Source organism: Pollicipes pollicipes, unplaced genomic scaffold (genome assembly GCF_011947565.3).
Source record: "Pollicipes pollicipes isolate AB1234 unplaced genomic scaffold, Ppol_2.1 Scaffold_4002;HRSCAF=4701_pilon_pilon_pilon, whole genome shotgun sequence".
Classification (NCBI taxonomy): domain Eukaryota; kingdom Metazoa; phylum Arthropoda; class Thecostraca; order Pollicipedomorpha; family Pollicipedidae; genus Pollicipes; species Pollicipes pollicipes.
This window is the reverse complement of record NW_023596420.1, coordinates 2,893,108-2,965,196: the sequence shown is the minus strand read 5'-3', so window position 1 is coordinate 2,965,196 and position 72,089 is coordinate 2,893,108. Positions and strand designations below refer to the sequence as shown.

The 72,089-nt window shown below is 52.6% G+C and overlaps 1 protein-coding gene across 1 annotated transcript; it reads right to left on the bottom strand.

Moving 5' to 3' along the window:
• Window positions 1-25,693: 25,693 nt before the first annotated feature.
• LOC119093390 (nephrin) lies at window positions 25,694-60,208 on the bottom strand. The gene is made up of 16 exons (XM_037216346.1): window positions 60,196-60,208; window positions 59,784-59,915; window positions 59,002-59,082; window positions 58,047-58,154; window positions 54,680-54,883; window positions 51,497-51,648; window positions 50,160-50,304; window positions 46,819-46,949; window positions 43,706-43,877; window positions 34,048-34,205; window positions 32,920-33,055; window positions 31,529-31,837; window positions 30,559-30,676; window positions 30,035-30,201; window positions 28,858-28,982; window positions 25,694-26,968 (listed from the first exon to the last, which is right to left on the bottom strand). Exons 1-16 carry the CDS (start codon window positions 60,206-60,208, stop codon window positions 26,780-26,782), a joined length of 2,340 nt encoding a protein of 779 aa, XP_037072241.1. The 3' UTR covers window positions 25,694-26,779.
• Between the last annotated feature and the right edge of the window lie 11,881 nt (window positions 60,209-72,089).

The window sequence follows — 72,089 nt, the reverse complement described above, 5'->3', positions numbered from 1 at the left end:
AACACTCGTGGTCTTTTCACATGGGCACACAATTTTACCCATGTTGTACATACATACATGCCCCGGGCTATGAGCTGCGTGCCGGCCTACGGTTTTTTTGTTTGTTTGCTGAATGCGTCATACGCTTTGACAGTTATCGCGTCTGCACACATGATATGTGTTCTCCTCTGTTTGCAAACGATAGTACATGAGGTAATATCAAGCCCAACATTACCCCACAAACGTGTACTTATGCCAAGCCGAACATTACCAAACAAGCGTGTGGTGATGTTACACCCAAACTGGCCAGCCTGGACATTATCTTTTGAGAAGAGAAACCAAGCAATTTTGATTGCATGTTTCAATGCCTAGCGGCCAGCACGCAACTTGTACTAGTGTCTATTCTCTTCATTTTTTGTCTACGAGTAATAAGGCTATTACCATTATCTTATCTATGTGCATAATGCTCCTCGCAAATGGACTTAACTTACATTGTCATGCTTCATTCATAATTCAACCTAACGCTATACGAGACAAGTGAACTCGATGCAAACCTGATGTCAACGCCGATGTACACAGAACGTGTAAAACATACCCACAGGGAGCTCGGGCTGTTCCAATATGCTCCTCACCGCCAGTCAAACGTGAATAGCACTGGCACTGAGAGCCGGCCCAAGTACATCGCTCGTAAGCATCACAGCTCCCGTGTGGATACTAGCCCCGTGCTGACGACCCCATCACGCCACAGCCAGCACACTCTGACCAACCCCATCCCGACACGAACGGCACACTCTGACCAACCCCATCCCGACACGACCGGCACACTGACCAACCCCATCCCGACACGACCGGCACACTCTGACCAACCCCATCCCGACCCAACCAGCACACTGACCAACCTCATCCTGACACGACCGGCACACTGGCCGACCCCGTCCCGATACGACCGGTACACTGACCAACCCCATCCCGACCCGACCGGCACGCGCTGACCAGCCCCACCCCGCCACAACCGGCACACTCTGATCAACCCCATCCCGACACGAACAGCACACCCTGACCAACCCCATCCCGACACGAGCAGCACCCTTTGACCAGCACACGCTCCTGACGGCCGGAAGCGACCATCGCCCGCGTCACAATGCCGGCCCTCCAGCTGCCGACCTCAGGCGGCACGCCATGCCGCCTACACCGCCGGAAGTGGCCGCTCGTCGGCTTCGACGAACCGCCAACGGCGTCCCAGGCGGCGGCGGAGCGTCGCCGACGGGGCTCGGCGGCGTCCGTCGGGCGTGGCGACGGGTCTGGGCGGCAGCTGTCAGCGGCGCCGCATGTCGTCAGGCCAGTCTGAGGCTCGCTCAGCCCGAAATGCTCGCCGTCCGCGTCCCAGTGAAGGTGTCCGGATGCCAGTTCAACGCTTGGTCACACATTCTGTGTGAAAAAAGGTATGAAGCATGCAAGATCCAGATAAGCAAATTCAAATGTATACCATTGGACATATCCTCCCAGCGGCGTGTCTTTGTCCAACGGCTTCTTATTCCACGAGAAGTTGACAAGCGTGCTTTCTTTATCAAATACCTGACCGATGGTCAAATACTCACAAGTAATCTGATGATGCTTGTCATGACGGCTCCTTCAACTACGCCTTCCTCGACCCCAGACTGACTGCGCGCCGCTCCGCCGGGCGGCTGCCAGGGGCAGGGCAGCTCATGCACCCCGCGGCGTCGGTCATGTCACCCCGGCCTCCACCTCTCCACCGACCGGCTGCCCGGGCGGGGCGGCGCGTGCACCCGCGGCGTCGCTCGGGTCACCCCGGCGTCCACCTCTCCACCGTCCGTCTGCCTGGGCAGGGCGGCGCGTGCACCCCGCGGCGTCGGTCAGGTCACCCCAGCCTCCACCGCTCCGTCGGCCGGGTGTCCGGGGCAGGGCAGCCCTTGCACCCCGCGGCGTCGCTCAGTTCACCCCAGCCTCCGTCTCTCCGCCGGCCGGCTGCCCGGGCAGGGCGGGCTGTGCACCCGCGGCGTCGCTCAGGTCACCCCGGCCTCTGCCTCCCCTCCGGCCGGCTGCCCGGGTAGGGCGGCCCGTGCACCCGCAGCGTCGCTCAGGTCACCCCGGCCTCCGTCTCTCCGCCAGCCGGCTGTCCGGGTAGGGCGCCCCGTCCACCCGCGGCGTCGCTCAGGTCGTTCCAGCCTCCACCACTCCGTCGGCCGGCTGCCCGAGCAGGGCGCCCCGTGCACCCCACGGCGTCGCTCAGATCACCCCGGCCTCCGCCTCTCCTCCGGCCGTCTGCCCGGGTAGGGCGCCCCGTGCACCCCACGGCGTCGCTCAGGTCACCCCGGCCTCCGCCTCTCCTCCGGCCGGCTGCCCGGGTAGGGCGTCCCGTGCACCCCACGGCGTCGCTCAGGTCACCCCGGCCTCCGCCTCTCCTCCGGCCGGCTGCCCGAGCAGGGCGCCCCGTGCACCCCACGGCGTCGCTCAGGTCACCCCGGCCTCCGCCGCGACCAACAATCGGACCACGATGAGCGATCGCTCCGCGCCAAATGAAGGGGACGACACGCGCTGGCCTCCCCCACGCCTGATGGAGGACAAGTCACCCGCGGCGCGCCGTCGGGGGCCGGTGGTGCGTGATGCCACGGATAGCCGGCCGCGTCACCGGCTGGGAGGGGGTCTGTAAGCTGATCAGCCGCTGATCGAGCGGCGGTCGCGTGCCGCGTGCGGCAGCCTCCATGTCGGCCAGTACACGAGGCTGGTTCGTGTATTGATTTGTTTACAGAGTGCTACGTTGCATTAAGATGCGTTTTGCAGAATGCGAATGGGTGGGGCAGGGCAACTGCATACAGAGAACAATGCTTGAGGCGTGTTTGATCAAAAGCGGAAACCTCTAGCGCAAACCCTTGAAAACATCGAAAACAATATTCACCACATAATTCGCTACCATACCACCCTCACACTCCTATGGCGTAATAGTTTCAAGGGAGATAATCCGGTCTGGCTACTAGTTTTCATATTTTGGACGCGAAATAAGTGCAGATTTTACACTTATTCAGGACATTAGTCAGGAAAAGTCTGTGTGTGTGTGTGTGTGTGTGTGTGTGTGTGTGTGTGTGTGTGTGTGTGTGGAAGGGGGAGGCATTGAGCCATGTTCTCCCTAACACTAAGGGCGTCCATTTGCGAAGTGGGTTACTCAACAGTGTGTGTTGCAGATCGTCTGCAAGTTGACATGTAATTCTGTCACTACCCCAGCCACCAGTGCAGTCTCGCCTCAGCCGTTAAATTGTGTCTAAGGATGTCAGTCACTTGAGAATTTGCCACAAGCGATCGTAGATAAGGCGAAGCGGGGCTGTTCGGCAAACTACACAATTGCGGGCATCTCGTATGCGACTTCCCAGGATATGTCGATGGTGTCCCACGTGCATGTACTTCGCATAACAGAAAATAAATACCCATAGGCGTACCCAGGAAATCAGTTTAGGGTTGATATGCTTCTATCATCAACGTTTCCGCTCATCCGCTCCAGCGATCGCCTGCCGAGAGACCACGCCGGCACGCCTCCCGTTTGTTAGTACCCCCGCTACAACACCGCAGCAGGGAACAGCACGGTGGGATCCAGTTTACACCGGAGGAAGCTTGTCCCCTGGTATAGGTGAAGTCAGTTATCCTGGATCCCCCCTCTGGCCAACGTCAGACAAGTTTGCCGAAACGTATGCATCAAATCAGTATGCAAACGTGAACGGGCAGGTGTTTCCATCCGTGGCCCCCTCCCCCTGCCACTATCGTCGCCACCCGAGACCAACCCGGTCATGAGCAGCAGCATCATCTCATCGCTTCTTATGCAGTCGGCGAAAAAGCCTTGGCGGTTATTGCGACCAAAAGGCCAGAGTTGTGCACATTTGCTCAGAATTTGCCTTTTACCGACTGCTTCAAACCGATCCAAAGTGCTGCCAAAATCCTGTCGCGCATGCGCCTCTGTTCCAAAAACGACTTCAGCTTGCTCTGAAAAGATGCCCCAGTAATCGATACGTTCACGAAATGGGCAATTCGATTAAAAATTATTAAATGTCTTACCACGTAAGGTCACAACATGCCCCCTCCTCCCCATCCCGGAGCTGTTTCTGTAATTCAAAACATTTATTACATCATGTAAAGAAACCATGAACATTTTATGAACCATTGCGCTACAAGCCACCTCGCAGAAGGCGCTCTTTTCATTAACGTCATATTAGCTATGTGTGTACTTGTACGTGGAAACTGTAACTCACAAAGACCTGTCCTAGACCCACCTCTGGTCTAGATAAAATGCCTATGGTGGCACACACGGTGCAGAAGTGAAAACTAAGAAAGTCGCTAATTTTAATGTGATTCTTCTCAAACTGTCGGTACAATCGACAACAAAGTTGAAAGTGCATTACGCAGTTCCGCCGCCACCATACAGCAAGAACGTTGTCACTGGGCTTTAAAGCCAGTCGCTTTTGGTGAGCTGTCACTGGAGGCTTGTAAACACTTCTGTATACACTCTGCCTCGTGATTCTGATCACGATGCCGTTTTGGGCCCGAGGGAGACAACGCTTTAGTCGACTCTGAAAGGGCTTTTATTTCTCATGCATTGTGCTGCCGCTGATTTAACAAAATTTATCCGATTTCGCAGTGCCGGTAAGCTGTGAGCATACCTGCCTGCCTCCCTCATTACTAATTTATTTTTCAGGCCAAATTGGCGGTACTGTGCCAAGGTTACCAATTAACTGAGTTTAACACCGCGAAATGAGAGCTGCCAGAACTCTAACGAAATTATGGATCCAATTAGCCCTGTGGACGCGCAAAATGAGCGAAGCAGCACCAAAAAAGGTGACGAACTAACGATGACGAGCGTCTTGGAAATGCGAGCCATTCCCTGGCCAGCGGAAAGCGATTGATCACGATTAAGACGAGCGAAAAGCCAGCATTTCGGAGCTTCCGCTACAGCTTATATAGGCAAACATGGCGATACAAATATTCTCTCGGGAGAAGGCAGGCGCGAAGACGTCTCCAGCGACGTCGAGAGTGCGCCCTGGCAAAAGGCGTGGCGGTAGCTGACGTGGCAGACCAACGACGAGAGCCGGCCAGCCGAAAACGGCCCCACACCCAAGTATAGAGCTGGCGCCCGAACGGGGTAGCTTGGCAGGGGTGGCTGGAGTGTCAGTTTTGTCGTAGGTCAAATTTCTGATGACAACATTACAAGAGCGAGCATTGAAAAGAACGAGCACGATCCCGGGGCTGTGACATGTCGATTCAGTGCCGGCGATCAGGTGTGGATTCGCGACCCAAGTCGCAGATGCGACGCCCGTAGCGCGACTGGAACCGTGACCCGCGTGGTATCGCCTCAAACTGTAAAGGTAGACGGGATGCCACGTCACGTGCGTGACTTGCGAGCAGGCGGCGCCCCGACGCGTGTAACGCCAGCTGAGGAGACTGGACCGAGTACTCAGGTAGGGGATGACGACGCCGACGACTGCGGCTGCTGGCTGGTACGGCGGGGAGGCGACGGCCAAGTCGAAGCGCTGCCGGCTGCGGCGGACAGAGCAGCCCGCGACGAGACGCAGGAGGCAGCGGGCGGTCCCCCCGAGGAAGAAGAGGAGATCTACAGGGGAGAGGAAAGAGAGGGCACTCCAGCCAGAGAGCCCAGGAGGAGTCGCCGGCTGGTCAGACCACGCGTCTGCGACTTGTGCGACGAGCGTTGATCCACTCTGCGGCGTTCGCGCAGGATCTGGGGGGAGTGTGAGCTGCTGATTGAGTTTGTGATCGGGCATCAGGGGGAGTGTGAAGGGAAACCTTCATCTGGTGCGCGGCGGAAGCGGCGAAGTGGACGCAAGCGGCGAAGAACAGCGGAAGCAGAAACGTTTTTGACGAGAGCAGTGTCGGGGAGGGAGAAACGCCGTGGGAGGGGCGCATGGCTTGGAGGGCAGGGTGCCGAGCTGTGTACGCTGTTGGAGGCCAGCAGGAGTGACGTGCTGCGTGGCTCAAATGCATAACATTTTTGAGATCCGCTAGCTGCTTCTTACAGTCAACAATGCTCAAAAATTAAATCTGGATAAGCATTCAACAAACTGCAATGCGAATGCCGCTCACAAAGCCGCAGTGCATTGAAGGTCACCGCCAACCTCACATATCTCAGTGGTGTCACAACGATTAAAACATCCCCTGGCGGCCAGATAAATCGCCATATCGAGATCTTTTCAGTATTTTCTGCTGTCTACCTTAAGACACTCAGAGTGGGCTGGTAAAAAGAGTAAATCACCCGACCGCCCGGCCCATAAGAAATACATTGATTGGCCGCCCACATGTCACCAATGTGAGTGGCCAACTAAAACTCAGAAACTACTTTTGTCACCGGGCTGGGATAGAGCCTAAGAAAGATATCGAGGTGCCGTAGAGTGCGATAAAGGGTCTGTACGGACAGGCTTGCCGATGTTGTGGGACGAAATGTATGGCCATTGAAGCCCCCTGTAAGATTGCGAAATGCGTGCTGTAATATTTTGTTGTGGCTGTCACCAAAACTATCGGTCAAATACAGCTTTGGCACCAAGCGTCTCGTGAAATTAGACACATATGTCGCCAACCTTATCCACCAAGTCAACAAGTTTTGCCACCATTGGAACTTCCATTGGCAGCCTTACATAGCACGAGGTTTTCAGGGATATCGGGCGTCCAAAAGCGCCTCGATATCCCTGCGCCTGCCAAGAACCAGCCGTCTTGCCACGCGAGACCACACGGCAACAGCGCCGCGTAAAGCTTGGGCTGCCCATACTGAGACATGAAGGGGGCTATCAGCAAGATTTTGATAAATTACAAGCCTTTGCCACGCCACTGGCTGGGACAGAAAATGATTTCTCGAGGGCAAATCTTGAATTAAGTGGGCGCTAGTCGTACCTTGTACTCCACTTCACTTCAACAGCAATTTACTCAGTCAAATCAGGCGGTCATTACAAGTTCGATCAGCCGTTTCAGTTGGTCTTGGGTAGCAGAAACATTGCGCTGCTTGTTTGATTGCGCATGAAAGTTCCACGCCTTCCTTCCAGCCACATTTGGATCTCTGTGATATGCGAAAGCGTAATCGTGCCGCCGTGCGTGCCTGCGTTCAGCATGAAAGTACGATGCCGGTGTCACTTTGTGCAGACTTGTGTCACAGTCTGTGTTTGATGCGCATTTTGTCAATTGTACTGCTGCTCTCGATCAAAACTCAAATGCACACGATAATCAAGGCGTGGTAAAGGCAAGCTGATATGTAGCCGGGTTATTGTCTAAACTTTGTTAACTGCTGGATGTCAGATGGTATGGCAGCGCAAATGACTAAGACTGACGATGGTAATGAATTCATTAATGTACAGAAGATTTTGTAACGGTCCATGTCGCTGCCCCTTTCGGGAGCGCAAGCTGTTGCGTCTTAAAATGATCAGGGATGAAGTTCGAAAACACCTTTGTCAACCTGGGGGCTCCACTGCAGGGATAGACAATCAGTGATGTGACCTAGGAGAGTTACGGTGCCGGACAGCTCCCGTTCATAATGGGGCAGGCTCTCCGCGCGCACCGGCCCCGCTTCCACCGTGTCGCCGGGACAGCCAGGTGCTGACGTCACTGGAACCCCGCATGACCTTAAGCCATTCCACTAACGTTCTATTAGACGACCAGTGACCCGTACCGCGCGGAATTGCACCGCGGCCCCCGACCTCTGCCGGACAGATCTCAGCCCATGTGAACTCGGTTGTCAACCCGCGGCCACATCGATCCGACTAAATAATGTGTCAGGTCCTGAGCGCGCCGAGGTCTGCTGACGGTGAAGTATCGGTCGCCGGCTGACGTTCGGGGTAGCCCTGCTGGAGCGCTGTGAGCCCAACTCGACTGAAATATTCATGTGACCATTAGCGCCTGGTGACGCCGGAGTGGCGCGATCGGCGGAGGTGAGCGCTGAGGGCGCGAGACAAAGTTCGCTCCCGCAGTATGTTATTCACCCGACGTTGTCTGGCCCGACGGACACGTCGCTCATGCGGTATTCAACCGGTGGGGTGGCTTCCGGACTGAGTGCTGATCTGCCAACAGATCCCTGGCTGCTCACAGAAAAACGCAAGCGATGCTGAGGCCTGAGGTAGAAAGCTGGAGTTCAAAGGGGAATGAACTCCAGGCAGTTTGACCATTGTGTCGCTGACAATTTTCGCTTCTTGCGATGTCACCATCGCCATATTTGGATATTGTGCAGACATAAGTGCACTGTGCGAGTCCTTCATAGATACTGGGTCCCACGCCATCGTGTATATGCATGTTGTTACACTTATTGCGAAAGCCTCTAGTCGTACCGCAAAGCTATTCCCTTGTCAGTGGTGAATCGAGAGCAATAAATGACTGGCAATAAGTTGTGTACTGTTAAGTCAATAATTGACCCTTCTAGCCTAAGTAAAAATAATCCTGAAAAATTCTGAATGTCCCACATTTTAGGCACATTTCAAAAACATACTCTAGTGAAACCTTAGAACTAGGTACGTCAGATAATAGCGCTGGACACAGTACCATCAAGACATGATAGGGAAATCGGTTCTAACTATTCTTTAGTCCAAATTACGTTGCCCACATCTTGTAACAACACTACTTTGCAGTGCCATTACACTTCTTTCCTGCAGTCGCGACCGCCGTCGTCATGACAATGGCCACGCGCACCTCTACACCAGTGATGCTCAGCCTCTTACCTCAAAGTCGCTGTTCCTCTCAGCAGCAGAAAGCCTCGGAAAGACCTTTTAAATGTGTCGCTCCAGCGTCTTCTGTTGACCTTTGAAGCTTCAGGTCGGGTATCCACAAATAACATCCTCCTAGATCGGCAAGGCTTTTTAACGCTATTTCATTAAAAAGCTGGCGATTATTTATACTTTTCTCGCCAATCAGCTTCCTACGACATGAACACAACCTACGGCAGCCTACAGCCCTGCACTAACCCAACCCACTACCGCGTGGTAAGCGTTCGATCCCACCTGTCTCAAATGGCGCGACGCTTTAAAACGCTGCGTATCAAGCTGATCATGTTCGTCGCAAGATGCTGGGGCCGGCCACCGTTCTTACGACTGGTCAACAGCCTAGTTACTTGCTTTTTTGTTGTGCTTTTCACTTCCACAATTTGGTCACCAAAAAGCTTGCAAAAGTGTTCATTTCTAACACCAATCATATCCTGCTTTGACCTCTGTGAAACACCGGGAGCGCGAAGAGAGGAGGGGGGAGGACGCAAATCTCTGTCTAGCGAACGTGCGGCTTATCAAAATTGAAATGGTGCTGAACCGGAGATGTCAACATCTCTCCCCATACTGCGGAAGGTAGCGAGATCAGCGAAACTGACCTCACTTCGGTAGCCCGGCCTTTCGAAAAGTATTCCAGCTCTGCGAGAAAACTTGAGACTTCACCAGCATTGTCAAACCGTTCAACAATAGTGGAATGCGACTGCCACCTCAAGTCTAACATGCACGATCGGTGGATACTTCTACCAGCAGCTGCAATATCAGTTACATATTGTTAGGTTGTAGCTGAGGATTCCGCAACGTTCTTCTTATGCATTAATATTTTGAAAGCGTGGGCCCAGTCTCTAAATTATAAGGGGAGGTCATACATTGCACAAGGCCATTTGACTCCGGCTCTAACGAAACAGCCAACTGTCATGAACTGTTCACTGAATGGCGTCAGAAATAGGCATGCGAGTCTGCGTAAAGCGCTCGCCACCACGCAGTTCTTGCCTCTGAGTTCCCACTGTCAGTCACGCTGAGTGCCTCGACTCGCCGTGGCCTCGCCACACCGGCCTTCGGGGGACGGTCCTGCACTGGCTCATCAACTGACGCAATCTCGGCGCGGCAAACACAGCGCCGCGCCATGCGCCGTGTTTGCCGCGCGGCAGACGGTCGCTGCCCGCACTCGGCTCGGCAAACGTTTGAACTGCGAACACGAAGCCGCCGTGTTTGCACGCGCTCTCCCGCAGTGACAGCAAGGTCTGTTATGCTGCGCCGCTACTCCCACTTCGGGATTAGCTCGGTGGAAGTCTCAGGGCGGGGGAGGGAGGGGGGGGGGGGGCCTCGTGCGCGGACCACCAGAGCAGAGGGCCGACTGCTGACTCATGGCGAGAGCGCATGCTGAGGACCGCAGAAGACCAGGAGCCGATCGTCGCAAAGGCTCCTCAACCAAAGGGGACGGCATGTCGGCGTAGTGAGGTCGAAGGGCCGAGGTCTCACGCTCATCACTACTGGACGGTGGTAAAAGGTCAGGTCAGAGGACTCAAACTGTTTTCAAGGCGTCCGATGGTGCGCATGCGTTGCAGCCTAGGGCATTCGTTTCCAAGGCGTCGCTTGAGACTACGCAACACTAATGCACCGGCAAAGGCGAGAAACAATTGCGTTAGCGGTTCCCAAGCCTGCCACATCTGGTGCTCTCCGGGATGACGCTTATAGCAGGAGCCATCATCGCTCAGATAAAAGATGCGAACGACTTTGTTTGTGCAGCCAGGCGAGGAGCAATCAAACTGATCGCGCTTACCTGGGAGCTGGCGGGCGCTCATAAGAAGTGTCGGTGTCGCCGGGCGGCAGACGTCCACCGACGAGTGACGCTCGTGACGACCCATCTGTCGACGTGTTGTGACACCTGCCCGAGGCTGCTCCGGCGCTCTTCTTTGTCAGACGCCGTTCAGCGTCACGTCACAAACAAACATTGACACTGTTTGTGCGTGGTCCGTGCGTCAAAGCATCGCCCACTCGCCACCCAGCGGCCAGCTGACGCACAACAATGGGACACTTTGATCCGCTGAAAGAGAGGTGGGAGCTTGGCAGACATCGATCACCAAAAAGGCGTATCTCTAAGAGTTTCCGCTGGTTAGATTCATTGATTGCTTGAATTTACCGTTTTCATAGAGCACTCTTGCAAAGTTTGACTGACAGCTGAGCGTATGTGTATCCATGGTCTGGTTTTCAGTGTGCAGCATTTGTTTCCTTATGGTACCGAAAACTTGATAGCATTAGGAAATCCATTCAAGGAAATGTTGCATCAAGGGCCGTTTGAAATATTTCAAAATGGCGTTTATTTGATATCAGTTTATGGTCGCATCCCATGCTAGCACACCACACTCGCATGCAATTAATATCCTTAAGTGGCAGGCTACAGCACGTCACAGAACATTCGATCGAGCTGCAGTGTTTAAAAATTGTCCTCATGCCACTAGCCTTGTAAGTGCAAAGGATTATCATGTGCACTATGCACTGATCAGCCGCAGATCGGCTGTACACTGTGCGGTTCTATGCACTGTCAGTTGTACCCTGTACACTGTGAAGTGCAGGCCATGTGTACACTCTTACCCTTATGTGTGCAGTCTCATCATGTCTGGTGCGTGAAAGCGAGCGCCGTTCTCCACATTTTACACAGCTGACACTACCTCGGAGCAGCCAACGCTAAAAACAGAAATAAACTGGAAATAAATATATATCTTAATCTGCCTTTTTTCTGACGTCGATGCCTCGCGATAGCGCTGGCCGGGGCTGAGCAGGAAAAGGCTGAGTCTCCCCAGCCATGGATTCCAACGTCGCCCTCATGACATTAATGCATGCCCTGGTCCGACCGGCCAGAGCTGCTTGACGCCGGGGCCGGTGGCTCTCATCACCTCTCGTGCTCCAGGCTCGGGTGTTCAGGCCGCTGCGCCATACGACCCACGTAGATTACCGGGCCAACCTTCCGCAAACTTCTCACGCTGGGGTGAATTTTTAGCTGACTTCGGTTCCTCTACTCTAAACCCTGCGTCAGGAACGGTTTAGTGTAGATGACAGCCAGTCAGTCAGCACCCAGTCTCTGATGTCTCGATCACCTGTGATGGATATTGCATCATGGGTCCTAGCTCACTGCATGAAGCGACTCGCTTTCGGCTACCGCGTCAACTTTTCACAAACCTCCCTCGTCACAGCAAATTCGTGTCTGGCTTTGGTCACTCACCTGTACCACATAGATGTTAGCGGAATTGTTGCTAACTAATCAACACCAACATCATAAACTAACATCTATATCAGCTAGCAAAAATATCAGAGAATAAAGCAGATCAGCTTTACCCTCTGACGTCTGTCACATAAATCGCCGTTTCTCTATAAGCCACACCAGAGAAGTCCGTTGGATTCTGCCCGAGACGTGGAAACATCCACTCCCCGGCGTCCATGCCTGAGCGCGCCTCTGGCAGCCTCGCTGGTGGTCCGTCCGCGGCAGCATAACAAACAGCCGGCTGACGGGTGACTGTGTTCGGCGCCCGCCCGCTGCATCAGACGGATCGCCCATATGCAGCGAGATGGAGCCAACACGGACCTATAGCGGGATCGGGTCATCACGGACCTGCAGCGGGATAAGGCCACCGTAGGCTACAACGGGATGGGGACCACCACGGACGTACAGCTGAATGGGATCATCACGGACCTGCAGCGGGATTGGAACACCATAGATTCACAGCGCAGTTGGGCCACCACGGCCCTACAGCGGTGTCAGCTGCCGGCCCGCCATAGGTGTACACCGAGGTGGAACCACCCCACATGTACATGCGACGCACAGAGAGACTCGTCACGGAGCTGCCACAGAGGGCATGTCGAACATGTCTAACCGAACTGGTTCCACCTGTAGCAAGACGGGACCATCACAAATACTCAGAGCGACGGGACCACAACATCTTGGTCGGACTGAGCTAGCACGGATGTGCAGTGGGACGGCCAGCGAGGATCTACAGCGGATCAAGCCATGGTGACGACAGCGTGAGGGGTCCATCACGCACGTCCCGTGAAGTGAGTGCGGCCGCCCCGGACTCTCACAAGGAAACAACCATCACGTGCTCCCAACGAAGAGGGCCCGTCAAGGATTATTAGCGCTTTGTTACGACCTGAAACCTACAGTGCGGCGAATTCACCTCAAATTTACGGGCTGTGAGCAAAAGTACGCAGAGGGAAAGTTCGTATCGCCATTGCTCGTAAGATAATGTTCGTTTGCCTAATTTTCGTCAGGATTAAGTACTTGAAGCATCAAGTACGTGAGTGAAAAGATCAAAGTTTGTCATGGAAGAAGTTAGGAATAGGTTCGCAACGAAAATGCTCCGATCCACTGAAGCTTATGTGAAAACAGCTAATACCAATGTCTTCGTTCGTAAATGTTCGTCAGGGATAAAGTCCGTATGATAAAAGCACGAACGCAAATGTTTGCATTCCGATGTAGGACGTAGACGCGTAAAGTTCGTACGCAGATGTTCGTCCGGGTAAAGTTCGTTTGAAGAAGCAGCTTTTCGAAATGTCATATGCTACCATATCATGTAAGTACACAAAGCGTGTAGGCAACTGCTTATCAAGGATGAAGTTCATTTAACAAAGTGCAACGCCAAAGGTCGTATGCAGATGTCTACTGCGAGTCTGAATGCATATATCGATATGTGGTGTCAGGCGTTGGATAAATGGTCACTGCGGTGAACGCCACATCCCACGGACTGGGGAGACAGGGGGTACGGATAGCCGTGGGCAGCGATAAATGCATAGGTCAGGTCAAGTGTTATGACTAGCCTTACTCTTCATGGCATTAAGTGAATGTCCCTCCGGCGGAAGGTAAGTGAACCCGAGTCAATGAGGGTAGTGCAAAACGACACTGGATGGAAGGAATCGATATTAGAAATGTCAATTGCAGATCATCCATCGTATTTGTTGTGTTCACCTTTATCCATCACCACAGCGATATATATATATATATATATATATATATATATATATATATATATATATATATATATATATATGTATATATACGTGTGTATGTGTATGTGGGGGGGGGATCACTCTGCCTATATCACTCTGCCTCTCTCAACGTCTCTGGGGTACCGATGGTGCAGTGGTTAAGTTGCGGGTCTGGGATAACAGAGGGACGGGATCAATTCCTGGCGGTATCCGCCCTTCCTGTCAGGGTGAGAGGCAGGCGACGCCATATAGCTTCAGCAGCTGAGTGCGCCTTAAAGCCCCAATGACGAGACGTCTCTGTCGACAACTCAGCCTCACGCCTTCTGAACGCGCCAGCAGCGCCAGCTGACGGCCGCGGCGGAACCAGCTCTCTTGCGGAATGCAGAGGATAGAGCCGCGAGTGGCACCCGGTCTACGATCGCTTGCGTGAAGCGAACGGGGTCCGGAGGCAACGGTGTACGCGCCGCACCCGCCTCGATATACTTGCTTCGGTTCGGACCTTGTTTGCATCCGACTCAGGATTGTCCGATTGTCCTGGAGCGCTGTTCATAAAGGTTTTATTGATACAAACTTGTTACTATATGATAATGTCTACGGACTATTGCCTGTGTGTTTTTTCGGTGAAAGACTTAATATGTCATGAATAGTTGCCCGCGTGCATTTATTTACGAACATTTGCGCACATACTCAATGCATGCTAACTTTTTCATCGAACCCTTGTACTAACGAACATTTACATAAGTTTTTAAATGCCTCTGCGAGGAACGTCATGGATATAAATACGACAGCATTATTAGCCTCGCTCGTGAAGAATAACCATGAGAAAGGAGAGATAGATGCATTGATATTTCGGCTACATGCCTTCATCGAAACGAGTATCAGTGATAAATTCAAAACTGCCTGCCGATCGCACCCAATTTTTCTCTTTTTCTAAACAACCAGCCACGGTTTACAAGTTACCAACAGTCAAGGCCTTGAAAGGAATGTTTCACATTTGAAGATATTAAGGCAAACATCAGATATGATGACGCTCACTTATAACTCCTCTAATCTCACTTATGCTACTCATTAAGTCATTGATTGCGTCATGGAGCTTTTGTATGACGTTGGGGTACTGATAAAGTAGTCGTGCAAAATTGCCACTTACTCGTAATACTTCAAACTCGTCGAACGACGGCAGTACGGCTCACTGCTCCGGCAAAACAGAACTGCCATTAGCTTTGTCGCTGTGTTTTGGTGTCGTTAAAGAGTCTGACAACACGAGAACATTGCAGCAGCATTACCAAGTGACAGTGGTAAAGTTAGAGACATTTGACATTTGCAGTGGTAGCAAGTGTGGTTTACTTGAACTTTTGGGGTGCAAAGCAACGCTCGAACCGCAGTGAGAATCTGGAAGACGAGATTTGAACACCCCTGGTAGTGAAGACATCACAGTCGGCTCCCGTCAGGCAACCCGGCAGACAGAGTTCGACTCGGCCAAAGAATTCCGCGCATGGTAATAAAGGCATACCGAAGTAACGCAACACAAATCGTCAATAGACACACCGTCCCCTTGCAGAACAAGCCCGCAAGCACTTGTCAGTTCTAATATTTGCATGCACGCTCAATACCATGCCAGCATTCGCTTTCGAACATTTGTGTACCAACGTTTGCGCTTGTACTTTTATCACACGAACTTGTCTTATTACTGGGGTACGATAGACGCCATAACACCGGCTGTTCAAAGGTACAACATGTATGAACAGAGGGATAGACCAATCATTGCTGTCGAGTTCGAGTTTACCTACAAATTCGCGGCCGGGCCGGTTTAAAGACGGTCTGCCGTCCTGGCAAGATGGATGATCGATCATAGATCGAGACAGGATGGGGGGCAGCCGCTGGACCGGTGCCGGGGCAGACGGGATGGGGCAGGACAGCGTGAGGCTGGGGATCGAGACGAGGCGGGGCGGGACCGGGACAGGCCGGGATAGGACAGGAACAAGGACTGGAATTGGGATCGGGATCTGAACCGGGATCGGGATCGGAACGGGACGGGGACGGGGATGGGGACGGGAACGGGACGGAGACGGAGACGGGAATGGGGACGGCGGCGGGGACGGGGACGGGAACGGGACGGAGACGGGAACGGGGACGGGGACGGGGACGGGGACGGGGACGGGGACGGGGACGGGGACGGGGACGGGAACGGGACGGAGACGGGAACGGGGACGGGGACGGGGACGGAGACGGGGACGGGGACGGGGACGGGGACGGGGACGGGGACGGGGACGGGACGGAGACGGAACGGGAAGGGATAAGACTGGATTGGGAAGCGCTGAGTTAGCTGAATAAGGCTACGCTGTGGACTGGACTGACGAGACTCGTATGACGGCTGACACGAGGACCGCTACGGCTGTACGCGAGTCGGCCACAACTTTGCTAGCTATTTGGTCATATCAGCGACCAGTGCTGTCGCCGCAACACTCTGCACAAGGAAACCATGGTGCGGCTGAACGCATTTTGATCTTATTGTTGACAGGCTCACATCAGTGTTGCCATGCATTCCGACATTTCCATTACGACTGTAATGGCTGCAAAGATGCGACGAGCCGTCACCTAGAGGATGCTTACGACTCTTGGCCTTGCTGCTGCTCTCATGCGTATAGCGCCGACGCTATTCCCACTATCTGTATCCAAAGACATAGCTATCGCTTCTGGCTCCTAGATTTACGGTCATTCTTCGTGCTATCCCGGATCTTTCCACCTCGCTGCAGACGCCAGATGGGGCTCCAAAACTAAACAAATTAAAAGCATGCATGAGAGGAGAATTATCTAATACGAACTCTACCCGGCCTGTTAACATGACAGTGGTTGTAGCCAGCTGTTTGTCGGAACACTTGCCTCTTTGGTACGTCTGCTGATTGATTTGCGCGCGCTGCGATACCTGTCTAGTACAGGCGGCGCTCTCGGAGCTGTGATTCGCGGCTGTAACCAGCCCCTCCCGAGCGCGGTTCCCACCGCTTGTCCTCTCCTCCCCCTCCCCCTCCCACGCCCCCTACCGTGATGGCTGACACCGTCTCGCTGATAATGGGTCTCCAAGTTTTTGGGTGGCAAAAACTTTGCCCAAATGGAGGCCGGAGCCACCCGGCCTGGCGTCTGCTCGTTTTGCTCTCTGCTGCAATAGCTCCCGCCTGTTACGCTGCGCTAATTCGACGCGAGTGACTTTCTTTGTTGCAGGGCGGCCGCCGCGGTCGATAACGTCAATGTTCTGTCAGCGCTGCGCTCACTTTGCAATCCAGTGATGGTTTACTCGATGGATGGTAACGGGGCCTCAGGCCGAGGAAGATGGCTTCTGTGAATTCATCTCGTTACATGATGCTATCTAAAGAAATATTCAAAGGCGTCGGGTGTGCAGAGAACGTACCTTCATGCATGCAGGAAAGAGAAGTCAGCATTAACACCGGCCTCTCAAATGCTGTATGGTGACAGGTATGTCTCGTTATTATTTCTGGAAAATACTTTCGATACGTGGGAGCACACGTAATTCCAGGGAAAGGCTGCTTCATCTGAGACTACTGAAAATGGTGCGATCGCTGGTGATGGTTAGCACTGATGTAACACTGTCGCAGCAACCCAGCGAACGCCATGGTAACTAACGCAGTTCCGTCTCCATACCGACCACTTCTTATCACCTCCGACACAGACTCGGCTGTTGCCCTAATTGGCGAGGGTGTCCTACGGCTGGCTTCCCTCCCTCGCTTCGCTCCGTGGTCTGACGTAATTAATTTATTCGTCAGCGGCTCCCCCAATGCGCCCATCAGCTGGACCGGAGCCGCGACAGGCGTCACATGCTGGTAACGAGACGACCGTGGGCGTCAGCTGGCCGGCCCTGCCTCGCCCCCGGCTGCCTCAACCCGACACCATCGCTCCTCATTTAGAAATCCACTAATTAGGAAATCTAACGACGATTACCAACGGGGTGGTGAATGCATATACCACTCCTCTGCCGGGATCATCGCCGTCTCCCCTCCCCGGCGCGGTGTTTGTTGTTAATGATGTAGCCGGTTGGGTTTAGCAACGTTTACGACGAGGGGAGATAAGCAATAACGCCAGCCCGAGATTAGAAACATCCTGACGATATTAGCCATTAAATCAGGCTGCTATCTGGACTGTGCCGTGTACCTAACGAACCGTGCACCGTTTGGAGACGCGATGCGCCAGCGGGCTGTGCGGCCCTCCTCGGGTCCCCTGACGTGGCTCTGCAGGAATAGCGCCGCTTCGCTGGGCCGTCGCGGTGAGGAAGCGTTCGCATTTGCTCTGGAATGTTCCATATGGCTGGGAAGGACCACCTATTTTTAAAGGAACTCGAGTGTTGACTTGGCGACTGAGGTGGAGATGCATCCGCTCATGTTTATTACGGACAAGCAAACTGTATGGTGACTATCCCTGTTATACGCAGACCAGCAAAAACTTACCCCATCGGACGTTTACATGGATTGTTGTATTCACAGTCATTTACAGGGGACACTGTAGCCATGCGGCAGATCTAATTTCACCACGACGATTTCAAAGTTCCTGACTGTTAAAAGTGGTCGGGAGTCCTTCACTTTTAGGTGTCTCTAGAAGAGCAGATAATGTGAAATCACCGCAGTAATTTCAAACATCACACGGTATTATGATGTATGGGACTACACTTTTAAGGCCTGAGTCCCGTATTGTCCTGGGCCTCGGGATAGCTCAGGATAACTTACAAGACTTCAATGATACCTCGCCCATCCAAACTCATATGTGTTTGGTCGGTAATGAATGAACGCTCCCCAACTATTCAGGCGGGGCGCGTTCATTCGTGTACTGTCCCCATTCCGAGCCTATGCCCACCGTGGAACGGCGCGTGGGCCGCCGGCGCGAGCCAGGGTGGTCGAGAGCTGGGCGCAGTGACGACTTCAGTGGATGGTAACCGCGGCCTGATCACGCCAAAAGGTACCCCGAGAGGCGCTCGTCGTGCGGTCCCGGGCCACGGAGCACCGCGCACACAGTCCTGTCCATGGCCGGTGGCCGTCTCCAGCCGGCCGCGACGGCTGGTGTCAAACGCTGCCTCGTTGAGCGCCTCATTGTCCCAATTACGGCCGCCGCCAATTGCTGCCGCTTATCCAGCCGACATCTGCCCTGCAGGGCGAACTGGGGTGACTCAGCGCGGGGAGGGGTCGCCGGTATCGCTGGGGCGTGGGGCCGGGGTGACTCATCTTGCAGCTCTCGAGGGGTGTGGTGTGCTGATTAGTTGAATGTTCGGTTCCTGCTTCCAACGGCGAGTCACAAATCATGACATTTGTTCTGTAAGCCGATAACAGTGTTTTTACGCGATAATTCTTTGCATAGGACACGCGACAGATACTCCGTCCGCTCTGTTATAACATGCACCTGCAACATCATAAATAATGATAAGCTTTCAGGACAAGAGCTGCACCCAACAAATGCCCATAAACCATTCATCAGATCCAAAAGAAATGTCTCTATGCTCCCTCGTTATCCCATTATTTGACCCATTGCAAGGAATTCGGAGTCGAGGGTTTGGGCGACTGCGTTCAAAAAAATCCCGAATGCGTTTTGGTTGCATCCTCCGACTAATGAAGTCGTTCTTCGCGAGCCGAATACAAAGCATCTACAATTTCAATCACTACAGCACGATTCGCCGCAATCGAATTCGTCCGCATGGTATTTCAACCCTCATCAAAACTGTGGTGCGTACCAAGTTGAAAGACGGCGGAAGGAGACAAATGAACGGTGTCCAAACTTTTGGCCACATATGAACAATGGTTCCGGTGTGTGCCAAGTGGTAAATAGTAGTTGTTTACAATCCAACTAAATTGCTTCTTGGCCAATCCACAAGCTTTGTTTGGTGCTGTTTGCAAGACTGCAGTTCGTGCTGTGTCGCGTGGCAGGGCGAGGCATATCACAAGTCTCTCTGCTGGTCTGTGCACGCATCAAATGGCGCGTGACAATGAAATATTTCTGTAGAACGCCTTGACAACAGTTGGGCACAGTTCCTGCTGAAGTGCTGCACGGCCTCAGCAACAGGGAACACAGTGCCGACGAAAGTGAAGATCGTGACAACTTAAGCACGACGCATGGCGCCTGAAAAAGACCCGGTAATTATTGTTTGCACAAATTCTGCATTTCTGGCTTTTGAAGCATGAAATAAGTTCATTTTGGTTACAGAAGGGATAAAGTAGGCTAGGTTGCGTGAGATATGTGCATGTCAAATATGCTTTTCATATTGCCGGCGTTATGTGGTACTTAGAAAAGGTCAGGTATATAACGAGTCCACTAGAGCACACGTAGTAAGTACAGTTAAGAGAGTACACTAGAGCACACTTAGTAAGTGCACTTAAGAAAGTACACTAGAGCACACTTAGTAAGTACACTTAAGAGAGTACACTAGAGCACATTTAATAAGTACACTTCAGAAATTACACTTGCATAGGACTTGACTTTATTGGGTTTGTGCTTTCCTTCATGAGGTGACAGCGGATTGAAAGAGCATTCTTTGCGTGTTATGATCGACCAATGATCATTGATAGTCGTTTGCCAATGCTCTGCCGATTGTGTTGTCTCCACGGTCCACGAGCGACGGAAGTCGGAGGTGGTTTGCCAAGTAGGCAGAATGACATGAATGGTGGCATGGATTACCTCGGATTTCGGGCGCTGCGACAATTTCGTCATATGAGGACCTTGCTTAGTGTTAAGCGCAATTCTGATTTCAGCGCCGCATATAGCACCAGTTCCTGACTTTTTAAAGTAGAGTTTGGGCGGCGTTCATATCATATCTGCCCATAGCATTTGTCCGTTAACCTGTTATGGACATGTTCACGTAGAAGCGAAAAAGCTTCTGATTTACAGGATATGGTAGGTGACAAAAACTGAGACTTTTGCGAGCCAATTCTTGACCAAATTTGAAAATAAAACAAATTTCAACAGACCAGCACATATTACAACAGACTATCCCAGCTAGATGAAACTCAAAGCTTAGTATTGGTCTGTATTTGCTAACACTCGCAGCGTGAGTATGTGTAGAGCGCAAGGAAAACGTTGACGTTTCGCTATATGAGCAAATTGAGTCAAATAATGCTGCCAAACATAGTAGCTTTAATCAGGATAGTTTTCAGCACGTGACAGAGATATACTACAAGTTATATTGCACCAGTGCTGACATCACAGATCATTGGTGACAGTGCTCTTCCAATGCCCCTTAGATCAGTGCTTTTCACATATTTTTTTTTCAACCAATATTCACTTCACCCACTAAGCAGTATGAAATACCAAATAACTAGGCTTTTTACTAGCCTAAGAATCGTAGCTGGCCGCAGCATCTTGCGACGAATGTGATCAGTTTGCTACGCAGCGTTTAAAACGTCGCGCCATTCCAGACAGATGGGTACGAACACTCGCCACGCGGTAATGTAGCGGGTTCAGCGCAAAGCTGTGGGCTACTGTTGGTTGTGTTCATGTCGCAAGGAGATAACTTGCTAGAGAAACGTAGCTAATCCTCAGTAATTATAAAGGTAATAGCGTTAAAAGCCTTGCTGATCAAGAACGATTGTAGTTTGTGGATACCTGAGGTGTAACTGCGGAGGTAAAAGGACGTTGGGGCGACACATGCCGAGGATTCATACGGGGCTTCCTGCTGCTGAGAGGAACAGCGGCTTTGAGGTAAAAGGCCGAGCATCGCTGGTGTAGACCTCTCACATTGTCCTTGCAACTCAGAGTTAGCGTACTGATCAGTAGGCACGCATGAGATAAAACGCTTTTAATTTTCACCATATTGCATATAAAGCTAAATAAAGGTGTTGAGAGGTTCAAAAACGTTGTTTGCATCTGTTGATACCAATATTGCATGGGCTTCGCTCTAAATAGCTGGATCAAATTGGGAAGGGCGAGTTCTGCACTGGAAACGATTGTGCAAAGGTAGGGAAGGTCACCAACGCTTCCAGCTGATTGCACAATGACGTCACAACACCAAAAGTAATATTATCTTCAGGTTCTTGGAGAACCATGTCATCGGCAAATGCAGCCTCAGGGATGCAGTTTTTCAAAATACGTATAGGTAAGAGAGGTAGGGCAGTGGGTGCAGAAGAAAAAGTGGCTTAGCCTATCGCCGAATTGTACTTAAGTCATGTTTCTCCCCAGATTTGACGCGCTTTCTTTCACGGTTGGGAGCAGTGGTGTAGTTTCTCAAAAATAGTTTACGGGGGCTGAGCCCAAAAATTATGAAAAGTTAAACATAATGGATAAAAATGCCAAGTAAAAATAGGAAACTCCATCACTGGTTAGGCGGCATAAGACCCCAAAACATAATGGATACAAATGCTAACTAAAAATATGAAAATTCCTCACTGGTTAGAATGCACAATTCCCTCAGCTCAACTAAAAAGGAAATTAAACGCCTCTAGGTTGGTTATGCTAACTATGTCTTCATCTGATGATTTTATTAGTTCAGTCTCAACCATCATTCAGTGTTTGATGGCGGGCAAATGATACTTTGGTACAAATAAACTCCCAAAGTGAAAATGTTTCGTGAATATGCCACATTTTATATGATTCGCCTTTGTTTTTGTGGTTTATCGTAAGTGGAGTTATATTGCAATGGTTTCTGAAAAATTTGGCTCCACATGACAATTTAGACGATTCCAAATTTCGTCGATGACAGAAAAGATACTTTTTGCCGCTGTGTTTACGAACAGCACATCATATGTTTCACCTAAGGACCTGGAACCTATGGACTATGCATCACAAACTCGTAGAAAATAGGGCAAGATGTGACATACTTGTAGCATTACCCAACACTGTGCCACTATAATGCTCTGAACGTCTCCTACGGCTTTGGAAGCCATTTTTAGCCCTGTTCTTCTCAGTGATGTGACTTTAACAGCAAGTCACAGTTTTTACAGGAGAACATTCAGGGCATTAAGCAAAGAACAATTGCCAGCCATTACCACGATATAGCGCTTATGTAAGAATAAGAATACACGAACATACCTGTACATTCTAAAGAATTCAAGCACATAGGTATCACGCATCACGCTTCATTCAAACATACAAGCGAGTTGAAGTGAACAGTCATCACACATCACGCATTAATTATACATGCAAGCGGTTTCAATTGAACAGGCATCGCACATCACGCGTCAGGCATCACTTACACGTGTAAACGATTTAAGCTAGCACACATGATACATAAAGACAAATATCACGTTCGCATAATTGGCCATGATGAGCCCTGTTTGTTAAAATTTGGTCGCCGACTCTGTATAAGAATAGGTTCACTTATTTTCTTGTCTGGGTGGTGCTGTGCTCCGTAGATAACTTTGAACTCTAAAAGAGGTATAGGGTACGTACCTCCCTCGATTTCGGCCTGAGCCTGTGACAATAAGCTAAAAAAGTATCTAATGAAATATTCTACATTGAAGCCTAAGAGCCCGGATGGCATTAGAAAAAAAGCATGGCTTACAAAATCAATTGTAAACTATGTGAAAAGCATAGGAGGGACATAGTCTATGTCGGGGAGTTCACGCGCCCTATTCGTTTGAGATATAATGAACACCTGCGAGACGCCAAAACAAAACAGGGAATACCCCTTTTGCTGACCAGTTTTTGGCAAAACACGCTCAGGCTGAAATTGAGGGAGGTGTGGTCCCTATCCCCTTTCAGAGTTCAGTCATCTACAGAGCACAGGACCATCCAGACAGGAAAATGAGTGAATCTATTCTCATACAAAGTCGGCGACCAAATCTTGACATACAGGGCTCTTCATGGCTGATTATGCGAACGTGATATGTGTCTTTATGTGTGATGTGTGCTGGCTTAGAATAGTTTACATGTGCAAGTGATGCCCGACGCGTGATGTGCGATGCCTGTTCACTTGAAATCGCTTACATGTATAACTGATGCGCGATGCGTGATCCCTGTTTACTTCGAATCGTTTGCGTGCTTGAATGAGACATAATGCGTGAAGCCTATTTGCATGAACTCGTTTGAATGTACACGTATGTTTGCGTGTTCTAATTCTTAGATAGGCACTGTATCGTGGCAATGGCTGGCAATCGCTCTTTGTTTAGTCCCTTTAATGTAGAAACAGTAACAGAAATGAACTCGAGGTAGTGTCCAGTGTCCATTCAGGTTGGTGTTCTATAAGAACTGTGGTTTGCTGTTTAAAAAAAAACTTAATATCGAGTGTGATAATTGGCAGGCAATTTTGAATGTACTTCTGCTATTGTTTCGATAAAGACATGTTCACGAAATATCAACCCAACTCTATCTTTATTCCCCTGTTTTTTCTCCGAGGAATAAGGCTATTATTAAAGTCTTATGCAAGTGTTTATCTGAGGCTGCGCAGACTGCGCATCGTGGCAATGGCTGGCAATCGCTCTTTGTTTAGTCCCTTTAATGTAGAAACAGTAACAGAAGTGAACTCGAGGTAGTGTCCAGTGTCCATTCAAGTTGGTGTTCTATAAAAACTGTGGTTTGCTGTTTAAAAAAAACTTAATATCGAGTGTGATAATCGGCAGGCAATTTTGAATGTACTTCTGCTATTGTTTCGATAAAGACATGTTCACGAAATATCAACCCAACCCTATCTTTATTCCCCTGTTTTTTCTCCGAGGAATAAGGCTATTATTAAAGTCTTATGCAAGTGTTTATCTGAGGCTGCGCAGACCAATTCAAAAGCGTCATCCACATTGTCGTAGAATGTTCAGCCCCTGAGATAACATAAGGGGAAGATAAAGTGTTAAATGAGCCTAATTCACCTGGTTCGACCTGTCGAAGGCCACATGAGCCACTGATCAGCCGCACCTATCTAAAACAGTTTGACAAGAGCTTTCAGACGCGTTTTTTCCCCGTGGCTCTGGCATGCTCAGTTGTTGAGATCTTAGTGATGGCCTCTGAACCCTGCATTAGGGCGTAGGCTACGAAACGCTGGAATGGCGAGGGTTGATGGACAACCTACACATAGCACGCGCCCGGGTGGGGGTCAAACTGACCCCCCTCCCGGAGGTTTTTCCAGAATGATTTCCGAACGGCGCGGAGTAGTTGAGCCAAATTTTGCATATTGTTGACAACTGACTAGAGGATCGTTTGGTGTAAGAGATTTAGATGCACCTTCTAAGGTCACTGACCTATGGCAGGTCAAAGTCAGGCCATGGTTTCACCGAAGTCAATTTCTAGGGAATCGTTCAATCTAATGCAACAACGGAGTGTTTGACAAACCTATACATCTTTGAGATGCTTTATTAGGCAACACAAACATTGAGTGAGCAGATTACGTTGACCTAACGTCAGGTATGAAGGTCAGACCAAGGTCAAAGCCAGCCTGTGTTATTGCTCTAGGGCTTGCTGTATGGGGTCGTTTCCGGTTCTCATTTTGAATTCATTGATAGCAGGAACCGCATCATACATCTTCCATTGACTTCTTAGAGGTCAGAATAGGTCATTGACCTAAGATGACCCAGGTCGACATTTTTAGGAGCATACTGCCTAGCGTAATCTTTGTCGCTCATTCAAATGCAAAACTCAGGGCAGACTTGTATGATTTTGGTCACCATGACCTCCAAAAAGTCAAGCAAGGTCACTGACCTTAAATCAGCTTGTGACCCTTTGCTCAGAAGCAGTTATCTAGGTTCCGGGGATACTTTGGAAAACAACCTGGAATCTTACCTTGTTTGACCTATTCGACGCAAAGGTCATGACCCAGTGACCTCAAGCAAATTAACCCACCACCCACCCGAGCGAAGGGTATCTAGCCGGCCACCCGGGCGCGTGATAGTTGAGTTGAGCCTCCAGCGAAGAAAACTGGAGAGCTTTCGGTTTCGCCTAGCTGGGACTTTGTAAGCGCCTGTGTTGCCCGGCTGCAAAGCCCACACCCTCGATCTACTGGCACGCGTCGCACCACGAATCAGCAGCTAACAGGCATCACGGGCTGCTGAACAATTCAGGACACTATTAATTACGATGCCAGGTATATTTCTGTGTCGCCACATCAACACGGAAGAGCGGACATGGAGGGTGATATGCCTCTTGCGTGCACAATGTACCAAGTACGGGATCGGAGCGCTATGAAAATAATACCACAGTTCAGTCTCCTTCGAAGGAACAATCATCCAAGGCTGTTACCCCAAGGGCTGGTACTCAAATCGCTGATTGGGGGGACATTTGCCATCAGAATCTGGCACAATGTTCCCGACCATTACAATGTGCGGTCTGTTCGAACGCACATCTCGAACACTGGTAATGGTGTCAACGCCATTTACACATGAATCTGGATGAACATCGTGTACATAAGTGTCCAGCGCACCTCGCTCAATACGCTGCCGACGTAGTGTATCCTTCTTGTAAGACCTTTTCACATCCGCAAAAAATAAAATCTGAACCAAGGGCCCTACCTTCTTGTTCGTAGCCGCTGTTTATTACAACAATATTCGACGTCAAAACCTGCAGAAACTTCAGACCCTGACGACGTTGTAGCCTGTTCAGGGCAACAAACTTGACTAGACTGACTATGGCGATGACAAGCATACAAGGTTAAGCATATCGTGATAGTTCTCAAAATACGTAGGCCGGGAAAATGCTGTCCAATAACAGCTGTCCGAAATGACACTGCTGACATTCCAGACATACAGCCCAAAGCCACAGAGCAACAAAGAATTTCTTAACTTGACACCACTGCCCAAAGAAACCTTCAGACAGCCTCTGTTTTGCAGCCACGATATGACTGTGGCTGCTTGAATGCTTCGAGAGGATTCGTTTCCTGAGTGGCGTGGCCAGCTTTGTCGCGTCATCATTCCGGATGTGTTCGCACATAGACACATATAGACAACCAGCGGAGCCCTCATCCAGCCCATCGCCAAACAGCCAGGGTACACCAAACACCTGGACGAGCATATCACAACACGCATAGTCCAGTGGCTAGGATATTCACATCAGGCCGCATCGCGTTGTCTTAGCCAGAAAACGTCCCCGGCTGCATCACTGTGCGCTGCACCGCCGCGCACCTGATGCCCGTTGGCCAGCAATGCGGGCGGCCCGCGCCACTGTGCGCCGCACTGTCACACCACACTCTCGCGCTGGTCCGAAGGCTCACCAGTCCGCACCACTGTGTCCCGCGCCCGGCCCGGCGTCCTGCCGTGGTCTATCGTGGCGTAGACCACGGCCGTCCCGGGGTCACGCCCTCTGACCGACCTCGAGGTCTTGCCCGGCCGCGGCAGGCTGAGCTCCGCGTACGTGACGCTGTCCCCCTGCCGGCCCGCGCGCCATCGGTTAAACACGGCGCCGAAGCGGCGTGAGGTTAGTTGTAGCGTGCGGTGGTACAGGCTGGACATCTTGGTGCTCCGTATTTTTTTTGATTTTTGATGTGGGGGGGGGGGGGTTGCTGAGAAAGAGGCTGCAATTCTGGTCATGATTCTACGAATGATAGATTGCAAAACGGTATCAAATCACAAACGGTTTGGTGGATTGGGATTTAATGGATTCCGGAACAGGCGTCGTGACACGCTGGCAGATTAGGGAATGTTCAGAAATACAGTCGAGTGACTCCATAACTCCAGCCTGGAGCCAATCTAACGATGTTAGCAGTCTGTGATCAAAATAGCTCCAGCGGTCTCTTCAGAACTAAACATTTTCCGAAATAAGAGGTCACAAGCCAAGTACGTGCGTAGTTTGGAAAGAAGACGCACCAGACGGCGGTGCAAGCCTGAAAGGTCGTCACAGGATGAAAAGTTAAACAAAAGGTCAATCCGTGTCCAGCGGCGCACCAGTCAGCACACAAATGGGACTCCACGAAATGCCGTAAATGGCCTAAAGACCGGCGCTTTTGCATTGGGGCGACACCGAACAATTACATCATGATATCATGCGTAAACGTGTTGTGTGCAGCTTGCATTTCTGGCTTTTATTTTTGTACCCAGCGTGGGATAATAAGCTTCCTAAAACTTGCACGCGTTTGCATGCGTAAGATGGACGAGGTTCGGCGTTGCTAGCCTGTGTTGTGGTTTCTGTGTGCACGGCATCCCACCCAAGCCTTTCATGTGGGGCCGAATCGTGTGCACGCCTTCACTGGCTACGGCACCCGAACAAGCACTGGTGGCGAATGGCCGCTGTGCAAATTTTGTCTCGCGTACGCGGCCCATGGTAAACTGTGCCTTTGCAACTTGTCTGCTACTGCGGTAAGGTGGTTGGTCTACACACTGTGAATGCAGTAGTAAGCTACCCCGATTACCCAGATTAAGCTAGCTGTGGTGCAGTTCTCAGCGCATTGTCGGATCACAGCACCTTGAGTGCGGTTCTTCGTCGGTACTGCACCTGGCGTGGCCCGCGCTCGTCTGATTCTGAGCCGCCGCGGGCTAGACCGTCTGCGCTCGTCTGGTCTTGAACCACGGCGGCCTAGGCCGTCTGCGCTCGTCTGATTTTGAGCCGCCGCGGACTAGACCGTCTGCGCTCGTCTGGTCTTGAACCACGGCGGCCCAGGCCGTCTGCGCTCGTCTGATTCTGAGCCGCGGCGGCCTAGGCCGCCTGTGCTCGTCTGATCCTGACCCGCGGCGGCCTAGGCCGTCTGCGCTCGTCTGATTTTGAGCCGCGGCGGTCTAGACCGCCTGTGCTCGTCTGATCCTGAGCCGCGGCGGCCTAGGCTGTCTGCACTCGTCTGATCCTGAACTGCGGCGGTGTAGACCGCTCGCGCTCGTCTGATTCTGAGCCGCGGCGGCCTAGGCCGTCTGCGCTCGTCTGATCCTGAGCCGCCGCGGCCTAGACCGTCTGCGCTCGTCTGATCCTGAGCCGCGGCGGCCTAGGCCGTCTGCGCTCGTCTGATTCTGAGCCGCGGCGGCCAACACCGCCTGTGCTCGTCCGATCCTGAGCCGCGGCGGTCTAGGCCGTCTGCACTCATCTGATCTGGAACTGCGGCGGTGTAGACCGCCCGCGCTCGTCTGATTCTGAGCCGCGGCGGCCTAGGCCGTCTGCGCTCGTCTGATCCCGAGCCGCGGCGGCCCAGACCGTCTGCGCTCGTCTGATCCTGAGCCGCGGCGGTCTAGGCCGTCTGCACTCATCTGATCCTGAACTGCGGCGGTGTAGACCGCCCGCGCTCGTCTGATCCTGAACCGCGGTGGTCTGGGACTCCTCTGGCGCACCGTACCTGGTGTATGCAGCGTTTGCCTTCGCTCTGCGCCGAGCAGGAGCCCAGTGACAGCCGACTGCCCCGGGCGCTCACATGCACGTGGTTCAGCAATCGTGTTGATTCGACCACCTCGTGGTCCGGGCCTGGAGGTGAGTGTACAGTGTTACGGAAGATAAAGCTGGGGAGGAATGAAACATCTTAACGTGTCGCCCCATGACAACGCAGGTATGGTTTATTTGAAAACGCATGTAATTCTTTAGTGGTCATAGCCCCCCAATCCTCCCCCACCGGCTGTCGCGAGAAACCGAAGCCAGGGCTGGTCCGGTTGTAAGCACGCTGTTTAATAGCAGTACTCATTCGTTATCCAGGGTGATGCATAGACTAACGCGTACCAGGTTCGTCCACTTAGATCAGACCGAATTAGAAGTACGCTGACACTACTGCCGGAATCTTCACATTCACATGCAACGTTCGTTTTGGACAAAAAGACGGCATCCAGTCTTCCCTCACCGCGTTCCACAACTTCAGTTCCCTACAATGAGCTCTGTTACCAGCACACGTTCACACCAACTCAGAGCGAATGCGTGGCCCACGCATTAAGACGCTGCCGCATCTTGCTTGCCCTAGCTCACGGGTGCTATGAATACAAATATTTTTCTTCCAAGGCTGAAAGCATTTGACCCAGACTAAACAATTTCATGCTTGCGGAAAACTGAGCGAGGTTTGCTTTGACAACAAGAGGTGAGTTGTTTTGTATAATGGAAAGTGACATGTCAGCATCACAGCAATTTGGTTCTTAATAACAATGTCGAATGCATCGTCAAAAGAACCAAGATAAAAAGCACATCATGCCCAGGCGAGCATCCTGGGTTTGTTTGCCTTACAAAATCTACACAAATAGGAAGAGTCCATTTAAATCACATTGGAAAATTGGTTATAAGTTGACTGAGTAAGGCAAACAAGAAGGATGAGTCTAAGAAGGATGAGTCTAAGAAGGATGAGTCTAAGAAGGATGAGTCTAAGAAGGATGAGTCTAAGAAGGATGAGTCTAAGAAGGATGAGTCTAAGAAGGATGAGTCTAAGCAAATTGCGCTGCAAAACCCACCGCAGTTTCCCCAAGGAGGAGCATATCTCACGTCCATAGATCCCAGCCATCCCCTGCCGGCGCTTTCGCGGACGTCTCTGCTCCGCTCACCGTATTTGCTGGGAACGACGTCTGGGTTTGCCTCGTCGGCACCGCTCAGTTTGGCGGCCACGCGCAACCCGGCCTCGGCGAAATCGGCGTCGGCTCCCGCTCGGTCCTTGATCATCAGCGACGAGTTGACCAGGTCGGCATGCTTCACCGGCCTCGGGACGCGACGGCTGCCGACAATCCCAGGCGAGAGATGAGACGGAGGGGGGGAGGGGGGAGGGGGAGGGGGAGCAGGGCTCCGGCCGGTGCTTTGGGCCCAGCCGTCGACTAATGTCTTGGAGAAGCTGTTTGGTAGGCGTGGGCGCAGGTATTCGATTATATTTAGACCTGCCACAATGCCGCATACAGCAGCGAGCGAACCGAAGCCATTGTGGGCGGGTTGGAAATAAATGCACCGTTGACATCTGATCAAAGACTTCGTTTGGAATCGTTCAGAAGTCAATGCCACATTTCCTCTAGCGTAGCAAACCAATGTTGTGGCGAAAATCCGGCAGCTTTAAGGCGGCGGCGGAGTCAGCAGCCTGTACCTGTGGTTCCTCATGCAAGCGACCACACCGATGGCGATGATGATGAGGGAGGCGACGACGCCGATCAGAACCCCCAGGATCGGCGTCACCGAGAGCTTCTCAGCGGGCGGCGCGTCAGCTGGCGGACAAACAGACCGTGACACCATCGCCTACGTTAGAAGCTTATCACGGCGCCAGTAGTCGGCCGGCGTCTGACGGCGTGGGATCCATCTAGCGTCCTGGTGCAGGTCCCGTCGCTCCGGCCTATGGCACGCCGCTCCGGCCTACGACATGCCGCTCCGGCCTACGACACGCCGCTCCCGCCTACGGCACGCCACTCCCGCCTACGGCACGCCGCTCCCGCCTACGGCACGCCGCTCCGGCCCACAAAACGCAGCTTCGGCCTACGATACACCGCTCTGGCCTACAGCACACTGTTCCGGCCTACAACACACCGCTCTGGCCTACAGCACACCGCTCTCGCGCACACCATGCCGCTCCAGCCTACAACACACCGCCCCGGCCTACAAAACGTAGCTCCAGCCTACGATACACCGCTCCGGCCTGCGGCACGCCGCTCCGGCCTACAACACACCACTCCGGCCTACAACACACCGCTCTGGCCTACGACACACCGCTTCGGCCTACAACACACCGCTCCGGCCTACGGCACGCCGCTCTGGCCTACGACACGCCGCTCCGGCCTACGACACGCCGCTCCCGCCCACACCATGCCTCTCCGGCCCACAACACACCGCTCCGGCCTACAACACACCGCTCCTGCCTACGGCACACCGCTCCGGCCTGCGGCCCATGGCACAGATGATGGACAGTAACATAAGACAACTTCCCCGCGAGGGGAAATTTTCTCATGTGAAAATGTCAGACACGCTGCTGTGAAATGCTAATAAAATGCACCGAGGATGTACGTCGTGTTCAAGCAATGAAACTGGCAATGTTGTTGCAAGCAGTGAGAGAGTGCGAGACTGACCCGTGCTGCTGCTGATGCGCTTCTCGGCCGCCTTAAGCGTGAAGCCGTCCAGCGTGATGGCTCGGCTGCGTCCGCGGCTGTTGGCCGCGTACAGCTCGAGCCGCAGCTCCAGCCCCGGCGGCAGCTCCAGCACCGCGAAGTGGGGGAAGGGCCGGGTGAGGTTGCGTACCAGCCGCCGGCCAGCCACGTCAAACAGCTCGGCCACGAAGTACTGCGGCAGACCGCCGTCAAAGCCGGCCGCACACTTCACCTCCAGCGAGTCGGACGTCTGGTTGATGACGGTGCAGTTCCGCAGCGGCTCCGGAGGACCTGGCCAGCAGGTCGGCGGTGGTGCTTAGAGCCGCCGCCGGCTGTCTCAATCCCACACGGCTTCGGACAACACGGAGCTATTCCGAGCCACGCCATGAAAGCTGAGAGCTCACCGGACGCATTTCTGCGATAAATCTCCTGGTGTTAACCGCTCTTCGTCGATCGACACGCCAGCAGACAAATGGGGTGACAAACTGCCCGACCGAATCTCATCAGGCCCCGGGAACGGCTCTCCATCACCAGCGGCACGTGAGGTGCATGTGATAGGCAGCCGTGGCCGGCACAGTCACACATGGCATGGAAGACAGTGTTGAAACGATGCCCGCACAAAACCGAGTGAGATCGAGCCGAGGCGCGCGGCAAGGCCGCAAAACTAGTGACGACCGTGTGGCATGTTTCAGTATACTGACTGGATTTGTTCATGAAAGGAAGCTTTTAGCCAGAAGTTTATTTAAAAGATTTGCGAGGTATTTGTTTGAAAATTTTGAGACAAGAATTCAACACAAGTTTTGAAAGGCATTTGCCAAAAGTCATGCAATACTTAAAGCATTCCAAGGTGTTTCAAAAGAAGAAGATGGATATTGTTTATGTGTTTCAAAAGACTTAAATAAATTTACAAATTAATCGAAAACATTTACGGCACTTAAATACTGAAATACATATCTAACAAATATATTCTGGAAATATTAGTTCACAATATTTTTATTACTGCCCTAGAGAGGCCTGGGAGCAGTGTGCTCGCTTCATCTCACCGATCCGACCCTCTTATCCGCTTATCTTTGCTTCATGCTACATCCTCGCAACATGCTGCTTGCCCGGGCAGGCTGCTTGTCCGGGGCAAGCTGCATGCACCAGCCACGAGTGGGCCCAGAGGCCCCCTAAAGAGCGAACCCGACCGGACGTTCGCCGCATGCCCACGTAGGGGTCCCTGCATGGGCTAAGGCTCGGCGGCGTTTCCCCAGGTGCATGCAGCTCAACCCCACCGTTATCCATTCTCTTTAATCCCAAATCCCTGAAATTATCATTGATGGTCGAAAGGGCTGTCATCCAGACATCCAATGAGCCAACCAATCCCCCCTCACCTGCGGGCACAATGTTGAAGACGCAGGGCTTGACCATGCGACCGATGTCGTTTTCCGCCGTACAGAGCAGCGTGCCGTAGTCCAGCTCCGTCTTGGGCGTGTAGGAGGCGCGGCTCTCCACGCCTCGCGATGCAATCTGGTGAACGAGAGCGGTCTGGTCTCTGCTGCGCAGTCACACCGGGGCTGCCGGCTAGACGCGTGTCTCTGGGCTAATGCACCGTGTCTTTTCACTCTGTTGTTTGGCGGAACGGGACTTAGTCACTTAGAGTGGGATACAGCTGAGTCAACACGGCGCGTAGTTGGAAACGGCTGCACCTGCCAGGTCAAATGGAGATCCATGTCAAATGATGGTGCCGTAACGGCCGCTCGGTCACCTATTTCGTTCCATTATTACACCTGTTTTTTTGTTCTGTCGCGTCCATAATGTCACGCGGTCACCACTTCAAAGAAAACAAATAAAATGGGGTCTTTCTAAGATATCGAAGCGCTTGAAAATTCCTCGACCACGACTGCATTTGTTATGGAGTTGACAAGCTTCTGTTTGCTGCCTGTATGCTCTCACGCTGAAGAGGCCCTAGGGCTTTAAACTCGGTTGCATACAATAACGTTAGACTCACCACGGCTAGTATGATAGGATTCATACCAGGAGTGCTCCGATATTATTAAGCGCGGAGCGTGACCACATGTTGCATGCACTTTTCAACAACTGGTCACAGTCCAAAAGGCTCCATGTTTGCCTGTTACAAAATCTAGTGCCTATTAATCATGCCTGCTCGCCCGCCTCTGCAAGAATTGTGAATGTCGTTTGGACAGGGAATGGGCCGGCCAAAGTACATGCAGAATGGGGCGCGGCCTATGCAGCACAGTAAACGCCACGCCCAAGACGACACAACGCCATTTACACATTGATGTTCCCACGAGTGGCACGGCTAATACGACAATTCTGCCACGGTCAGCACGTCCCGGCTACGGACTGACCTGTGAGAATGGCAGGTCAAGCGTCTCTGCTGAACTGTTGAACTGCCACCTGAAGATGACATCCGCCAGACTGACCTGTGAGAATGGCAGGTCGAGCGTCCCTGCTGAACTGTTGAACTGCCACCTGAACGAAACGTCTGCCAGACAAACCTGTGAGAATGGCAGGTCGAGCGTCTCTGCCGAGCTGTTGAACTGCCACCTAAAGGTGACATCCGCCGGGCTGGCCTCCACCTGACACGTGACGCGCGCCGCCTCGTTCCGGGCCGTGCCGTACCGGCTCTTCTGGCCCGACACACACACGGGCGCGTCTGCGGCCAGAGCATGCCGGTCAGTAACCGCGGCGGGGAGGAGGAGGGGGGGGGGGGGGGGGGAGGGGACGTACCGGCTCTTCTGGCCCGACACACACACACGGGCGCGTCTGCGGACAGAGCGCGCCGGTCAGTAACAGCGGCGGGGGGGGGGGGGGGACGTGCCGGCTCTTCTGGCCCGACACACGCACAGGCGCGTCTGCGGCCAGAGCACGCTGGTCAGCAACCGCGGCGGGGAGGAGGAGGGGGGGGGGGGAGGGGACGTGCCGGCTCCTCTGGTCCGACACACACGGACGCGTCTGCGTCCTCAGCATCAACACGAGCGGCACGAGTTCCGTCAACATAAGTCGTCGGTCTCGTTACACTCAGTCCTGCTGTAAACGGTGAGTATTTGCATGCAGCAATTGAATGATTACTTGATATCTTCTTTCGATCAGCACTCCTGGTAAGTTGCGTACCAACTATTTTCAACATAGAAGTTTGAAGCCGAACATACCTGCAAAAGTGTATTGTTATGCGTCTAACAGTTAGCAGAAGTCACGATTGACATACTTCTGTTGCATTTATTTACAACATGATTATTATCAACAAGCCGTGACCTTTGACATGGCTAGTGGCGTCATCAGTGACCGACAGGTCAGCAGACCAAAGTGTGGTGGAGTCAAGCGATCCATTAGTCCCCGCCGTTTAAACCAGCCTGGTCAGCAACGTTGCCTCTCCCTCTGAACCACAATCCAGCACCTGAAAATGGCAAATACCCCAAGCAAATGCCAGGTTAAGGCCTACTACAGTTGAAGACTGCGAAGATCTTGCCGCCTCTGCATATACATCATTATCATCGCTTTGTTCAGATGACGTAATGTATAATACGAGAAAGCCTCACCATGGTAAATCGCCGGGTTTAACTTGAAAGTACCTATGCAATGCCATCTCAATAAAACACAGCCCATCGTAGGATTATCATTCGATCCTTTTCCTATGCTTTGTTCGCCACTGGCGGGACGAAAATGCACAACATTTCAGCGATCTTTAACAAATCGTTCGCTGTCAGCTGAGGTCATCCGTTACACAGCGTTCCTATTCTCCAACATTTCTTTACAGCACCGGTCGATTGCGTGCTTCATTCAACGAAGTTCGTTCAATCAAACGTGGAAGCAGCGGATCGGAATCCTTTTCATCAGAGTCCCACTCTTCCCCCACACCAAATCAGGCGGAACTGAACAATCAACTTCAGTGCGCTTTGAAATCCACTAAAAAGCCGGCACTAGTCCAAGCTGCCTGCCGTCAGGAACCCTCCCCCAGACAGCCGTCCCGGCGCTCGCCACGCTGCTCGGGCGAACGCGTCCCTCCCTACCACCCCTGAAGCGGCCAGGGAGTTCTCAGACCCCGCCCTTCCTCGTCTCACCGGCTGACCCGCCGCCCCCGCTGCGGTGCTGATCGACCCACGGGCGAGCCGGGTGGCCCTATTTCAACCTGGCCGTGCGACCACGCAGCGGCCGGCGGCGCATGCTAACTCAATCAGGTCCGCCATCGAGTGGACGAGGGCCGCTTTCCCGGCCGCGTCAGGTCACGCCCCGCGACACCGAAAAACAGCTGAGATGGAGCGGTCGACATTACGACACGGCTGCCAACGTGCGTGCCGAATGGGTCCGACACGTCCCACCAGCGGACGCTTCTCAGCGGCCGTGCGCTGCCCTGAGCCCGGTCTTCAGCGGGCGTGCAAGCCTAAAGCCGTGCCTTGGCGATCATCGCAGACTGTTACCAGTGCCAGCACGCTGAGGTGATCCCATCCAACAGTTCTCGACGCTGTCGCAGAGGCCACAATCAATGCGTACATTTGTGTTCGAGTCGGAGCTGGCAATGTCCACCTCAAGCGTTGAGCATTGTCGTAGTTTTTTTATCCGTGACCTGGGCACGTTATTTAACGCGCCCGGGTAGCCGCTTGAATGATCTTCGCTCGGGTGGTGGGAGGGGAGGGGGGAGGGGGTCAAGTTGACCCAGCTCAGATCTCAAAAACTAACAGCTAAAAATACAAAATTCACAGAGTATATAGGTCGGTACTTGAACTCACTTGCCTCAGATGCTGAGGTCCCTAGGTTATTAGCTAAAAGTCAGGTAAGGTCAAACGAGGTCACACTCCAGATCGGTGTCCCGAAGTGCCCTCAGACCTTCTCATGCATGGTCCTTTAACTTAACATTCTCCTCTTATGAGGAAAAGATCAGCGGTGTTAATTCGATCAGTGATCGGTGTTCGAAATCACTTGCCTCAGATGCTGAGGTCCCTAGATTATTACATACTAGTCAAGGAAGGTCAAACGAGGTCACACTGCAGATCGGTGTCCGAAGTGCCCCCAGAACTCCTCATACATTCTCCTTTAACCTACATACTTCTTATAAGCAAAAGATCATTTGTGTTAATTTCAGGTCAGTTAACTTATTTGACGTACAGAAGGGCACGGCGATCAAAACACCTACGGAATTGCTTACATTTTTATGGTCGTAAAGGATTACGCTTGGCGATATGTTGTTAAATACATGGTTGATCGGGGTCATTTCAGGTAAGTGATCTTCTCTGACCTCCATGAAGAGTCAAAATAAGATGTCTGTTGGCATCCCTGTGATCAATATATTCGGGATAAGCGTCATAAGCTTACCCATAAAGCAGGTTCTCCAGTAAAAAAGCAGTGAGGTTTGAACTTCGGTCTGACCTTTACACATGACCCCAGGGTGTTGGGAAAGCTCGTAATCCTAAAGTCAGCTGTCTAATTGTCTACGCAACCACCTCAAAGATGCATGGATTCGTCTAACGTTTCGTTGTCACGTCGGATTGATGATTCCCTAGGAATTGCCACCGACGACAGCCATGAACTGACATTGACCTGTCATAGGTGACCAAACTTATGATGTGCAAACTCATTTGTGCACCAGGCATGGGATATTCCACTGCCTACATGTTAAAAAGTTTAGCGTGCAGTTCGAAAGTCATCTTAGAAAAAACAGCTTATGGGGGGGGTCGAGTGACCTCCACCCGAACGCGTATTAAACCCTTATCGGAGAGGGTCACGTGGCCTCCACCTGAGCGCGTGTTAACCCCTTATCGGAGAAGATCACGTGGCCTCCACCCGAGCGCGTGTTAACCCCTTATCGGAGAGGGTCACGTGGCCTCCACCCGAGCGCGTGTTAACCCCTCATCGGAGAGGGTCACGTGGCCTCCACCCGAGCGCGTGTTAACCCCTTATCGGAGAGGGTCACGTGGCCTCCACCCGAGCGCGTGTTAAGCCCTTGCTGCTCGTATTTGGTCAGCAAACGCTGAGCTGGCGACCAGGAGGTGAGCCCACCTTGAACGAGCGAGCGGGGGTGAGCGAACAGCAGCATTGTCAGGCACTATCACTAAACAGCCTTATACAATGTCAGAGTCAACAATAAAACTATTACACACATCATAAGTGCACAGCACATTTTGAGCAAACAACCGAACAAGACGTTGACTTAAAAACGACGGCGTAAATTAGTTCACCGAGCAACATTTCAACAACAACAAAAAACGGTCAAACTGACACACAACTGGCTACAAAGCCCTTGCATTTTGGTCGGTTTGAATAAATGCACCAACAGGTGTTTTGTCAAAAACCTTAAAGGTAAGGAGATCAAAGGGAGGTTTGCAGGTGCCAATGTGCTTGATAATGCTAACTGAACGCTGGTAATACACATGGTTGATCCAGCAACGCATCAAAGGAAGTGTAATTGGATAATGCCATCAACGTACAGCGAAACTGGGTCATAGTCTTTCACTTCATGAAGTCCTGCTCTTGGCAACTTTTGTTCAAAGTTGCTATATTTGAAAATGTTTTTTGTTGCTTTTTGCGATGTGATGGTTTTGCTGCTGACAGGGTTCTTGTGTTCGGTTGTAACGACGTTTGCAAATACGGGATATTGATAACTTTTTTTCCCAATTTGCAATAAGCTTCCCAGCCTGAAACTCCGCGACATGTGAATGATTAATTATGTGCCCCGAGCCATCATTAGTTAGAAGCTCTTATACCTAGTCAACGGCCTTCAATATACCAAGAGGCACTGGCGAAGCGACTTTGTAATGTTGCACAACGATGATATTGACTCTACTCAATATTTCTTACTGTGGCCGCTGACATACCAGGCATATGGTCATATTCAAAGGCATAGTCAACGACAGTCAGAGTGACATAGTCACTCTTGGTGATGAGCACAGCTCAAAATATTGGAAACTGTCAATATAACCGTGATTTAACACTATATACGATGTTGTTTAAATAGTGTCTTCCGGTATATTGAAGACCGTTCACACGCGCCCGGGTGGCCGGTTCAATGCTACTCGCTCGGGTGGGGGGTTAATTTGATCCCTCGAAACAAACAACTGGGGTCTAGATATACCATATTCACAGAATAAATTGCTCTGCATATGAACTCACTTTTGTAAAAAAAAATGAGATGCATAGATTATTACCTTTGAGTCAAACAATGTCGAATAAGGTCAAACTCAATGTTGGTCTTCAAGGTGCTCCCATACCTCCTCATACAACTGCTTTAAACCTCTTGCTGAGCCCTAGATAACTGGTTAAAGCAAAAGTCGGTGATGCTTATTTTAGATTGGCGACCTTGTTTGCGCTTAGAAGGTCATGTTGACGAAAAACCTACCAGATTGTTTTCACTTTTCTACGTTAGACGGTACGTTCTCAAAAGCGAAGGGTTGATCTGGGTTTTTTTAGGTCAGTGACCTACTCCGAACTTCAAGCAGGTCAATGAAGATGTCTGTTGCGGTCCCTGTTATCAAAAACTTATAAACGAGCATCAGAAACTACTCCACAAAGCAAGCTTTCCAGTAAACAATAGGTTAGTTTTGACCTCGGCATGATCTTCATCCTGACTCCAGATCAGTTAAATGTGCGGTAATTCTAAATTCAAATATTTCTTTTTGGCATAAGAAATCATCTCAGATATCTAACATTCCGTTGTCGCACTACATTGAGCCACTGCTAAAATTGCCTCCGCTGACAGCCACTGTCTGACGTTAGCCTGCCATGTCACTGACCTTACAAGGTATATCCAATTTTTGAAGACAAAATATCTGCCATTAAATTGCCTACAGTTAGGCATAGTTTGGCGCGGCCGTATGGCGCCGTTCGGAAGTTATTCTGCAAAAACCTTCAGGTAGCAAACTGCTCCTCCTCGCCGCGTGTAGACTTAACGTAAGCGCTTTTAACTCATGATGACGAAAAACCTTGAGCTGATGGCCTTCCTTTCTTATCTCAAGGTCCATGAGCTGATTTAGTGATGGTTTTAGCCTACATAACTTACTGAACTCTAAATCCGACTCAAGCATTTTTGTTGGGGGTCAATTCCAACTAATGCGACTGACGTCCAGTGATTCCGAACTTACGGTGATTCTGGACACAACTGCGACTCGAGCCGGAGCCGACCGCAGACCTGCACTCGGCAACCTTGGTGATTCCGGCCGGCACCAAACTCAGTCGACTCGAGCCGGAGTCGACCGCACGCCTGCACTCAGTAACCTTAATGATTCCAGCCGTGACCAAACTCAGTCGATAAGGCGCCATCGTCGAAAACCTGACCACTGTGCGCCAGACGCGCGTGTTCGCGTTAACGACACTGTGCTTCATCAACCGTTCCAGGACGGTCAGAGTTGACAACTAACTAAGGGAAGGTAAATCTTTCAAGATGCTCCCAGCCCGGTTGTCTTATCTATCCATATATTGCGTCATAGGTTATGAAATGCGTGTTGCTTCCACAACGCTAATATAAAGACGGCTTTACAATGTTGGACGCGTCCAAAAATGAATCGCTCCCCTGTAGCAACAACAGCAAAGGCGTGCGGGCTAAGTACAAGAGACCGAGCTCAGTCAAGTTTTCTACGCTGATAAGTTGACAACGGCTTGTAGAGAGTCAAGCTGAGATGGGGAGCGGCCATGGCACGGCATTAAGCGCCGCGTTAAAGCTACCGACTCAAGTCGTCGCTGAAAGTGGCATTGGTATCTTGGAGTGTTGGGATTACTCCCTTCGTAAGAAACTATTTTTAGCAAGAATTGCACAATTACTGCAGAAAATCCGATCAACTTTGTTTCTGACAAATTACAAATTAGTGACGGCAGAAGCATGTAGATCGCAAAGATAGTCAATTACACCGAAACATCTGAATATCATGTACAATGGTAATGGATGCGAGTGAACGGCATGGCCGAGGCGCCACTAAACCTGAACATCAAAATCCAGGCTTAGCATGGTCCCTCACCTGAGCAATGACAAGGAGATAATTTGAAAACAATGACGATATTGGCACTTTGGTAAAATGCGCACCACTCATCATAAGTGACACTTTATGCTGGTCTATCGAACGATTTGCCTTCTTTTCGGCATGGGCTACAGTGACCTAAGGTCATTCATCCAGACGCGATTCGTTTCTGCAACATGGCGTAACACATACGTGTGATTTATGACTCAGAGCACTCAAAATGATCTGCCGCTCACAAATAACAAGTGCTCACAGATTCATCACAATGTTACAGTTTGACGTGACCTGCAGCGTCATCGGAGACCTTGAGGTCAGCTAAACGGTCTTATGAGTCGTGAGGCCGAAGGCTGTTGATTTTATTTTAAACCGTCATGGTCGGTCTGCCAGGTGGACATATAGGATACAGGCAAGAAAAGCATCACCGTATAATTTTGGGAGGAGCAAGACTACGAGCTAACACCCCAGTGACTGTTCGTGCTTTGGTGTTCACCTGGGTACCCCGTAAGTGGAATCTCCGAGGCGCACATTACACCGCGGTTATATATTTTTGCAACTGGTTCTTTATCGAACGGTATCGTAAAATCTGACTGAGGAGCCATTAAATGATCCATAAACATATTTGCCAGTCAATACCGGCCTGAGAACACCTGGCCACAAGTTTCTATAGCAACTTTTCTCACAAAAGGTACGCTATATATGTAAAAGGTATGTGGCATGTAGTTAAGATATCTTTCCAACTTGTCTGCGATCGCTACAGTTAACAAAAGCCAGTTCAAGTTGGCGTAAACGTCTAGTGCTACGTGAAGCCTTGCAACATATACATGGGTTTGAGTTTGAGTGAAGTTTGAGGAACGTACGTACGCTTGAATTTCCGCAATAACGGAAATTAAAAGTTATTTTGAGTTTAAAGCCATAGGTTTAATGAACCTCAGAAACCAAAAATTCCATCAAAACAACACCCATCTTCAAATACATAAAGGGTTAACATTAACACTTATATAATGTATAATAAATCGCAGGGACAACACACAATCAACAAGCGTTCAGGTGCTATGCTGCCATCATCAAATTCACCAGCGCGGTACAATTCATGTGCGGAAGGTAGCCGTGAGGAGGTGGTCGGGTTTTCACCCGCTGGGGCGTCCTCAGGATGCGGTGAGGAGGTGGTCGGGGTTTTCACCCGCTGGGGCGTCCTCAGGATGCGGTGAGGAGGTGTTCGTTTTTTTAGCTCTCTGGGGCGTCCTCGGGATGCGGTGAGGAGGTGTTCGGTTGTTCGGCCGCTGGTCCGTCCTTAGAGTACCGTGAGGAGATGGTCGGTTTGTTCGGCCGCTGGGCTGTCCTCAGGATGCGGTGAGGAGGTGTTAGGCTTGTTCGGCCGCTGGTCCGTCCTCAGAATACGGTGAGGGGATGGTCGGTTTGTTCAGCCGCTGGGCCGTCCTCAGGATGCGGTGAGGAAGTGTTTAGTTTGTTCGGCCGCTGGTCCGTCCTCAGGATGCGGTGAGGAGGTGTTCGGTTGTTCGGCCGCTGGTCCGTCCTCAGGATGCGGTGAGGAAGTGCTCGGTTTGTTCGGCCACTTGGCCGTCTTCAGGATGCGGTGAGCAAGTGTTCGGTTTGTTCAGCCGCTCGGCCGTCCTCAGGATGAGGTGAGGAAGTGGTCAGTTTGTTTGGCCTTTCGGCCGTCTTCAGGATGCGGTGAGGAAGTAGTCGGTTTGTTCGGCCGCTCGGCCGTCCTCAGGATGCGGTGAGGAAGTAGTCGGTTTGTTCGGCCGCTCGGCCGTCCTCAGGATGCGGTGAGGAAGTGGTCGGTTTGTTCGGCCGCTCGGCCGTCCTCAGGATGCGGTGAGGAAGTAGTCGGCTTGTTCGGCCGCTCGGCCGTCCTCAGGATGCGGTGAGGAAGTGGTCGGTTTGTTCGGCCGTTCGGCCGTCTTCAGGATGCGGTGAGGAAGTGGTCGGTTTGTTCAGCCGCTCGGCCGTCTTCAGGATGCGGTGAGGAAGTGGCCGGAATGCTCAGCCGCTCGGCCGTCCTCAGGATGCGGTGAGGAAAAGGTCGGTCTGTTCAGCCGCTCGGCCGTCCTCAGGATGGCGATCGATCAGCGGACCATTAGTCGGAGAGACATTGACCCCGTCACCGAAGCGCAGGCCGACGGGGCAGCGCCGCGCTTGTCAAGCTGCCAACACCACCGGGACAAGCTCCCCCCCCCCCCTCCCCCTGCCGTCAATGCGTCGATACAATATAAACGAACGCTCCGGTCCACAGCTGGTATAACGTGGAGGAGCGGGCTGACAGACCGTCTGCGACCAGCGGAGACAGGGTCCTGCAGACCGCCGGTACAACGCGGAGGAGCAGGCTGACAAACCGCCTGTGACCAGAGGAGACAGGAGCCTGCAAGCCTCCCGTACAACGCGGAGGAGCGGGCTGACAAACCGCCTGTGACTAGCGGAGACAGGATCCTGCAAGCCGCCGGTTCAACGCGGAGGAACGAGCTGACAAACCGCCTGTGACCAGTGGAGAGGGGGTACTGCGGGACGCTGATACAACGCTGAGGAGGGGCTGACAGATCACCTGAGACCAGCGGAAACCCGCGGGCCACCGGTAAAGCACAGAGGAGGGGGCTGACAGACCGCCTGCGCCCAGCGGAGACAGGGTCCCGCGGGCCGCCGGTACAGCACGGAGGAGGGGGCTGACAGACCGCCTGCGCTCAGCGGAGACAAGGTCCCGTGAGCCGCCGGTACAGCAGAGACGACCGCGCCAACAGAGTGCTGATACAACAGAGGCAAGCCTTCTGGGGCTGACTCGTACAACTGAGGCTACATTCTGACCGCCTTTTTATGAAAAGGAGGCGAACGTTCCAGTCAAACCCTAGCGACTCCCATCCTGGTTCACTTTTGTCACAACTGAGGCTAGGGCCTTGATGTCTGTTTGTAGAACAGAAACAAGCTTCACCGTACACTGCTGTTACAACAATATCAAACGCCCTGGGGCAGGCCGTCGTACAACATAAATGACTTCTGGTCGACGGGTGATCGTCGGAAGTTTGCGTTGTTTCCACATCGGCCGGCACACGTCGGTAACTTGCTACATATCAGCGCGAGCGGACGAACCCCCGAGAGCCGTCGCCGCGTCACAGTCAGGCCCGCGTCCGGCGTCGCCCGTGACGTCGGATCGCCCCCCCCCCCCCCCCTCCCCCCGCCACCGCGACCGCCGCCCACTCACACTTGACGCTGAGGTGGACGGGCCGGCCAGCAGCCTCGCCCTCCGGGTTGGCCGCCCGGCACCGGTACGCGCCGGCCGAGCGGCGGCTCAGGTTGCGGATCACCAGGCTGCGCTCGTTGATGCTGACCATGTCGCTGACGCCGGCGCGCGGGCTCGGCCGCACCGGCCTCTCCTGCCGACACAGACGAAAACGGGGTTCACATGTGTACCGCCACATGTCGGCGCGCGGGGAACAATTACAACGTTTTTATTTAACAGCCAGCCATCGACACGTAAAACTGCGCCAGCAAATAACCCAAAGGTCGCGACCAGCGCTACCCCTGAAGGAACCTGGCGTGGGTGCGAGTTTTTCATGGTAACTTGAGACACAACACTTAAATTGGTCTTTCCATATCTTTCTCTAAAGAGAGTATGTCCTACCAATGGCTGTTACACTTTTCTTCAGATCATCCCCGTGCCATCTGGTGATGAATGCTCGGATGATCCTGCTTCACCTGTCCCACCGGCCTATCGCACCAAGTCACGCCGTCGCACCCACGCTGAGAGCCATCGCTAACAAAAGCACATCTCGCTGGACGGGGGCGGCCGCATCAGCCTCCACCAACTTCCCACTCCCGCCTCGCCTCGAGCGAGCGTTCCGCTCGACGGGGCTGAGTAAGGTACTGCCCACGAGCTCAGACCCCAAGCGGACCCCACCCCTGCCTCTGGCTAATCACGTGAGCGGAACAACAGCTGGATACGACGCGCTTACCGCGCTACATTCTCTGTGAAAGGGAGAGAAGTAGTTGAAAGATGACCAGTGACTGGTGGCATTTGAGTGCTACAGACAGGTTCTTAGTTATCCATTAAGGGCATGTTAAGAGTATGCCAAGCTAGAGCAGGGTTTCATAAGACTGACTGGCTGATCACATGTTTTCGGAGAGGACAAAGACTTCTCGCTTTTTAGGGTGTTTGAGGTGTATCATAAAACAACGTGTACTAGAATGTTTTCAGAGTATTTCCGCCCTCACTGAGAGAGCAAAAGCATAACTCTAGATGACATGCCTCTCTCCAATAGAAGACAAGTTACTTTCATGAATGGAAGTAGCTTGGAGTCAATTTACCATCGCCCTGATTCGCAGTTTTTCATTAAACGGACTGATAGGGGGAGGGAGAGGGGTGATGCGCCCCATCCCCACCTGTTGTTTTCAAACTTAGAAAGATGTAGCCTCGGAAAAGCTAGTGGATTGGTCTCAACGGAATTGCGTGATTAATCATGCACGTCCTTTTGCTGTGTCATTGATTAACACAACTAGTCCAGGTCAAGCGTTTTTTCGTAAAATCGAACCGTTTCAGGTTCACGTGCCAATATTTATGAAACCATGCCACGTCGCAGTGTGACGCTTGCGCACGTGTTCCACGTTTAGTTTTTAGTACATCGATATGTGTTTTGTGACGCACAATGATAACGACGGGGATCCGCATGTGTTTTGTGGCGCACAATGATAGCGACGGGGATCTGCATGTGTTTTGTGACGCACAATGATAGCGACGGGGATCCGCATGTGTTTTGTGGCGCAAAGTGATAGCGACGGGGATCCGCATGTGTTTTGTGGCGCACAGTGATAACGACGGGGATCCGCATGTGTTTTGTGGCGCACAATGATAGCGACGGGGATCCGCATGTGTTTTGTGACGCACAATGATAGCGACGGGGATCCGCATGTGTTTTGTGGCGCACAGGGATAGCGACGGGCCTCCGCACGCGATCGGTGGAATCGTCCGTTGCCGCTCGCCACCCGCGCCGGGCGTGGATTGCCGTGCAGTATTCCTAAAAAACCATCGCTTTTCAGAAACCAGAAACGCCATTGAGATGTTTATCGTGTCAAAGATTCGCAATGAATGCCCCAGAGGCTACCAGAAATTTGGATATGATTGCACGACAGGCCGGAGAGATATCTCGAGAAAACCTTTCGCGTGAGTTGCATCGACTCCCAATCCCCGTCAGGGCGGAGGTATGCTCTCGCCGACTCCCAATCTCCGTCAGGGCGGGGGTATACTCTCGCCGACTCGCAGTCGCCATCAGGGTGAGGAGATACTCTCGCCGACTCGCAGTCGCCATCAGAGCGAGGACATACTCTCGCCCTACGATGCAGGCCGAGACCTCCCCCCGCGGTTTCCCGGAATAATCTATGAATGGTTTAGAGCACAGTGCTGGAATATTGGGCTCCTGCATTGAATCATTTTTAGAGTGTTAGAAGCATTTTAAGGTTTCGACCCCACTGTTCGTGCCTTATGACCTTTTCCCCGGCGTCGCGTTGGTGACATTTCGCTTAGAAAAGGCAAGTAAACCTATTTATCGCGGGAAAGGCATGCCGAAGCGGTTTTCTAGACTCCTTTTCTAATTTTTAACACCCTGTAATGTAAAACTAGCGTCCCGGTTGTTTTTTAAAGAACGGAAATTCAAGGTCATGCTAGGTCAAACTTTTGCTTATATCTTTTCATCAAGTTTTCACTCATGTGGCGTATTTAATCCCTGGTGCAGCTGAAGGGCCATTGAAATAATTACCTTCACGTGTTGAACCTAGAACGACATATTACAAGTCAAATGTATGGATTTTCACTCGTGCTTTTCTCATAGCCTTACACAGGTGTGTAGATTTTATCAGCTTTCGTGATCTCAGGGGGGGGGGGGGGCTCTAAGGCCCCATTCGTAGGGCGAAGGGGAAACATTTCGTAGGATTAAAGTGACAGGCAAAGCATTGCTGGGTTTAGCTCACCAGCCTCATGGTTACGTCGCCTGACATGTGATTCACCGCGAAGTGAAGTGAAGCGATGTGAAGCGGAATGAAGTCGAAGTGTGCGAGGAGCTGAAGTGAATGCGTTGGCGCAGGAAGTGACCCAGCAATACCCACGTGGACGCCTGCGATCACATCATCTAGCATGCCCCACAGTGCGCACCCGACGTGGGGTATAGTCTAAAGACAAGGTCCAAGTACTGCGACGCGAACGCTAGGGAGCAGGTGCGCTTTAAGACTTCTCTCTACACGTCCTGTTGAGGCTGCCTGCCTGAATCATAAAGCGAGGCGGAGAACCACGAGACTGACACGCTGCGCCGGACCGCGGCTACTCACGTCGTGTGACCAGACGACGCTGTAGACGGCCGGGTTGGCCCGGATCAGGCACTCGAAGTAGACGTCGGCACCCTCCTTGATGTCGTCCGGGTCCAGAGCGTAGCCGAGTCTCACGGCCACGATCGGCGCATCTGAGGGGGACGGCACGGTCGGCGTCACCCGCTCTGGCCACCCACGTCACCCATCGCGCCACGACCAGTCAGAGGATGGAGTCTCCGCTGGACCGTGTGCAGCAGTGCATGTTCGCGGATAGCGCTACCGTTTGGAAAAACAGCCTCAGATGGGCTTCTCGACAGCCACCTGATGAAAAATATAATCGTTATCATATTGTTGAAATGTTGGGGGCAAAAAAGTAGCGACAAATAAACGTCTGCTGCAACTGTGTCGGATATTTTGCGTTCGGCAGTCAAATACGCAAAGTGAGGCACGAACCGCTTTCAGAAAAAAACGCGTTTTATTCGAGACTGGCAGCCACAGCCGCTCTGCAGTGAGTGGTCTGAATAGCGACCGAGGTTTCAAGTGGTGCTATTGACTGAGTGCCAAACACATGCTGAGTGTACCCAATCAGCCCCAACACCAGCGAGAAAATGCGCTGAATGTTTGCTGGAAAATTGCAGCTTTAGATATTCATGGCTGGTATTCGACAAGCTTGCTCGAGTTCTCAATGACAATGCTTCCTGCTTTTGCAGTTAAGGTTTTCTCAAAGAATATGTATTTTCAGTGAAGCATATCTGACCAGCCATCTAGACTGACCAGCCGCAGGTGCCGATGTCCATTACTTTGCACTTTGATAGATCGAATAAAGCAGCCACTCCTCCACCAAGGTCGACATAAAGAGGAGACGCAGTCAGGGGCCTCGGAACGCGACAGCACACCTTTGTGTCATCTGCCAACATCTTGACCGCGCTTTGCACTTGATCAGGTGGGCCGTTCACGAAAGCGATGAAGAGCGTTGGTCCCAAAACTGACCCTTGTGGGATGCCGCTGATGACATCGACCGAATCCGACCTCCAGCCCAGGACTCGTACTCTCTGCCTCCTGTGAGTTAGGAAGGCCCTGATCTAACGCAGCAAGTTGCCTCGCGTACCGTACGCATGGAGCTTAGAGAGCAGTCGGTTCTCGGGTAGAGAGTCGAATGCTTTATAGAAGTTGAGGTACGCTACGTCCACCGGCACCCCGTCCCAACCGCGGAGCTTCAATCTGTCATGACTTCTAATAGCTGGGTGTTACAGAAACGCTTCGGGAGGAATCTTTGTTGGGCTACATGAAGGAGTCCGATCTCCGTTAAGTGTTTCATTAGTGCGTCTTTGACAAAAATTCAAGCGCATTGGAGGAAACAGCAGTAAAGCCCACTGGGCAACAGCTCGCTGGGGACTTTCAGTTCCCTATTTTAAAGATCGGGACTGCCTCACCTTCCCTCCACTTTTGGGAAGCCATTCGGATGTCAACAATCCTTGTTTTTCTTCTTTTGTGGTCACATCGAAGCTCAACGGCCATCGACAGAGTATCCTCACCCTCTCTCGCAGAAATCAAGAAAATACAGTGTGTTCTAGAATGTGTTTCACGTATCTGGGACCGTTTCACGTGCTCATTAATTATTCACTTGCAGACAATACGAAAGAAAATGCCTATTGCTCCCCGCCGAAAAAAAGCGCAACAATCACAGGGGTCGCAGGAGGCTGTGCCTGGTAACTTTTGAGCGCGTTTTTTGTGTTCTTTTACTGCACACAGTACAATTCAAGTAGAACACATCCGGTGGAACCAGCTGAGACCTCCAGGCACACTCCTCGTACCGTTACGCCTCTCGCTTGTAAGCTGATTGGCAAACAAGAGTAAGTTTGCGACCGGGTCAGGAACATCCTAGAGATCGATAAATTTCGAAGCAGTCAGCATGTAAAACACCATACCGTCCATAAACTGCCGCATTTAGCGCTGCCTCGCAGAAAATAGCATCTACATAGAAAGTTCCGTGCTTCAGCGCCCACCCACACAAAAAAGCCGACCCCTGCGAGACGGCCATTATAAAGTTTCTAGTATGCAAACAGGCGGGACAAACGGTCGCCGAGGGGCTGAGATGAGCGATCGCACTCGGGGGCGCGGCGCGCTCCTGAGCCCGGACCGGTCTCGCGCCCAATCGGAGTAATGGCGCGAACGCGGCGCCGGCCCGGCCACCGTCGCCGGAGGCGCGCATGGCAAGATGGAGATGGATATGTCTCGTTACAATGCCTCGGGGCCCAGATGGGTGAGCGCGCGGCTCTGCGGCGGTGACCGGGAAGGCTCCAAAAGAGAGCTTCCGGGGAGAGGAGGGGGCTGTCTAGTGTCTAAACCGGGAGCGGCAGCGTCCTGGCTATCCAACACACTCCAAAACCACCACGGCGCCAGCTGCGGGCGTGGGTAGCACACTTGGAATCGTTATGAAATCGAGAGTCTACAAGACCATAGTTTTGGGGTGTGGAATCGTGCTTCAGGTGTAGACGCATGTTACCAGGAGGAGATTGGCGAATCGTTACCACCTTTTTCGCAGTTAACAGAGATGAGCTAACAGCTTGCAAATGTCTGAAATGAGCCACATAAAAAGGGCATCGATTCGGAAGACAGACCATGCAAATAACACTGTGATAGTGTTCTATCCAGCTAGAGAGTAAACCACAGCTGGACATTGCCGGCATATCGCTGTAGGTGGTAGCGACAGCTAAACCAGCTCTATTGATTCCGGATCTAGTCGTCATTTCTACTTTGTCACGCTATATCAGCTTAAGGAAACCGACATTACGCATAATTCTGTGAATACTGCAAGACATACAGCATCGTCCCTCCGTAGCAGTGGATACTTTCCAGCACATTTAGGTAACATGCACGGATCCCATCGATAGATTACAAATGTCACCAAAGCACTTGATGAAAGGCTCCGGATCCGGGAACATTGATTGAAGACGCGTTTCTGATAATGATCATTGATCGGTGTCCATAGATAATCGGGCAATGTTCATTGATCAACGGCGTTAGTGCCGCACAGTAAAGCGTGTTTGACAGGAAACTCTATCCCAACACCATTTTAGCAACAATTTGTGCGGTAAACTGAGTGTGAAATGAAACATGTGGGCGTCGTTGCAATTTTATGATATTAGCAACACATTGCAATCGCTATCATGTGTGTTGGCACCTATCGTATGATGCCAGCTCGCAGCATTACACGATATGTGCCCTGGTGAATAATGCGTAGATAATGTGATTGAGATATGTCCCCTCGCTGCATAATGTGTAGGCACGCATCGCCACAACGTTTACCTTGTAAGCAGAGGACGTCAGACCACGTAAGCCGGCGGTCGTTCTCTACTTACACCTGACGTTGAGCAGCCTCTTATCCTCGATCGTACCGCCGGAGACTAAGCTGTTCTCCGCCCTGCACGTGATCTCCCGGCCGTTGTCGGTGGGGCGCGGCTTGAAGGGCAGCGTGCTGCTGGTGATGTTGCCCAGTCCGGACTCCTGCCGAGAGAGAGTGATACGTTGACATGTCATGCACCAAGAGCTAGGGAGTGAATAAACAGTCATATCATATACTGGTTATGCATTCTGAAGGTGTCAAGGGACATGACGCAACAATAACATTGACGATGTTTTGTCCGGCAAAGTCGTCACCAAAGCACGCGCGTCCAAGAACGAATGACCGGTTTAATTGATCCTCCGACCTACTTATTTGAGGGATGGTTCGATTTTCGTTTCGATCTTTCCCTTCAAATGCAATAGGACGAACCACGGTTGATATCGCATAAGCCTAGAACGAGCTGACGCCCAAGTGGCAGAGGGACAGAAACAGCTTGATGTTTATAAGTCAACTACTCGAATCCAGCTCAACAGTTTCCAACGTGGCAACGTGAGTCGGGAATCATTTATCATTAATATCAAACAAAGCAATCACCATTTAATCATTCCAATATCAAACAAAGCAATCACCGATTCGACAAATAATCCTCGATTGCTGCTTTGCAAAGTCTGCTGTGAATCCATTGAACCGCACGGGATGGACTTCCTGTCAAGTACCGCGACAAAATTCGAGTGGATGACAATGTGCGGAGGTATTTCGACATCGCCCTGCAAAACTACGTGTTTCACGCCAGGAAACAACAGCCAGTTTATGAACTTCGACCGCAACACCATGAAAGTTTTGAAAGCAATCCTTTTTTAAATTCTCAATTTCAACCAACTCTATTTTGTGCCAGCATGTGAGACACGCTAGGTATTGTTTAAACTAAGTACGTTTATGAAGCACTGGCTGAGCAATGTAAAACTAAATCAGGTCGGATTTACACCCACACTCCCCTAGCCCATTTATTACAAACATAATTATCTCATAATGCAGCTCAGAGGGCAAGCACAATGGAAACGATTCTTGGGAAATATGTGTGCTGCAAATCTAGAAAAGATTGATTGAAAACGAAAAGCAAACAAAGGAAAATACGTCACGTCAAAAAATATGTGTGGTGCGCATCAGACTCTTCTACTTAGCTCCAAAAACACTGTACTCTTAAGACTATGAGCATAATTGCGGGCGTCAGTAATACGCACTGAGCAAACGCCCAGCAGTACAAATGGCCCCAGTTATGGCATGAGCAGCAATAACCAGCCTCTGGGCGACGGCATTACTGGCGCGTGCAGGTCGGCCCCGTGGCCCGCTCACCGTCCGACCGCCGTCCAGCGCGGCGCCGTCCATCCACCAGGAGAGGTTAGCCGGCGGCCGCGAGCCGTACGCCTGGCACACCAGCTCGTACGACTGGCCGGCCAGCGTGGCCGCGCGGGCCGAGCCCAGAATGGTGACGCTCAGGGGCCGAACTGGAACAGCGTCGGGCGTCGGTCAAGGCCGACCGCTGTCGGTCACCGCCGCCGGCCGGCCAGCGGCCGCTGTCGGTCACCGCCGCCGGCCGGTCAGCGGCCACTGTCGGTCATCACCGCCGGCCGGTCAGAGACCGCTGTCGGTCATCACCGCCGGCCGGTCAGAGACCGCTGTCGGTCATCACTGCCGACCGGTCAGCGGCCGCTGTCGGTCACCGCCGCCGGCCGGTCAGGGGTCACTGTCGGTCACCGTCGCCGGGCGGTCAGGGGCCGCTGTCGGTCACCGCCGCCGGCCGGTCGGGGTCACTGTCGGTCACCACCGCCGGCCGGTCGGGGGTCACTGTCGGTCACCGCCGCCGGCCGGTCGGGAGTCACTGTCGGTCACCGCCGCCGGCCGGTCGGGGATCACTGTCGGTCACCGCCGCCGGCCGGTCAGGTGCCGAGCGGCCGACGGCGCGGTGTGAACAACGCGGCGAAGACAGTCAGACAGGGTGTCCTCGCAGGGTGGTAGAGAGCATCGGTGAACAGCGAGTACCGAACAGAACAGATTATGCTGCGACTGGTTTGACGGTGGCAACGCCAACTTTCGTTGCAATTAGCGTCATTTTAACATTTCGCCGTTGAAAGACGCTCATTTCGGAAGCTTTGCCACACCAACTTTCCTCAGCACTCTCCAGCTATGTGGGATCTCTTCTGCGCAACATGGTGAGGGAAAAGCACGGAATTCGACGGTTTGCTTTGCTTGTTCTTTCCACTTGAGTATATATATATATATATATATATATATATATATATATATATATATATATATAATAGTGAACGATCCCAGCTGTGCACGCGGTCAGCGTCCTCTGCCCTGCACAACACTCTGACACAGCTTCAGTGACCTGAGTATTCGAAGAGCCGGCAAGGCGACGCAATTCCTCGCGCGCCAGCCCGCCACCCATAGCGTCGCACGTGTGTTCCGCTGAGCCGTGCCCGCGACTCTTCACAGGTCGATTCAACGGAACCGTAAACAAATACCGGCAAGCATCAACACACCAAGCTTGAAAAACAGTGACTCAGCGCGAGGGGCAAAGCACACCACCCAAAAGCTCATAGCTACTTAAAGCGAGCATTGTTTACCCGCAGTCACACGAATCCCTGATGATCGTGACTCTAGAGCATTTCACCACGACTCACTTCGCAGCAAAACTTTGTCCGGTAATCGTGCCCCGTCGGCTAGCAGCTCCGCACCGACGCGTCACGACTCTCGCTTCTCACTGCACGTGTTACGCTCATTTGGGCGCGGCCGCGGCCGTGACGCGCTAATTCCGGCGTCGCGTGTTTGTGCGCCAAACTATGCGGTCACAGGAGAACAAACGACCGCCCGCCTCAACTGCAATAACAATGCGGGACGCGACTGCCAAATCACGACCGGCGATCGACGCCGGCCGGTCGCGCTGGAGCGGCGCTGCGGCGGCGGGCGCGCCGTCGGGAATCGGCCGCCGACGCAGTGGCGCTGCCTACCAATGAGCAGGCGCGGTTACAGGCAAACCCGGGCCGGCCGGTGACGGCGTCGTCCGGTGACTAACCGACGGACGTGGCTTACAGGCGCTGTTACCACTGAGCCCAGACCGGCTGGTGACAGCGACGTCCGGTGACTAACCGACGAACGTGGCTTACAGGCGCTGTTACCACTGAGCCCGGACCGGCTGGTGACGGCGTCGTCCGGTGACTAACCGACGGGCGTGGCTTACAGGCGCTGTTACCACTGAGCCCAGGCCGGCTGGTGACAGCGACGTCCGGTGACTAACCGACGAACGTGGCTTACAGGCGCTGTTACCACTGAGCCCAGGCCGGCTGGTGGCGGTGACATCCGGTGACTAACCGACGGACGCGGCTTGCAGGCGTTGTTACCACTGAGCCCAAGCCGGCTAGTGACAGCGACGTCCGGTGACTGACCGACGGACGGGGCTTACAGGCGCTGTTACCACTGAGCCCAGGCCGGCTGGTGGCAGCGTCGTCCGGTGACTAACCGACGCATGCGGCTTACAGGCGCTGTTACCACTGAGCCCAGACCGGCTGGTGACGGCGATGTCCGGTGACTAGCCGACGGACGTGGCTGACAGGCGCTGTTACCACTGAGCCCAGACCGGCTGGTGACGGCGATGTCCGGTGACTTACCGGCGGACGCGGCTTACGGTTCGAAGATACCCTTTGTGTAATCCTGTTATCACGCTGAGACGCCATCAAACATGTGGTGGGCAAAAAGTCGTCAACGTTGACTCATAACACGGACACTTATTTTTGCCTTGGCGCCGGAAGGTGTGGTGCTTCATGCTTATGTTGTCTTTAACGACTCACAGTGCGTACGTTATGTCAATGTGACGTAGAGCAGCAGGGGCTGTCCGAAAGGGCGATGTTCCAAATGTATGACTAGCTATGGTTTACGCCATAACAATTGTCTAACCTAAGCTTATGTCGTCAACGTGTGATGTATGGTATTGTTATTTCGACATGATATGTGATGGCCTCTGCTTTCAAACATGATGGTTGTTATATCATTTCAGAATGTACCAGCAATCACGCAGTCAAACGCTGCCTAATGGGGATAGTCCGTGTTCGTCTCAGGACCAAAAGACGTGCAGGTGAGCGTTATCATCATCATAAAGTTAAGACGACAACGTTTGGTGACGCACCATTGCTCTCGTCGATGTCTCTTCAACACTTCATTTCAGTGATGTCGTAGCAGCTTGACCGTGGCTTCATGGTCCGTGGCCTCTTTAAGACAAAATGCATCCCCCATGTGTGGCTCGTCTCAGCGAATAAACATACCGGATGACGTCCGGGATTTTCGTGACGTGCCGCCACATAGTGCCCTTTCCGATGTGTGACGTCATCAAGAGCCGGACCACTCACAGTACATGCTGATATGTTACGTCATTACGGGCCTGACCACTCAGTAAATGTCGATATGTGACGTCATTACGGGCCGGACCACTCACAGTACATGTCGATATGTGACGTCATCATTGGCCGGACCACTCACAGTACATGTCGAGGACGACCTGGGTGGTGACCGGTCGGCTGATGTTGTTATTGGTCGCCGAGCAGACCAGCCGGGTGTGCAGGTCCTCGCGACCCAGAGGAGCCAGTCGCAGCACGTTGATGACCTGGCCTGACCCGTCCGGTCCGTCCGAGTCGTCCAATAGGAGGTCGTCACGGGACCACGTGACCCGTGGCTCCGGGCGACCTGCAAACAGGCACGTTAACGTTATCATGAGCAACACGCAAACCGTCCTTCGCTCCCGCAACTCACTTAAGCAGACAATGGACTCGTGGTCGCTGTGCGGCACGCGTGCGAGGTCCGGTTGCCAGGAGCAGTGCTGGTGTAACTAGTCAGTGACGGCCTGCGGACAATAGACCAAGAGGGCTACGCTGGGGTGGAGACACGTGTGCGGTACTTTGAAATATTTGGATAAAACCTGCCAGCTGGTTTGAAATTGCCCTGCAGTGGTGGTAAGGACGGAATTCAGCAAATAGTACTGCGTGACCAACATATCTCCAGAATACATCCGTAAACCGGGCGACAAAACGCCATTAACGCCGCCATCACCCCAACGCCGACTTCATCGTAACACAAGCACCATCTAGGCCTCACCGCGCACACAATCAACGCAAAACCAGCACACCCTCGACTCTGAGCCCACGCGGCCGTCGCCAGACACCGGGCCGACCGCAGCCCGATCATGGCCACGCCCCGAGCTCGGAGCCCACGCGGCCGTCGCCAGACACCGGGCCGACCACAGCCCGATCATGACCACGCCCCGAGCTCGGAGCCCACGCGGCCGTCGCCAGACACCGGGCCGACCGCAGTCCCGATCATGGCCACGCTCCGAGCTCGGAGCCCACGCGGCCGTCGCCAGACACCGGGCCGACCGCAGTCCGATCATGACCACGCCCCGAGCTCGGAGCCCACGCGGCCGTCGCCAGACACCGGGCCGACCGCAGTCCGATCATGGCCACGCTCCGAGCTCGGAGCCCACGCGGCCGTCGCCAGACACCGGGCCGACCACAGCCCGATCATGACCACGCTCCGAGCTCGGAGCCCACGCGGCCGTCGCCAGACACCGGGGCGACCGCAGCCCGATCATGACCACGCCCCGAGCTCGGAGCCCACGCGGCCGCCGCCAGACACCGGGGCGACCGCAGCCCGATCATGGCCACGCCCCGAGCTCGGAGCCCACGCGGCCGTCGCCAGACACCGGGGCGACCGCAGCCCGATCATGGCCACGCCCCGAGCTCGGAGCCCACGCGGCCGTCGCCAGACACCGGGCCGACCACAGCCCGATCATGACCACGCCCCGAGCTCGGAGCCCACGCGGCCGTCGCCAGACACCGGGGCGACCGCAGCCCGATCATGGCCACGCCCCGAGCTCGGAGCCCACGCGGCCGCCGCCAGACACCGAGCCGACCACAGCCCGATCATGACCACGCCCCGAGCTCGGAGCCCACGCGGCCACCGTCAGACACCGGGCCGACCACAGCCCGATCATGGCCACGCCCCGAGCTCGGAGCCCACGCGGCCGCCGTCAGACACCGGGCCGACCGCAGCCCGATCATGGCCACGCCCCGAGCTCGGCCGGCGTCGGTGCGAATTACGACGGCCGCTCCCAGGGGTCGTCGCCGGATGAATAATTCTGCGGTCGCAGGCGCGGCCGGCGACGGCCTTCAGAAACTTGCGACGCACCGGCCGTTGGCGGCTGACCCCGGAGAACGCCACCGAACGGTGACCTTTGACACGGCCGTGCTTGACGCGGCGGCTAATTTTGGTGGGTCGCACGATGGGTCATCTCCCGCCCGCAGAAGGGCGTCGGACAGACGGGCGGCGACCGGGGGGCGGGTGGGGGAGATGTAAGACGGAGCATAGATAAGGGATGGGCTGGGACGGTGTTCACGCCGGCGCGACCACGACTGCTGACGTCACCGGCGGGTGACGTCAGTGTGACGTGACGAGCGACGCTCGCACCACCAGCGTCACACGTCACCACCGATCGACGTCACGTGACGTCACGTGACGTCATGTGGCGTGCGGTTTCGTGTGTAGTTCTGCGGTCAAGAGTGTCGTTAGAACACGGTCGCACGTCTAGCGGAGATTGACGGCGGACCTGATGGCGCTGGTCATAATGCTCAGTGCGGCTGGTGTTTCAATACTCCGACGCCGTGTATTGAGGGGAGCTGCCATCGCCTGCTGTCGTCACTGATCTCCCAGATATGTCTGGATTGATGTTCCACTCCATGAGCTGTCTATAACGATGCTCCAGTAGCCGGGATCACCGGTACGTAGCCTCCCAAGTCAAAACCCCCTAAATCAACCGAACAACTCTACCCGATCGCTCGTGAGCTGAGATCGCAAGAAGCCCCGGGAACTGCTTCATGAAGCGTGTGCTATAGGACCAAACGGACGTTTAACGTCTACTTTTCGTGAAATATTGCGATTAACTTGGCATCTTAATTGTTTGGCAACGAACATTTTGAGACTGTTTGTCCATACCATTATGATCAATAACAGAGCGCAAAGTGGCAACATTGGCAGTTGTTCAAAGCATGTCACTTGGCATGCCCAATTCCGTTTCTGACGATAGCCTGGTAATGACCCTGACTTTTTCATAGCGACAACCGGCTGACAAGTAACGCGTACTTCGACGCGATCGCAGATGATCGTCGCCCCCACCAGTCTCAGGCCCCACTTTCGGTCTTCCCTCCCCCCTACCCTCCCCTCTGGCTGCCCCCACACCGGGAGCGGTGGCGCGCAGCAGGACGACGCCTTCCACATACACTACTCGGGGCACTCAGCGATTCCAGCGGCTCCAGGCGGTTTGATAAAAGCGGCCCGACACTTAGCGGGGTGTGGAGAGCCGCTGCACGGCACACCAGTCCGTTTTACGCAGTCGGCGCGGTCGTTGCCCGTAATTTGATGTCGGTGTTCCATTTGGCGACGTTGGCGGACGGTTCTGCGTGTTGTGGGGATCAGAGCGTCACGTCAGAGAGTAACAGACCGGACAGAGGGCTGTGAGCAGTCGGGCCGAGTCCAAATGGGACTGCTGACTGTCCATGTCGAAGGATGTTATTGGCTTAATGTCCGGCAATGGTAAGAAATGACCGACAATAAGGTGACGCGGGCAGCCATTAGTCGGACGTGCCCGCGTCATGGGTCATTTCGACCAACAGAAGACGGGTAAATGGGGGAGCCTGTAATTGCTACGTTACGCATGAAGTTGCCGAGGAGAGAAGCCGTGTGCCCCATCGGCAAATAGCCACGCCAGCGCGCTCATTCAGCCGTCGTCGCGCGGAAAATTGTGCTGCGTATTGTTGGTGCTCTTGAAGAGACGGCTGAGCATCAGCGGCCAGCTCACCTCCACGAGAGAGGCACGTCAGCTCCAGCGGGTCTCCCTCTTGCAGCGGCCCCACCAGGCCCGACACCGGACGACCATTGTAGAGGATCACCGGTCGGTCGGGCGGCACTGCCGGGCAGCAGCGTTCAGTGACACGCCAACACGAGCACACAGTAGCTTTGACATGCGATATTCAGGCTACCGTGTATACATGCTACTGTATATGCAAATACCTGCAGTCGCTTCTGATGCAAAAAGAAATGCTAGCAAAATTGGCGCACATGGAGCACTTGCAGTCGTGTCAACAGACACCACAAAGCCGCAACATAATTAGCTAATTACCATGTCTCCCACCTCTACCTGTTTCATCACAGATCAAAATCTTTGTATCACTGAATCGAGGAGTTTCACAGCGTGATACACATTACACTTCGCTGGTGCTCATTACATGTGTAGAAACCCGCGGTGCTCAGGCAACAGTACAATTTCAGGCCAATACCCGAGCGCGACCCATCCATTGCCGCCAGCGGAGCCTGGTGCGACCAATCCATTCGCAGAGGATGATCTGGCAACACCTGAGGGGGTCTGCTACCGACAGTAATCTATGGTGCCGCTTAACATAATTCCTGAACATAATTCATGTCAACAGTTCCGCTATGTTCGTGTGTAGTCCAATAAATGTCCAGCCGCTGGCCCCGGTGAATGAAAGTGTGTTTTGCTTGCTAATTTACAGAGCACAGTTGTAAAATCGATGCCGTATCACAACCCTTGTACAACACTCACGCTGACCTCACACTTACACGGCTACTGACGCTGGACAGTGAGCATCAACAAAACGGCCGGTTCGTCCGCTGCTGCTGTTCCACGACATCCCAGGCTTGATTTCACTCCCCGACCTGGAGAGTTCGGGGACACGCGACCTCGCTGGCGTAGGCCTGCGCCCAGCGGGCACAAAATCGGGAGGTGAAGCACTCACTGATGACGGTGAGGTTGACCCGCTGGTTGCGGGTCGGACTGAAGGTGAAGTCGACCCTGCAGCGGTACAGGGCGGCGTCCGCGGGCCGCACCGCCGCCAGCCGCAGCGCCGGCGGCCGAGCCCGGCTGACGAAGGTGGCGCGCGAGTCCGACCCGGCCGACTGCCCCGAAAACGACAGGCCTCCGCGAGCGTCGAAACTGCGGCAGACGGTGGCGGTGGCGGCTCAGCTAGGACAGCGGACAGTGGACAGAGTTCACCGCTGTTGCCCGGTGAACAACAGCGCACGGCGAACAGCGCACGGCAGATGGTGAACTGCAACAGCGGACAGCCAAAGCAGACATCAACCGGTGAACATCATCAACAGCTGACCGCAGACAGCACACGGCAGACGGTAAACAGCAACAGCGGACAGCGGACAGCGGACAGAAAACAGCAGACAGCAGACAGCAGACGGCAAACGGTGAACAGCAACAGTGGACAGCGGACAGCAGACGGCGAGCAGTTGACAACTGACAGTGCCATGTCGGAAAAGGCAAATCCCACTATCACGAAGTACCTATAGGCAGCAGAAAACCTTTGTAATGGCATGAGCGGCCAACCGTCACGATTCAGAGCTTTGAATGCGCTTGCTGTGATGACAAAAAACGAAGAGTATGTGGATCGGGAACATTGTTAATACGCTAGCTACGTTCACTGTGAGTCCGTTCCCTGCCAATATAGCTGTGTCCGCACGGACCTCCCCGCCTCCTGAAGAAGCGCGCGGTCAGCGGCGGCTGCCTCACCTGTACGTGGGCTTGCCCTGGCTGTCTTGTACCAGAGCACCAGCACCGCCCGGTCCTCCGGGTCGACGGTGGTGGTGTCACAGGGCAGGTCCACCCGGCGGCCGGCCACGCCCACCACGTGCGTCACGCGACCTGCCAAAAATGCTTGCCGGTCAGCCTCGCGGCTCGTTCCCCGGCGGATAGTGGGGGGGGGGGGGGGGGGGGGGGGGGCGGGGGGAAGGGGCACTGAGGTAGACGCGAACAGAACCGCTCGCTGCTGATACCGGTCTCAAATCACGGCCGCCGAAGTCTGTGCCGCGTGAACACTTTTCAGGCTATGGACTGTTTGTAATTGCAGTACACAACTAAATGGATAGCTTTTATACATCAAAAAAGATATTCTCCTCAAGGGCAGTTGGGCGTGAGAACATACCGATGCATATCATTCGCCAGTGCTTTCCCGTCCCAGGACCTCATTTGCTATGGCCAATTCATGCATAATCTCGAGTGTGTTCCTCACTGTTTAAGGAAGCTTGCGACCGTCGCTCCCCTTCGTAAAAGAGGATGTCGCGATGAGCCCAGTAATTTTCGACCCACCTCCATCTTGTCGGTGGTATCCAAGCTTTGTGGAAAAAACTGTGTGCTCTGAACTGTCCTCATATCTCACCGCATTCAGTATGCTCGCGCAATCACAGTACTCACACCGGCAAAACCATTTGACGGAAGACACCGTGGTCGACGCTGTCCAGTGGATCGCGCACCGAATGGACGGTAAAGACGTTGTTGCCGTTGCGTGAATTGACTCAAGTCGCGCCTTTAGCAGGGTTAACCATCGTGTCCTGACCAAGTTAAATGATACGGAATCGACCCCGTATGGTTCGAGAGCTACTTGACTGACCGGCGGCAGGTGGTGGGAGGGTGGTTCCCTATATCTGCGCTGTTCCACGGTGTCCCCCAGCTATCCCCAGTCGGCCAAATACTCTCAGCATCTTAACAACCTTTTTCCTTTCATAGGAAGAGCACACGTCCAAACAGACCCGAAAAGTGTAATTCCACGCTTTCTGTTTGCACAGCTCTAGACACCAGGTCAGGTCCACGGCTCGATGATCCCAGTATAACGCGACGTTTTCTAAACGCGCTGTACTGCCTCTCAGTCTGGGGCAGGGCTGCTGCGTGTAATATGCACAGGCTGCAGCAAATGGCGAACTTCGGGGCCGAGCCTGTCTCGGGGGCGCGTGTTTATGGTCGTATCTCACTGACCGTCGAGCTGCTTGGATTGGTGCGGTTTGCGTGACCTTGTCAGCCATTGTGCCAGCATCGGAGAGTTCAGGGCTCTGAGTGATCCGCGTGCTCCTGAGGTATTCCGCTCGTTGTTCACCACACGTGCTGCTGCGTCACAGCGCAACAGGCGGCGGCGGCAGGCATGCTACAGCTGCCAGCTCTTCGTCTGCCATTGTCTCTCCGCGTGAGTTCATTCCGCGCGCAGCCTCACCATGGAGCTAGGCGCCCAGCAAAAGCGTTGGCAAAGAAGGGGGGGTGGGTGGGGGCACAGAGTTGACTAAGGCCCTTCTTATAATAAAGCGCCCCATTAAAAAATTGCGGGATATAAGTCCATTTGTTAACGAAGCGCGATGCCTGATTTTCTAGTCAATAAACTGAAGAAGTATGTCTCAGAGGACTGCACGAAATAGATAAGCGATGCTCTTCATTTTACGATGGTCAACTGGACACTTGTAGACTGATAAACTGAGATGCTTTATCAGAATTTGTATCTGGGCTGTTCAAATGTACGAAGGACCCCGGGGATATAGATCGGAATGGGTCAACAATTTGTGGCAGCATTGCTAAAGCATGTTTGTCTGGAAATTATCAACATTCGTTCAGAATCAATAAGTGATACAAATTACGTCACGTGGTTTTAAGCGTGCGCGCTTCCAAATCTTAGCAACAAAAACACCGACGCCAGGCATTGCAGCCTCCATGGGTTGTGCAGCGTCGGCCCCGCGGTTAACACAGAACCGCTGCCGCCGGGTGGACGAGAATGATGACGCATTCAAAAGACGTATCCTTAAACGCTTTATGACATCAAATCGTACGTTTATAAGGTAGTCCGGGCACATCTTTCACCTGTGCGATTTTAGATTGATGATAGGAGCGGGACTGGCCTTTACAGCCCCGCGAAGTAGTGCTGGAATCCGGTGGTGGAGCTGGAAGAGTGAAGATAACATTTCTATTCTTCGTGTGCTGTTACCGTTACTCTGTCCAGAGAACAACCTTAAAGTTGCAAAAACGATGCGCTCAGACTGATCTTTAAAAATTGCGAATTCATGTTGAAAGACATTCGGAACCATCATTTTACGGCGGTCATTCTCGCGCGCACGACTCCCGCCCGCCTGATGTTACTTGCAGTGGCCAACGGTGTTCGGTTTTATAGAAGCTGCTACCCCAGGCCATCGCCGCACTTTCTCACGAGATTGCGGCCGCACAGGCTCAAACCTTTTGATGTAGCTTGTTTCACAAGTCGATTCTGTAAAAGATTAAACGTTCTCAGACAAACACTGGGATGACGTTGTTCGTTTTTGAACTCGTTTTGCCCCTCAGTTAAACACTTATAAGCCCAGTATTTGTTTCCGAGAAAGGGTTTGTAAAGTGTGTAAGCACTAGCGGCTCATTATTGTTCCCGATCCAGGACTGAAAGGCCAACCCGTCCCACCGCAGGATGTCCTCCGGCTGTCATTCTGGCGACACGGGACGGAACCCCCTGGCCAATACGGAGGTCTTTAGAGGGATGCATCATATCAAATTTGTCCTCTCCCTGACGCGGGAGGCCTTCTGACCCGCGCAGTTGACCCCGGATCGACGCAGGAGCCCTCACTGGTGCAACAACACCCCTGATCGCTGCAGATGGTCCACTAACTACCACATAGACCTCCCGCCGGCTTGACGGGCCCTGGAAATGGGTTGATGGCCCAGCGTTCGCTACTGAGAATCCTCACTGGCGCAGGACGCTTCCATTGTCTCAAGGTCAACAGTCATCATAAGTTCTCATGTTTTCTTTCATTGTCGGAGGGTCCCGACCAACGCAAGCGCGATGTAGTTGGAGGCTCGTCCCCGTGTGCGCGTGTAAATCGCTGGCTCCGGCTTTCTACCTGCCTGGAAACGGGCCCTCAGGCCCAGGCCGGCACGGAGCCGACTGTGGGTTACTGATGGTTGTCTGACCGACATATAGGCCCTTATCGATTCAGGGGGCGCACTTCCCCCTGTGCCCCTTCCCTTTGCTTGCTCTCCTGCCTTGGACTGTCTGCTGCAGGCTATCGCTAACTCTTGGACAATGCATCAATTCTTCAGCAAGCTCGGCTTGTGCTGAGAAATGTTATACCGTACGGTGTGTTACGATTTTTTAACGATACTTTTTAAATATCTTTTCATAATGTTTTGCTCTCTGTGTAATGCTTCATATTGTAAATTCCTTAATAAATTGACTTGACTGACACAGTGCGGAAGTGGTGCATTTTCAAGTGAAAGATTCCACTGACTTATTGATGCGAAAATCCATGGGCAAATAAACGCTCGTCAGACCTCCCAATGGGCAAATTGTATACGGATTCAGAAGCCAATATACAGCACACCTGTATGCCCGCTGCTACGTCCTGGTTTCTTCCGTGTTCCACATACAAGGCTACACGGAGAGCGTTACCGACACGGAAGAGTGTTGGGCGAGCCGCGGCACGACGCTGTTCCGCCAGTGGCAGCTGTCCCCCGGTACAGTATACCACCGCAGGCGTCACCACCGTGGGGGGACGTCTGTATTCTCACCGCTTCGGCTTGTTGCAGTTTGGAAGTGGTGATTCTGCTCACTCAGTACGCGTAAAACTTTGCGTACCCTTCCCATCCCGCAATGTTTGTCTCGCCCTGCGTCCCATCCCCGGACGTGGGGTTCAAATCACCAGAAAACCCCTTTGAATATATTTCAATATTGAAATATAATGAAGCTTTTTGATTTATAGTTTAACAGATAAAGCTTTCTATGAGTGGAGGATCTGATGGCGGCCGCCCGGCCACGCGTCAGCCATCTAACGGAGCTTCGCCTCCCGTCATTTGCCAACAGCTTGGCATGAGTGCGGGACAGTGCGTATGCCAGCCTTATTGAGTACATGCACGAATATGTGGCGAGTAGCGAGCGTGAACATGCGTTCGGGCCCAATCGCTCAAATCGGAGATCATTTCCGAACATTAAGTTCAGCCCATGTGAACAGCCGGAATTCACGCTTACTTATAAATTCATCTTTGGTGGCACACCATTTGAAAATAGTTGTGCTACAGAAGAGACCGTTTCATCGTGCATGCCATCTGCAGTGGCTCATGATGGCTCTTGAGGACGTCCATGATGGGGTTGCGCCATCTTGAAACACCATTCACGATTTGCCGGAGCGCCCATGACGGAAGTTTCCGAGTTCAGTGGTGTGGTAAAGGCTCGGCCGGAGCATCAATGTTTGTCTTTGGTGCGCACGGCCCCTGGGAGCCGGCACTGGCTGGCAGGTGACGTCACGTACGCGGGCGCCGCGGGCTTCACCGATCTCGCGGCGCTTAGTATGACTCCTGCTCTGCTGCTCTCGACTCGAACGGAGCCAAGGCCACCTTCACAGAGTGCTGTGCACATGGAGTGCTCTGGAGAGAGATCCGAAAAAAGCCGTAATTCGGTTACGCCTCGAAAAAAAAACATAAAAGCCTGCTCAGGGAGGCAGGCACATGGAGGTCTATTGCTGGTGCCTGGTTCACTGAGGTGGAGCCTCTGATGATGATAGTCATATCATCAATGGTTTGCACAAATGTCCGATTCTCCAGGTTCGATTGTAATGATCTGTTAAAGCATGAAACACACATACACAAGCGGTAGCTTGAGTACATCATGTACATGTGAAATAGCATAATGCAAATATGCTACTGAGCAAGGAACGCTGAGGAGGAAAGTATTTGACCTCTTGGACATGACCCTGGAAACGAGACACAAAAGTGACTTCAGACATGTCACGTCAAGATCAAGCTTACAATGAGTGAACCTCTCAGCGGTCACATTGTATTGGAATGGACAATAAACGCCGCCGAGAAATCCGGCGCCCAGACGATATCAAAGTCGAGCGATCACAAAGCTTCAGCTCTGCAAGCTTTGGTTTCATATCATCGATGACGACGGTGAGATGATCCCGGTTTTGCCGAAACGTTCAGCTTTATCGGCCGTCCAGTTTAAGCCTGACCGCTCCAGTATTGCGGCGCGTTTTGCCGACGTCGGCGGCCATTTTGGCGTCTCGATCTGACACTGAGCTCGGTCCCAACTGACTGTCGCCCTGGATCGAACTGTCAGCAGCTAGCGCACCCGGAAACAATGACCGAACTGGCTGAAATTGGCGTGCCTGCTGCTGAATGCTGTGGAAGTGCCCTACCTCTCTCCCGGAGTCATAAGCCGCCTTCAAAACCGATCGCCAAAACCATGAGATCTGATAGGGTGGGGGTCGGGGGGGGGGGACAAGCAAAATGCACAGGAGGAAGGTCCCCGCCGAATTACAGACTGGACGGTCGCTCGTGTGGGGACTAGATCTAGGGTCCCTCGCATGGAGACTACACCGAAGTGAACGGTCCTTCAAGTCACAACCTAATCTAGCGTCAACCATCTCGCACTTGGAGACTGAGCCGAAAGTGAAGGTTTTCGCGAAGTGTGCTTTCTCCCACGTAGAGACTGAACAAAAACCGAAGGGGCTCTTACATCGAGACCGAAGCTGACGTCGTCTGACTTGTGTGTGGAGACTGCACCGAAAGAGAACGGCCCCTTGCGCGCAGAAAAAAAAACAGTGGACGCACAATGACAGCAAATCGCGGAGCCGTATGGGCTGCCAGTGACGTCAGCCATTGTCCACCACACAGAACGCCTTCGACAGTACATCCCTGGGGTCCGGTGGCGTCTGCCCAAGCGCCCTGTGCCACAGCACCTCCGTCTGCCAGCCTCAGAAGTTTGGTCCCCGGAGACACAGAGGAAAAGGTAATTCGTAATTAGTTTACCTCGTTAGACGACTTCGACGGTGAGGTAAGTTTGAAGCGAGTTGGCTTGTATGGAATATCTCACCGATGTTGGCTGACTGGCTGCGTCGCTATGTTGAGGTAGGGCGAAGCTTGATATTTGTTCAAGATTTTGGTTTGATGATGGGATTGACATAGACCGGCGTTTTATTTGATTTGATTTGATATTGATTTTCAATTAAGGACAGCAGCACATAATACAATGGGTGGATTGGTGCATAAGCGGAACGCTTAAGTCTGAGCGCCTTTCCTAACAATAACAAGATATGGTCATCAGCGCCAGGGAACCCCCGCGCCACCCGCCCGATCTGTAAGCCGACACGGGCCGACGCCCGCCGCCACTCCGGTCTACACATATAGCCGTCTCGGGCGGCGGACGGACGCCCGGCCCGGCAACGCCACCCAGTGACCCGTCTGCTACCCGCGCCCGCTGGAAGTTTTTAGGCGAATCGTTTGGTCTGATAAAGGGATGTTTGGAAAATTTTTGCTATCTGGTGCCCATTGCGATCCTGTAAACCGTTACCTCTGAGATAGATACTTAGTTGCCCGCTGTGAGTGAGCTCAGAAAAGTTTGGAATGATACGATCCGTTTTACGTAGCATGAAATTCGTTTTTCATGATAGCGAGGACAGTTTAGTACAAAGTGTTTAGGGCTTCATATCGATAGCCACACAAGCAAGAGAGACTAGGTGTAGTTGGATTTTGAATTTCTAACAGGTGGACATTCAGGTCTGACATTCCCAGTCTCAGCCTAGTATTTAGGATGCTACCAGGCCTGGATCCAAAGCTGTGATACACCGGAGGCGCGGCCACACCTCAGCGCTGGTATATTTCCCGTTTGAACGAACGAGAAGACTGGAGAGATGACACCTCAAGCGGGAGCTGGTTCCATCTTCTCGTAGTTGATGGAGTATAGGATTTTTGGTATGTTGAAGTTCTGTTAGGTGATAATGTGAGTGTCTCTGCATTGCGTAGTGGGCATCCTGTCGCAATTGCTCGTGTGCCAGGTAGAAGTGCGGTGACGTTTGCTGGCAGTAGATGTTGGTTGTTCATGAGGGTATGGAACAGCGTCAGTTTGTGCATGTTTCTTCGTGATTTGAGAGTGTTCCATCCCATGCCGCCCAGCAGTGCCCGAGTGCCCCCAGCCCGAGAGAGCAGTGCGCTGCCTTGTCCGTATCGCTGCAAATCTCAAGGTATAAGTTGTGCATTAAAAAAACAGGATTTGACTGAAGATTCTAGCTATGGCAACGCTATTTACGCGTGTATCCACCATCTTTGTTAAATCTGTATGTCTACAATTACGGGGAGTCTACCGTCATGAGTCGTGGCACGGTTGCAAGGAAAGCAAACAATTAAACTTCCATTCAAGCAGGCACATGGGCGTGGCACCAGCCGAGTGTGCCGGAATGGTAATGCATTCTTCAGCGTTGGATGGCCCGTCACATCAGGCCAAGCACCACATACATTCCCCGTTATGAGCCCATTGCTCAGGCATTCCGATTTATCAAACGAAGGGCGCCGGACACGGGAAGCATCGCTGGTCTACTTCCCAGGCCCTGGCAACCGCATCAACCACTTCCCGCTGGCACGTCTCCAGGGGTCGGTAGTAAGTGACTCACAGTGCTCTCTCGGAAACAAGTTCGGCAGCGCAGAGCATGTCACTCGCGCTGGAAAACTCTGAGTTGGCAGGGTGTTGCTGTGATAATTCCCCGCGCTCTCCCGTTCTCAGAGGCCAAAACGGGAGGCGTGGGCGTGTTAGAAACGCAGCAGCACGCCACTACTTTCTTATCGTCATTGTTCGTCAGGTCCTGACGTACCGTGTTGCGGTGAGGGTACGTTCGTCAGGTCCTTATGTGCCGTGTTGCGGTGAGGGTACGTTCGTCAGGTCCTTATGTGCCGTGTTGCGGTGGGGGTACGTTCGTCAGGTCCTTACGTGCCGTGTTGCGGTGAGGGTACGTTCGTCAGGTCCTTACGTGCTCTGTTGCGGTGAGGACACGTTCGTCAGGCCCTTACGTGCCGTGTTGCGGTGAGGGTACGTTCGTCAGGTCCTTACGTGCTCTGTTGCGGTGAGGGTACGTTCGTCAGGTCCTTACGTGCCGTGTTGCGGTGAGGGTACGTTCGTCAGGTCCTTACGTGCTCTGTTGCGGTGAGGGTACGTTCGTCAGGTCCTTACGTGCCGTGTTGCGGTGAGGGTACGTTCGTCAGGTCCTTACGTGCTCCGTTGCTGTGAGGGTACGGTCTGATATGCTCTGCACGGCGTGGTAAGCTCAGCTCATGCCCTGCTATGACCAAAACAAGGACAACGGCCAGATAACATCAGTATGTGGCGCAGCTGGATCGACTTATTATATACATGGATCGACATATCGTGCAGATCAGATCGGCATCCAGCTCATTTCCACCCAGCAGGATCCCCCATGACGCACGGACCTCAATACGGCGAGCAGGGCGATCAATGACCTCAGGGACATACATCATGCATCAGTGTCCTGCAGAACAGCATGAGGTACAGCAGAGCGCGACGCTGTCATCGTGCAGGCTCCAGCAGAGGTAGGCTGCAAGACTATGCGAGAGATATGATAAACCCTGCTGGAATACCATGATCTATACTCAAACCAGCATCGGCATGTCGATTTCCTACAGATAAATCGTGCTAGATAATCTACGGTTTCAGTGTTGAATCTCAATATCCTAATGCGTCCACCGGTAATAAACAAAACCTAGCCACTATGGTTGTCTGATGGAAGGCCCTTGAGACCGGTCGTAGACACTTAAACGCAGTTCTCGAGTACTCTAGCTATTTTGACAGCTTGTGTCATTATTAGTCTGACAATGTTATTACAGCACCACGGCTTGACGTGAACTTGGCATGCCAAGACCACGACAGGTGGCGTCTTTCCAAACAGTGTTGGGCTTGTGTTTGCGCGTCCTTGAGCGTAAGTTGGTGCAGTCTCTATGCCCTCCAGAAAATTTGGCTAGATGAGAAAGGTTGCCAGTTGTGGAGATGGCAAGCATCCTCTTATACACACAATGTCCCGACATCAGAGATCGATTATATTTTGCATAAGCTTTGGTCATCAAGCCTAAGCCCAGGCTTATACACATATTTCAGCGTGGCACGACAAACGCAAAGATAGGCATATTTTCGTTAATGTTATAGAAACGGTGACAAATTGCCAATTCTGCATTGGCGACTTAATAACACGGTATGAGCCGTGATTATGAGCCACGTATTTTCTCGCGGAACGTCGACTGCGATGAAATTGAGCACACAACAGCACTAAAAAAGGAAAATTTATTTGAGTGTCCTTGACCTTTTTACACTACCGTGTGGAGGAACAGTTTGGGGGCAATTTGTGGGCGCAGTCCAGTTTCTCTCAATTTTGGAAATATTTGAAGTTTATGGAGGAATCGAATAGGTATATAAGTTTGTTACGCAACTTTGGATATATTTAGTATTGAAAAAACTGTATGATGCAGTAATGGCGATTTAAAAAACTAAAGACGCCAGTATCTTTGTGCATAACTTGGTTCCTGTCAGAGTGATGCGGTTTGCCTTAAACTGCGCCCTTAAACTGCGCCCTTAAACTGCGCCATATTGAGTCCATCCCCAAACGTTACATAAGCCAATTTCACAATGGGATTTTGCTCAAGTTTTCTGCCGACAAATCCATCATCTGAGATCGTGTCTGGGTGTGTGTGTTTCATGAATGCTGCACATTTGAAGACAGTCAAGCAAGCTTCAGATATGATGATATAAGCTCTTGACGACATAAGTTCTCTGACAAGAAATATGCTCCTCAATACGGCATTGCTTGAGTACGTCATCGTGCCTCGGACAGCATTGATTGAGAGATAATTGACAGCCATTATATCTGGAAGTCGTGCTCACGAACGCCGCATATGAACGACTCGACAACGATATTTTTATTGGCTATGATCACCGCATGGCTAATGGAATGGCATAATTTGAATGGCGTTATTACGGTGTCATGGATGCCTGGGTGACCTTGAAATAGTTCCAACGGAAGAAGTCCGCACATCTTCGTGAAAGCGTAATTAAAAAACATGAGGGACATAGTTCTCAAAGAGGACAGGGCTGTAAATTGGACCAATGATCTTTAAGACTGATATTTCAGTTTAAAACGCTATATCAATGTGGAACATTATCTTTAAGGAGACAGAATAGACAATTTGTCTGTTGTGTAAGGCAGAAGCAGGCCTTTTTACCTCTGGCCAGCAAACTAGGAAAACCTGGAAAACTTATGTCAACAGAAAAGCCGCAAGGCAAGCAGGCATCAGTAATTCAAAAACATGTGAAGGCTGCAATGACTGCGTTCAAATAACAGTGCTCTGGCGCTACGTGCATCACGGTTGCAAATAGGCATTTCTTGTAGCTTAACGTAATTACCTCGCTTGTTTCGAACTGGCAGCTAGGCAAACTAGTTACGCTATTCGTATGGCCTCTGACCCTTTGAGAAGTGTTCATTAGGTAAACAGGCGAGCTACCGCGTCGTTAGGCAAACCGGCGAGCTCCTGCGTCGTTCGGCAAACAGGCGAGCTACCGCATCGTTAGGTAAAAAGGCGAGCTACCACGTCGTGCTCGGGACAAGGGGGGAGAGGCGGTGCGCGCGAGCACGCGAGCACGCGATGTTATCAATGAGTAGAGCCGATAGCCGAAAGGCTGCCTGCCAGCTGCCGGAGGCACATCACGGCCTGAAGGACACTCGATGGCACATCACGGTCAGCAGAGCACTTGACGGCACATCACAGCCTGAAGGACACTCGACGGCACATCACGGTCAGCAGGACACCTGACGGGACATCACAGCCTGTGGGACACTCGATGGCACATCACGGTCAACAGGACACTCGACGGCACATCACGGCCTGAAGGACACACGATGGCACATCACGGTCAGCAGGACACACGACGGCACATCACGGCCTGGACACTTGACGGCACATCACGGTCAGCAGGACACTCGATGGCACATCACGGCCTGAAGGACACTCGACGGCACATCACGGTCAGCAGGACACTCGATGGCACATCACGGCCTGAAGGACACTTGACGGCACATCACGGTCAGCAGGACACTCGATGGCACATCACGGCCTGGACACTTGACGGCACATCACGGTCAGCAGGACACTCGATGGCACATCACGGCCTGTGGGACACTCGATGGCACATCACGGTCAGCAGGACACTCGATGGCACATCACGGCCTGAAGGACACTTGACGGCACATCACGGTCAGCAGGACACTCGATGGCACATCACGGCCTGAAGGACACTCGACGGCACATCACAGTCTGTAGGACACTCGACGGCACATCATTGCCTGCAGGACACTCGACGGTACATCATTCCCTGCAGGACACTCGACGGTACGTCACTGCCTGCAGGACACTCGATTGTTGGTTCCCAGCAGTGTCCGTCACTCGGGATGCGGGAGGCGAGGAACCAATCAGTCTCCCCGGACACCGGGTTAGCTGGACATAGACCCTTTACACTGGAACCAGGAACATTGGACAAGAGAAAACCACGGAATCCACGAACCAACTGCCTATCATAACCCGATACCAGGGATTGAAGAATCATTTTCATTCGGCTATAAGGAATCCGTCAAACGCGCAAGGTCTACCGAGCTCCCTTCATTGACACGCAAAAGGGGCATTATCCGGGGTCACTGTGCAGGTCTTTCTGGTCCAACAAGGGATGCCCTGCAGCATCAGCCAAACGTAGAGAGACGGTGTCCTGAATTTTCTGTACGTTCGAACAAACATCTAATGTGGCTCATGGAAGAAATAACGTTTAAGCGAACTTGTGCTAAGTCATGTCATTATGGTGTTATATGTTTGTTCAGTGGCGTTTCACTTGCCATTTGCTGTCGCCAACCGCTGTCACGCGAAATCGTCAGGGAAAAATAAGTGACAGGTCGAGGTAAGTGAAGTCAGAAACTCACAGCTGCATTGATCACGACTTGCATCAACAAGATCATGCCAGGCCATTGTGGGACAGTTATTGACAACGTGATGGATCAGCTGACCTCGTAGCGTAGCCTGACCTTACCTGACCTAGACCCATTCAGGGCTAGAACATACGGTTTGATGGTCTGCTACAGACATTTACAGGCTCTCTACGTTTTACAGCTCCGAATTTCTCCGATTTACTGCGAAATGTGTGCCATCGGAGCTAGTAAATATTTTGATTTTACGTTATCTGCCTCATGACGTCATCAGTAGCGA

Coding starts and splice junctions, on each gene's coding strand:
- LOC119093390 (XM_037216346.1), bottom strand. Junction 46,950..50,159: donor GAGGCTGCTCAACGTCAGGT/GTAAGTAGAGAA, acceptor CGTCCCCCTCAG/ATGCGCCGATCGTGGCCGTG. Junction 43,878..46,818: donor GCGTCGTCTGGTCACACGAC/GTGAGTAGCCGC, acceptor CTGTGTCGGCAG/GAGAGGCCGGTGCGGCCGAG.